Source organism: Cupressus sempervirens, chromosome 4 (assembly GCF_028749045.1).
Source record: "Cupressus sempervirens isolate cs-2001-9-10 chromosome 4, ASM2874904v1, whole genome shotgun sequence".
Taxonomy (NCBI): domain Eukaryota; kingdom Viridiplantae; phylum Streptophyta; class Pinopsida; order Cupressales; family Cupressaceae; genus Cupressus; species Cupressus sempervirens.
This window is the reverse complement of record NC_143121.1, coordinates 167,147,836-167,219,924: the sequence shown is the minus strand read 5'-3', so window position 1 is coordinate 167,219,924 and position 72,089 is coordinate 167,147,836. Positions and strand designations below refer to the sequence as shown.

Genomic DNA, 72,089 nt, shown 5'->3' with positions numbered 1-72,089 from the left:
TGATTTATGTTATAGCAGTGCACAAATATAGCTCCCTCAACTTGCTATATTCTAGGAGGAGTTAATCGTGTGTAAGGACACTCAGGTGTAGAAACAACTTCCTACACTAATCTCATAAGGAAAGTATGATGCAAATCCTATTAAAATCTTCTACACTTATAGATTCAATATCATGTAAACAACAATATTGCAGCCAACCATGCATACAGAAAATAGACAAAGAAAGAAACACATAACACAAGGATTTTTTGGTGGGGGAAAACCTTTCAGTAAAACAACCCTACCCCTTCAGAACCTGCACAATGTATTGTCTTCAACACGAGGTTACAATATACTTGCAATGCAAGTTCAACATCAACAACAAAAGACTCCAGTAGCTACTCGCAGTACCAACAATACACCTTTTTCGCATCTCTTCACAACCCTAAAAATTCTTATAACATGTGCTTCACTTTAGGGCTACTCCCAAAAGGTAAACCGTATTAGGGTTTTACCATTTTTTGAGAAAATAGGAACCCCAAAAAAAATTTCGGGGCAATGCCTTGAACCCCACTATTGGAATAGAGTGTACAATACTCAAATATCTTAGTTGCCACATGTCTTCACCTATCATTGAATCTTCCTAACATAGCTTTTATGTGTCATAGGAATCCGTCATAACTGTTTTAGTCATGATCTCCTTACACACAATTCAAGATGTTGACACATCAACATTATTTGCAAGAAATACATTTTACAAAACAAATAATAAGAATAGGAATTATACAAGGTTGAGACACCTTATTCCTAACATCGTGGTCAATGATATTTCTATTGCAAACTTTATGAACATGTAATTGATCCTCATTGATGGAGTGATCGTACAGCAAGAAGTTGTAGTTTTCCTTTAAATGATGCCTAATGTAGCTTTAAAAGAATTTTTTGCTGGAGAAAAAATAGAATAGATTGATTAACAATAGTGTGTGATCTTTTTTTTAATTAGATGGAATCTCTTACCATAAATTAATAGAATACAAAGTTCAATTTTCCATCTTCTATCTTAATCGTCTTTTCTATTCACTCATCCAAGGGGGGTCACTTGGTGAGTGAACTACTCTATTAGAATAGATTTCATTTCCTTGTTTGTGTCTTTACAAGGTAGAATTTTGTTGATCTTGCAGCCATTGATAATATAATTAGTGAAGTATTTTTAGCATTACTCTAAGCTCTAAGATAAGATGTCATTTCAACTCCTAGCTTAAGTCTCCTTCAACATTCCCTTTTATTTTAGTTGTAATGACTTAAAGAGGAATTAGAGCATATACTTTGCAGTCACCCTCACAAGCTTACGCTTCTAGGTTGACAAAATAAAATGAAATTAGTATGTTATTCTTGGGAAAACATATGATTCTATCTAATCATGGAGTCACTATGAAAGGATGTCCAATTCTTTGTTACTAAGGTATTAAGCTGACTGGCCACTACGGGTGAAATGATGTGAAGAGATGTAACTTCAACTTTTGAGATTCAAAAGCCACAAAGGGAACTTCAGATCCCAGTAAGAAGGGTGAATAGTGAATACATAGAATATGAAGAAAAGTGGGAGAAAAAAAAGTGTGGTAATGATTGAAATTGTTTGAGATTTGAAGGTCACACAATGCACTGGATGAGATGAGGAAGGTGGCAAAATGAAGGAATGAAATGTGATAAGAGGAAATAGTGATTGGAATTGTTTGAGATTTGAAGGTCTCGCAATGCAATAGGTGGAATGAATATTATGAGATAATGAAGTGTGATGCATGGTTGTGGTATTGTGATGAGGCAAAGTCCACAATAGTTGAGTGATAAAAGTTCTCCTTGATGATGTTGTTGTTTTTTGCCATGTGATAACCAATGCATAATGGTGTTGCTAATTTTTTGAATGATGTTGTGTAGGCATGCGTGTGTAATCCTAACATATGTAACAACCATTTTTTTAAGGTACCCAAGATAAAATGAAAACTAGATGAATGTAACTAACTGTCACATTTTGTAAAGAGATGCAAATTAAATGTCATCATTGACCTCCTAAATAAAAGTGACATAGTAAAACCACCACTAGCTCAGCTATGGTGATATAGAAATAGTATCACACCAAGAATTATGACCAAAAGCAATGTACATGAAAGATAGGAAAACCATTAAGAATAGAAGTTATAGCTACAGTAAATGAAAACAAGCACACAAACAAACACATGTTAGATAAAGAACCTCGCCTCAGATATCATGCAAAATTGGTCAAGGTACACATGGTCATCCAGACAAGGAGGCGCATACAAGTGGACACCAATAATGCATAAAATCAAAGAATCACTAGAGCAAAATAGTAAAAACCAAAGGAAAATAAAATATCATGGCTTCATCTTGGTACCTCTAGTCAAGTACATCATTGAGGTACTAGAAGCTCATAATAGTAGAAAAACATTTTTTGCGGACTAGTGGTGCTAACAGTTGTGTGCAATAGTGTCAAGTTTGTTCAATTCTTTCTAGAAGAAACTATTGTAGAAGTCTAATAACAAAGCATGAGATGTGTCAGCAGTAATTTAGCAATAGGATTTGGTAATTATGGTGGAAGATATGTGTCAGTGGGGATCAGGGTGTCTGAATGTTAGAGCTGAGTGGCAAGTGTACATGGTACTAGTGTAGCAAGATGTTGCAAGGCAAGAAAAATGTAAGGCATAGCGAGTGATGGCTATAAGTAGATAAGGAATGTGTCAATGAAAGGAATCATGTTAAAGGAGACAGTGTTGTTGCTTAGTTATTTTGAAAGGTCTAGTAAGTGGGTGGTTGAAAGCATGTTGGGCTCACTAGATTAGTTGCAATAGGAGGGTGATGTTAGCTAGGGAGGATGGGTGAGGCAAGAACAGAGGGAAAAATACATGTGGTGGACCTCCAGGGAGCTTGTGTATCCATCCCAACTTTAAGCGTTAATTGATGAGTAGGGTGAATTAAGTCATGCAAGACTAGTGCAAGCACAACCTAAGGGTTTGGGAGTTAGGGTGGAAGAAATGCCAATGTCAGTGTTAATGACTTTGTCAGGAAGTGAGTTGGTGTTTCAAAACATCATGTTTCAAAAACTCAATGATGAGAACAAGATACATCTAGGGGTAGCTACTTCCCATCTACAACATACCCATTTCAACATCAGGGCCAACTATATAGCTATACTCCTACTAAAGGCTTCACAAAACCTAGGTGGGTGTACCTCAGATTCATTCATATGGTACTAGTGCTAAAGCATACACATGAATCTAACAAAGCAAGTAATACCCTTAATCTTATAACACTTATACAAAAAATCATGGATATGAAATAGCTAATGACATAACACATGAATTAAGCTAAGTGAGGGAAACTCTTTTCAGCTCCTAAATAGAAAGGGAAAAGGATTTTGATTATAAATTGATTTCAATATTACCAAGACATCAATAGAAAAACATAGCAATCCTATAGTTGATCAATGCCATATCTATTGGGAAATTCAACAAACCACTGGCATACATCATTGGAAATCATTGAGACATTTCATGTACTAGGACTTCTAGATCTATCCATTCACCTTGTGAATCAAACATTTGCATCTTTTCTGAATCTCATACTCAACCTATCCCTTCATGAAATATGCAACCCTATGATGATAAACTAAGCATTTGCATGACTCCTTGAATCACAAGAAAAATATATCAACACATACAACCTAGAATGGGTTGCAAATGAGTTTTATGCTCTTTGTTCACAAAACAAAAAAATATTACAAACTACACAAACAAGAGACAAGAATCAGACTGAAGGTAAAAAAATTTGTTGCACTCTTATTCATTTCCTTGAAAAAAATATATAAAGGATGCATAAAATTGAATCAAAAAAATATTGAATAGGCTAGAACTATTTGTACTAATTACTTTTTCTTCATTACATGAGAGAAATGTTGAAGAATCTACTATGCAAGTGGGCAAGTGTCATTGCATGAGTCAACTCTAGAGTTACCCTAGCAATCTGACTTAACCCTAGCCCTCTAGTGACTCTATGTGGCACTAGTATCCTTTTGTACTGACAAGGCATACTAACAATGCATGGCTGCAACCAAGCATCCTCTTTACTCCCATCCTAGTCTATACTAGCACTCGAGGCATGGGAGAGGAAAGACAAAGACTCTTATTAGGTTCATTTTACTCTCATTTGTGTAGTATTTTCACTTATTAAAATAACCTACAATGGGTTATCTAAGCAACCACTTTGAGCTCTAGCCTTCATTGCAAGCCACTTCCCAACATTACATACAAATAACCTACCCTAACCTCATAAACATACAAATCAAAGAATCATAGTTTTCACCTCATCCCTATACAAGTGACTGGAAAGCATCAAAAGATAATTCACAACAACACCTCAATCCTTTACAAGCAACTGGAAAGCATCCAAAAATAACTGATTGAAGACTTAAAGGTTAAATCAAATAGGTCACACCATTCACCTCAGTTTCACACAAGAACATTGGAAAGCAATATTGAACAATAGATCAAAACTCTTCATAGAGCATACCAGACATATTATTATGGTTGAGTATAAAAGATCAAGATCAAACATCATCAAGATATCACAAAAATAGAACTCCTGAGCCTCTGGCAAACATCCTAGGACTGGTCAATACTCTAGTCAACCCAAACCTCAAAACATAAGAGAACATATAGTTAACAATGTAGTTTCATAGTTTTGTTTGATTTTGAAGACACATAGTTGATAATAAGGTTTAAGTTTTCATTTCAACGTAAGTTTTCGAACTATTAAGGTTCACAAATTTTCCCTTACAGCCTAACACATTACCATTTTAAAATAAAACGCACATTTACCATAACTTATGAAATCACAGAGATCTCAATTAAATAATATACAATAATTCAAAAATAATTATTTATTAAATTGTCAAAATAATAATTATAGATTATTCAATAAAATAATATAATTTTATTAATAATCAGAATCATTAAATAATAATAATAAATAAATTTAAATCTTAGTAAACAATATTCATTACTAATTAAAATTTAATTAAACTTTATTTAATTAATTTTAATACGAATTATAATAAAATTTACACTAATATATTATTAATTATTAATTAATTACTATTTAATAAAAACTATTAATAAATAACAACTAATAATAAAATTTAAAAAAAATTTAAAAACTTAATAATAAATTAAATCTAGCGTTTAAGACCTATCGGGCTACCCTAGGGGCAGCTATTGCAACAACCCTATTGTTGCAAACAATAGTACTTTGTATTGTTGTTGTGCACAACAGTGGTTGTCTATCGCCGGCAACAAGAAAGGATGGTGGGTGGGGGGTTGGTGGCCCCGCCCACCAAAACATATAATTTTTTTTTTTTTTTTTTTTTTTTTTTTTAAATTGATCAATAAAACAAACAGCCCCCCCTCCCCCACCCCATACCATAATTCTTATATATATATATATATATATTGCAAATTTAATCTGATAGCGAAACCCAAAAAACCAATGGAAATTTCATTCTAAATTTTTATTTCATTTCAAAGCTATTCTTGATTAAAATAATCGTTATAGAACGAAGGTTTCCTAATCTTTCAATCCTCATATACAAATAGAATTTGATATGAATACCAGTAAATTCACAATGAGAGATTCGTCATAAACAAAATTTGGAAAACAGATTTAACAAACACGATGTAGACAGGAATTTCGAAGAGCATAATTCATTGTATGAATAAAACACAAGACTCTGCTTGAATCTGATGCTAATATGCAACTGCACAAAGATTGTGAGAGAATTCTCTTTTCTCTCAAAACCTTCTTTCTAAAAATCCCTCCTCAAAAATCTCGGTCCCTGTGAAATGAACTCTTAATCTCTGATAAGGAGTTCTCCCCTAAATTTGGGGCATTGATTATGCAATCACGCGAGGGAACTCGTTGATCACAATCTTTTTAATATTTTATATTACTTTTTGGATATTCATGCACACTTTTTGTAATTTAAAATATCTTTATTGAATCCATTTCTCTTTCTCTTTTTAATTAATTTTTGAAGCATATTTTTTTATAAAATATTTATTAACTTAAGTAATAATAATATTTAGCATTTATTTAAAATTGATCTCCTAAATATATTATTATTAAATTAAATTAATATTATTATGCTCTAAAATTAAAACTATAAATTTCTCTTTAAATCTAATTCTTTTTATTTAATTAATTTCTCAATTAATTAAATATAATTAAATATTGAAATTATCTTAATAATTTTCCATTAAATGAAATCATTAAATATTCTTTTAATTTGACATAATTAACAAAAAAATCACCAAAGACCTACAAGATGAAATATGAAAACCTATCATAAAATACAACATACAAGATCAAACTCAAGGGTTATAATCACAAATTTACGTCATATGACAAATTTGAAAGGGTAATCATCTCAGATACTTGTCCTAATTTCTAGGACAATTGGTTTTAAGGTTGGGATTTGGACTCAAGAATTTATCTCCCCTCTCTCACCATTGAGATATTGTGATAGGGTATGCTCATCCTACTAATACAGGGAAGTTGATACCTGGTACCTACAATTTGCATAAAATCCAAACATGTACAAACACATATATTCTAAACTATATAGGCAATGGTAGGAAGTGGTACATCATGTAGATCCCAACTAACAGGTGACTACAACTCCCTTCCTTAACCACATAAGAAACATCATACATAAAGAAAACATACACGCACACCATACACATGTAGTACGAGGTAAGTATCCACAAAAATCACATATAAATAATCCATCTAACTAACATCATTAGTTAACTAGAATCACTATAAATAATCATCATCAAAGTATAATTATGCATACATGAAGTAACTGGTACCAAGGCAGTCTCATCATATAATCAACTGAGTATGAAAATAATATCCAATAATCTGGAAAATAATGATACTAATCATCAAGCATAAACATAAACTGGCCTAAAAGAGTTCAGCAATAATAACTAAAAAGTAAACTAGATGTAGGCACTACACTCCTCTTTCCCACCTGTGGTTTGCTTCAAAATTTGTCCATTAACACTACTAGTTGTCCATTAGCAAGTGGGGCCCTTTGCATGAGGCTTGGGCTTCCAAAAGCCCATGTGTCTTTTCAGACACTAAGGAAGAGTGTGTTTGGGCTTTTACACATATTAAAACTCTCCATCCACTTGAATGTGGGATTAAAACATTTTACCTTCCTTTGACTATTACTTCATCTTGCAAGCTTGGCGCCTCTGATTTGATAGTATTTTCTCCATGCACCTTGTGATATTTCAAATGATGGATAAAAGAATAGGAGAAAATACAAGATGGAGGCCATTCGGAGTCATTTCTTCAATCTATATTTTGAATTTTTCATGCACTACTCTCTTCCTCATTGTGTTTTCTACTTGTGTCTTACATTTTGGAAGGCAGTGCAATTCACGACACTTGCAATGATGATCCCCTACATAGCTAGCAATCAATTTGTACTTGCCTACTACTCCTAGTGTAGCAGTCCTGCCTCCACAATTTTAGAAATACTCAATTTCCTATTACATTCAACTTTAAAAAGTTGTTCTATGGCCTTCAAATTCTTTTTTAAAAACATTTAAGTGTGAAGGCCATCTACCCCAACTGTCAAATACTTTTTTAGACTTTCAGAACTCCAAACAAAAACTCATCAAAAATTCTCAAATCAATACTACCAGAGACCTACCAAAAGCATCCGAATGTGAAATTGATTTTAACTTACACACATAAGCCCTATTAAAATCAAAACCATTGCACCCATTGAACACATCTTTTATATTTGCATCAGAAGCATTGCATAAATGATGAGTCCACTACATAGAAAATGTGGAAGCATATGTTATCAATGAAAGAAATTTGAAAGTTTCCACTCGCTAAACTCTTCAAACATCCACCCATGATAGATTTTTAGAACGTATGGAGTATGGAAAACCAACGCCTCTCTAACCCAGTCTAATGTGATTCAATGCTTTGAATAGCTAATGCCTCAAACACCCAAAAAAATTGACGAGATTGAGAATGGGATTTTAGAAAAGGTTAGGTGAAAGGACTATGGGAGAAATCCATTGTCCTTTGTTCCTACATGTGGATCTCTTCAACCGAACTAGGTGCAAGAGATGTTACTACTTGAAATAGACTTCACGTGGGCCACCAAAACATTTATTCAAGATGCCAAGAGGACACCTTTTTGTAAGACATTTCCCAACACCGTGGACATCTTTGTTTATTACTAGCAAGATAAGACCCTATCCTAATCCATCAAAGGACATTCATAATGTGTTTTTTTTACATTGTGCTAGCAAAGGTTGAGGAATAAATTCAATCATTATACTCAAAATTGCATTAAATCTTAAGCCCATGTGAGCCACTTGAAATCTCCTGGCGCATTTCAATTATCCCAAATAGACATGCAATGTACTACTTAAGATATAGCCTTTTTATGTAAAATGTTTAAATATTCACATGGCTTTCTTTCGATTCCAATGGGCATCTCACGCATGTTGAGAAGGAATGTTGACTCACTTATTCTACATTCATTGTACCATCTTCAAATTTGCAATCCATATCTAAAATCTTTAAATTAAAATGTGGCCTCTGAGTTAAAATTATGAGTCATTGTGAATGAATTACTCTTCAATGTATATGTGCATGAATATGCATGCTCAAAATAATGACCTTCTAAGTCAGTGGTGGCATAAGGACTCATTTTATCTCTCTACTACTTCATGAATTTAACTCCATCATTGTCCACCATGTGTATGCCCCCACACATCCATTTGACTTCAAAAGATCTTGCATACATGATAAACTTGTCAAACCACTATCAACCTTTGTTTTTGTAGCATTTTCTACCTTGACATCTTGTTGATCTGATGGAATTAGTTAGGCCCCAAAGTGGGTTTGGCTAAAAAAAATCAAACTGAAACACCTAATCCTTCAAACTGACTCACTAAACACTTGGTACTGATCAAAATCAAAATCCATCACTAAAATATCAATTAAAACTCATTTTACCATTTTCTACAAATTGTTACTATTCTACCCAAAAACCTCTAAAACTGGCTTTAAAAACTGATAAAAATACCTAACTGAGGTCTAAAATTAGACATACTAATTCTCTGGTGCAAATTCTTTGACCCTGCAAAATCTCACCTCATGATGATCACTCGATCAAAAGATATTGACTATCAAAGTTGCCTTCATGAAACTGCTTGTAAGCAAACATGTTAGAAGACCATAAAATGTGTTCAATTTTGGCTTCAAAAATAGGTCAAACTGACACTTGGTGCACAAAAATTGGGGCATTAGTTCATTATCATGAGGAAAGTATAAATATGTGATTAGTGTTCATGAAAAATAAATGGGTGCATTTGGCAAGCGATCAAAGTGGGGTACTTGAATTTGTAGAATTGCGAACACTAGCAGAATGGTGATTTTCACAAACAGAATGGATCTGGAAAAGTGTGCAAACATATTGGCCAAGACTTAAAAACTGGCACACTTAAAGAAATTTTAGATTACAATAAAGTAGTACAAACCATTTGGTCTCATCAATCATGAATTCAAAGTTATGACATCTTGTATAGGGCTACCAATCAATCTACATTTTAAGACACTTGTAAAACTTTACAAATTGCATTTGGAGTCGCATTTGAAAACTAGTCAATAGATTCGTCATAGTCTCAAAATTGCAACATAATAAGTGTCTGACCTCTAGAAAGAAATGAAAAGGGAAATTTATCATTATGGTCAACTAGGTCAAAGTTATAACTAGTCAAATAGGGCCTCCTAGAATTCTGAACAATTTACTTCAGCATGACAATAGTAAACAACCAACTTTGAGGGATTCAAAGCCTAGTCAAAACATATTGAAATGACTCAAAAATAGAAATATAGGTTCTCTAATATGCATATTAAATAGTTCTAAAGTGGAAATTTATGAAACATAACTGGGTACAAGATATTTAGTTGCAAACTAGACCTCTTGTCATTGTTTGACACTTTGGCAAAAATGTAGATCTGAATATTGCTCAAAACAAAACTTCACGGAATGACTCAGAATGGAAATTTATAATCATGGGATGTATGGATACACTGAATGCAAGGTGTTAGAGACATAAAAAACCTCTTAGGCCTCGCAAGGATAGCCAGGTACACACGCATAACAAGGCATTCATAGGGGCTCAAATTGACTCAAAAGTTTAAAATGGTTCTCAAATCAGGGATGCAATTTTGAGTCCCATTAGAGACCAATGCAGTAAGCATTGTAGGTGGTATTAGGTGATGAATCATTAACATAGGTGGAGAATAGGATGTCTAGGGTGACGAAGAGCATGTTAGAAGCAACAACAGAGGTGGAGGAGATGGACTCTCCAGAGAAGATTGTGTGAAAACTTCTAAGAGCAGCAAAAGACATAAGCATGGGTGAGGTGACAAGTGTAGTAAGTTAGTTGATAAGTCTTAGGATTCTAGGGAAAAATTCAATGAAAGAGGGGGAGGGTGGATTGAGTGTGATGGAGCCACAACCAGAGGTAGAGGATGGAGTGCACACAATAGGTGGAGGAGAATTTATAGAAAATATTGGTCATGGACAAAGTCCGGGTGGATAATGCAGAGTAGGAAGTTGCATTTTTGTTGGGATTGATGGAGAAATCCATGAGGATGGAGCACAAATAGAAGCAAAGTGGATCCATGTAGTGGTGAATTCAGAACAGGCTTGAGTGCGATCGTTGGAAGCAGAACTGCGAGTGGAACACTCACGAGTAGAGGGAAATGATGTGGGTTTGCAGGTGAAGTGATCTCAAGCACAAAGATTGTAGAAGTTGTAAAGCAATGTGCAATTGGGTTTGGAAAGTACATAGAATGGACTGGTGTTATTGCAAGTGTAGTCCAATTATTTTAGGGAGGCAATTGCAAAATCGAACACCCTATCATTGTAGTTGCAAGAGCGATATGCGTTGAGCAAGTCAAAGGTGAGGCAATTACAACAATGATTGAGTGAAGCAAAAGCAGATGTGGAGCGTTGGAGAATGGTGACTGATCAAATGCAATAGGAGTGGGATGTGGCCCAATGAGCAATCAGTACACCAAGTATAAATAAGTTGGTGGAGAATATATTTGTGGATATGCAATAGACTATGAAAGTGCACCAGGAAGTGACCTATTACATGGGGCTTTATCATTAGTCAGTCCCCAATGAGAAGTGATGAGAGACTCAATTTGTAAATAGGGAATTTATACAATTGTTGAACACCCAATTGTGTGGTGGAAGATTTCCAATTCCCATGGATGTTATGTGGGTGCGAGGAGGATTGACATTAAGAGCCTCATCCTTTGGGACTGGGTCTATGGAAATGCCCCTAATCAGACATCCTATGCTGCCACCTCCCTAAGGGGGGCTAGAATAAATGATCCGCTAGATGTTATTTTGAATGTAATAGTGTCATCATTGTAATAGAATAAAAAGTGTGTTTTCTTTGTGACAAGCAAAATGGTGACTAGTGCTCATGTTAATGAACCATGTGATTGAAAATGTCAGATAAATAGTGTCATTTCCATTTGTTATATTTTGTGGATGTGTCTTGGATGTTTTTGGCATTTTGAGAATATGTGGATATTTTTGGAACTTTTGTAATTTGGATTTTTTGGAATTTTTGCAATTATTAGGAAAGTTATCAATATCCACGAAAGTGGAAATAATGGGATATATAGGGGAAGGTTGACCTTCACTTATGTGTGGTAACCTAATGTCAATGTGGGCTCTCAATAAAAGATGAGTACAAACATGTGTGATATTTGGAGAGTTTTAATGCACAAGGTAGAAAAAGTAGGAAGTGCTAAACCATGAATGGCAAGGCACCATTTTGTATATAATGATAGCCTTTACAAACAAGCTTAGTGCCAAAGTTGGGATTTTTCTCTAGGTGTGTGTTGAGACAAAAACTCAAGGTGCTTGTGAAAAGACATTTGGGCCTATTGGAGGCTTTGATGGCCAAAAAAGGTGCTAGATAGGCCTTGAAAAAGGTGTTTAGGCTTGAAAAGGCAAAACAAGGCCTTGAAAGAGGTGATTTAGGCCTAGAAAGATGAAACCAAGCCTTAAAAAGGGTGGTGGAGCCTGAAAAGATGAAACTAGTCCTTGAAAAAGGTGTCAAGGCCTAAAAAAATGTTATGGGGTCCTAAAAAAGGGGGTCTAAAAAGGGGTTTGGGGCCTAAAAAGGTACTATGGGGCCTTGAAAAAACAAAATAGGGCCTTGAAAAAGGTGTTTGGGGCCTAAAAAGAAGTGGATCTTTGTGTTGTTGAATTGTTGGGTGTCAGAATGTTAATAAAATCGCATTCTTTATCATGAATAGATTCTTTAGATAACGAGTCAAATTTACACTTGGTGGACTTGTCAATGTCTTCATTATTAGGGGTGTCTTTGGATAGTTTTATTATATGATGTGAATCAGGGAAGGATAAACTTACATTGTTAGTATCAGCTACTTTCTAGTTGTTGTCATCCTTTTCTTTGGGAACCCACACCAAGGTGGAGGGGGAGGAATCACCATGTTTGGAACAAGGTCTAGAAATGTATTTTTCATTTTTCTGGTTCTAAATATCCTACCTCTATTTTTGATTTGTTGGATCTGAACTGCATTGCTAGGGTTTCAACGATACCTTTACCTTTCCCTAAAGGACCATCACCTATGTAACCCATCTTTTTCATTAAATCAAATCCTTTGCTAAAGAGGTGAGGGAAAATGTCAATATTTTGTATCTACTTGCTTGCTTCCTCTATGGAACTTGAAGATACACCACTTTCTTTGACAAAACGGTCATGATAAGGTCTAATGGTTGAAGATGGTTTGCCATGAGATCTTGGAGATAGGGGAGGATCAAAAAATGATATAGAATACTCACTTACCCCTCTTTGTTGTAACTTGCACTTATGATCAAATTCTTTCATCAAGAAACCCATTTTCTCATAATGGGACTATTTAGATTCTTTTGATGATGATGATGAAGGAGTGGAAGAACTAGAACAACCTACTTTCTCTTTGCCCTTAGTTGATGTGGATAAGTGGTTATTGTCTTGTCTTGTGGAATTTAAGGTGTCTACTGATGTGGATTGATTAGTAACACTTTTTGGAATGTTGATCTCTTCCCTATTGTGGGGTACAAGGGAGTTACAATACTATGCATAGTCTTGAATCCCTTAGTATTGTCACCTCTTGGCCCATGTAAGGGAATTTCAAACATTGATGGTAGGTGGAAGGGATAGCTTGCATGTCGTGAATCCATGGTCTGCCTAACAAGATTTTGTATGTTAGCTTCAAATCTAGGACTTGGCAAACAGTTTCTTTTACTGCAAGGCCAACCCTTATTGGTAGAATGACCATGTCTTTAGAGGATCTCTCTTCATCATCATATGTCTTAATCATGATTTTCTTTTTGTGATCAACGACATCTTCTATGTACCCTACTGCATTGACCAAAATCAAAGTGAAAATATTTAGTCCTACTCCGCGGTCAAAAAAAGCTCTTTTGACTTTATTTCTATGAATAAACACCTCAATGTGTAACAATGAGTTTTGTGGATGTATGATAGACATGCCATCGTGGGATGAAAAGGATACACAATGGGAAGCAATAAGGTTACCATATTTTGAAATCTATTAACATTAAGGTTATTTGGCACTAAAGCTTTGGTAAGGATATCTTTATGTTCTAGTGATATCTACAGCAATTCAAAGATAGAAATGTGTGCAGGAATCTTCAATAATTGGTTGACTAAACTATATTTGAGTATAGTAGAACTTGTTGTTGCATGATCTAAACTAGTTATTGGCCATGGTAGAACAAATTTGGAGGCTTTCCCTTGGGTAACAACGTTTAACAACTACTTCTTGTGTCTACCTTTGTAAGAATTTGCCTAAGGAAATAATTCAAGATCAAGAAGCTCAGTAGATAGCACAAGAGAGACAAATAAGAATCAAATGAGAATGGATATTAGATGATTGGATGAATGCATCAAAGAAAAGCCTTGTATATAAAAGCAATCAAGATGACTAGGAGTCATGCAAAAAGATAAGCATACCAACTAAGCACGTGTCCACCAAGAGTGGATTATCCTCCATTGTGCATGAATGTATGTGAAACAATGAGAGGATGAGAATGCAATGGTGTAGCTCATAAAGAGATATAGTAGACAACATGTGTTCAATTGGAGTGCAAACAAATTTGTTGTCTACATGACAACTCATATGAATATGCAAACTCGTAGGTGTCTACATGACAACTAATATGCTAAAGCATTAACCTAAGTAAACTTAAGTAAAGTCTAAATAGTATATTCTTATTTACACCAACAACCTTTAATTATGATGACATTTACAACATTGTTGAACCCTGAGATCATATTGATTGTGTTATCATAATGATGGGTTTAATTGATGTTATCATTGGACGATGTGTTTTGGTTGGCTCTTGAGGATTTGCCCTTCTCATGGCTCATGAAAGGGTTTTTGAAGCCCATGTGGTCTTCATTGCTACAAAGATTATTTACTTCGATAGTTCCATTATTAATTAGTTTTTGTATGGCCCTTTTAAGGGCGTGACAATTGTTGGTTAAATGTCGCCTATTTCGGTGATAGGCACAAAAGTTCTTGTCACTCCACCACTTAGGTTTGATCTATGGTTCGTAGGGCTTGGCTTCTGGTAGGGTAATAAGTTCATCTACTAAAAGCATTTGCAACAAGATTTCATAAGACACCCTGATGGGCATGTACTCGATGGGTATGTTAGGAGACTAGTACATCATCTTGGGGGAGGAGCTTGATTGTAGGCTACTTGCTGATTGGAAGTTGAAGGAGTAGCTATGTTTTGTTAGTAGATTGGATGAATGTTGTCTTGTTTGGGTAGGTTTTGTCTTGTATTTACATTGGTATTATTGATGGTCGGATATTGTTGGTTTAGATAAGGGTGAGGTTGTGATTTAACATGATTTTCCTTGACTACCCTATCATTTTGACTATGTTTTTATTGTTATTTCTCCACCATGACTATTGTTTATCGGTTGACTGATCAGATGAGTTGTGTGTCTATGAGGAGTTATTCAAGAAACCCTTTTCATCTTTTGATAGCTTAATAATTTCATTATTTATTAGGGTTTCTTCTACTTTAGCAGCATTTTCTAAAGTAGTCTTGAAGTCTTTGGGACCTTGAAGTTGTATGCAGTAGTTCATAAATTTTAAGAGACTATTGATTAATATGTTTGTTTTCTCCTTGTCCGAGATGTCTCAATAATATTTAGCAAAAGTATGTCTCCACCTTTGTAGGAAAAATTTAAAGGACTCTCCGTGGAGTTGCTTTGTGTTACACAAATTGATCATAGTAACTTCTTTTTCAATATTGTATGAATATTGTGTAATAAAAAATGAGGCCAATTGATCAAATGACTTAATGTTGGAAGGTGGCTTGGAGAACCACTCTATGGCTTGCCCTCCTAAACTTCTAGGAAACAATCACATCAAGCGGGTCATGTCATGGGAAAATTCCATACTTAAAGTATTGAATTGTTTGAGATGATCTTGGGGATCAGATGTGCCAAAATACTTATAAAATAGTTGTGCATTCTGTGGGAAGGGTGTGAAGGTAACATTTTTGTCAAAAGGGAGGGGACATACCTTCTCAAGGCTGAATTTAGAGGATTGGATCTTTCCTCTTTTCATTCTTTCCATTTCTAGTTATAAATCTTGGAGTTTTTGTGTGACAACTTCCAAGGATGATTCTTCTTCATCTCGCTTAAGGTTTGTTATGTCAAAGTTGAATGGTAATTTGGCACCTTGTTGTACCAATGATAGTAGGTATCGTTCTTTACAGAATTCAAGTATTTTTTCCATTATATCAACAAGCTCAAGGTTTTGTTGGAAATCCTCAATTTTAGTTTCAAGACTTCGTTCATCCCATACAAAAGATGGACCCATTTTGTTAAAGGGTTTTGTGTTCTATTTAGATAGGGGTGATTCATTAGTGGTATTCGATGAATAGTCAACGAGTGTAGCAGGCTCAACAGTATTCATAGATTTGTTCCTTGTTTTTACTATCCAAGCACTTTCATGTCTAAGTGATCTTTTAGGCTCTTTCTTTTTTATAGCTATACTAGTTTTACATAGTGGCATGAGATATGGATGAGACTCCTTTAACTTTTATACATTTTAGTGGTATAAGGATTTCTTATAGATCGAAGTTCGTGGGAATAGCAAGATATATTTCAGTAAGAAAGTGTTTGGTAATGTTGATGATGACAAACTCAATTTTGTGAAGTTAGGTAGGGGATGGATGTGTGTGTCCATTCATTTCTAACTTGATATGTGAAGTTGGAGCAATAATAACTATTGGATAAAAGATATGATATCAAGTTTGAACAAGGCTTGCATCAAAGGTGGTGGTCAATTGCAAAAATCCTTAGTTTTGTGAAATGTTGACAAAGAAAAAGGTAATCCAAATCTGTTGTTCATTTGTGGATATTGCAGGTGCAAATAGCCTATGTTTTAATGTTTTCCTCAAATGTGTTGTAGAAAGCTTTAAATGTGCTATTTTATAATGTTCCAGGCATTTTTCTGTAGGCTATATGCATTTTTTAAGTCTTCAAATGCATTGTTGTTTTAGTCAAATGCACTATTACATGAGGCAATGGTTCACACAAAGAGTCAAATGTTGAATGCGTTATTTTAGGGAAAACAACGTCGTTTGTATTCAATTTTGAATCATTTTGTAGTTGCATTTTCTAGAATGACTGTGATATGAAGTTTATTAATGGTTATTACAACAAACAATCCAAACACAACAATAGCAGAAATAACAATGAAATAATCTCGAATGCACCTATAAAATGAAAGAAATGGCTTCCTAACAATGGTTGGCTAAAGCTGGTGCCTACAGGGTTTTAGTATTTGACCAATAATGTTTGAATTCACCTCTCTTGTAACGAGGAGATTCACACCAACACTAAGGAGGTTTGGCGCAATCTCTTGCAAGACTACTAGAGGAAGGCTATATTTTGACCACAATTGGCTTGCATTTGATTGGGAATGCAAGATGGAAGGAAATCCCTCACTGGCCCTGCTAAGGAAAATCTCGAGAGGTAGCCCTTCTATGGATAAGAAATTTAACTAGAAAAAAGAAGGAAAAGTAGAAATCAAAAGCAAGTTTGGGAGTTTGATCACTCTAAAAGAGTGAGAGCATATCCCTACTACTTTGATCTCCCCAAACACGACAGACAAAAATTGTTCAATTATGAGCCTTTACCTATAGAAAATAGAAGGCTCCTACTTAACTCTATGTGTTTGTTCATTACTCTTGATCGCTACTGACCCTCACAAAAGGTTTGACATCTTGATCAACTTGATGAGTTGAGAGCATTAGCCTACTTTTGTATAGATCAGTGAAACCAAACTTTCTACTTAAACTAGGTTGTAAATTTTGAAATGTTGCAATCTAATTGAAAAGGGTTGAGACCTACCTAATTGGATGTTAGCAAAAGCTAGGTGCATTTCTAAGTGTCTTCATTCCCTTCTCACAAGTTTTTGTGATCTATGAATTCTTATTAGCCCATAAGAGATCTGTAAACAACCCACAATTAGATCTACAAGTTAGATATGGTGATTTACAACTTTGATCATATGTGCTATAGAAAATGGCAAATGTGTTACAAAAATGAGCAAATGCGATATAATAATAGTAAAATGCACTATTTAAACTTGCAAATGCGCTACATAATCTAGAAAATGCATTGTAAGACAAAACAGATGCATTACAAAACACTTCAAATGCGTTACAGAACACTTAAAATGTATTAAAAGACTATGCAGAAACACTAAAATAGTGTTCAGAAGCGTCAAAGCATCAGAGGAGTCTAAGACTTGGTGTCCATGAGCTCAAGAATGTCTTCAAAAGTTTGTTGTTGTTGTAATGGATCTTCCTGAATGTTGTAGAACCTGCAATAAGTCAAATCTACACTAAAAACTAGAGAAAAATACAAATTTAGAAGAAAAATAGAAGATTAATAAGAAAATTTAAAGAACGGGAAGGTTTTAAGATGAAGCCCCATAGTGGGTGCCAATTTGTACATAGTGGAAACACGTATTCATGAGACCTTAATGCAAAGTGTTATCGAAGTAATAATGACCTATTCTAAACTCAAGAAATCACTGTTAAACAAGAACTCCACAAACATCCCATGTTCTCCTAACTACAATGCTAAGATTGCTCTTAGATCTATCAAATTGTATGCTAGATCTATATGAAAATGCAAATTATATGGAGATAATGATACTATAATGCTAGAAACATGTGCATATGTAAACCTAAATGATATTTAATGCCATGAAATGAATGCTAAAATGACATCAAAATGACAACAATTTTCTATAATAACAATGCTAAAATGATGGTAACTCTAAATGTGCCTATAGTACAGATACCTAAAACTTGGGTCCTTTTGCTCTTGAATTTCTCTTGTATATATAGGATTTCAACAGGGGTTGGGGCAAAGATTAAGATTTCACTTTTAACTAGACGTTAATGGTGAAACTGTAAACATCTCATAAGGCACCAAGAGGAAGATTCCAATAGACTTAGTTTGTGAGGATAAATGGAGATTTTCCAATTCTTTTAAATGTAAAAAGGAGGATTTTCACTTTTGTGAAGATAAATAGCTTTTATTGATCTATTAAATGTTCCATTTATTTTCAACTTTTGTCTTTTCCTTTTTCCTTTTTTATTTCATTTTGATGATTTTATGAATTGTTTTTCCTCTTTTTAAAGTGATTTAGGTCCTTTTTTATTGGATAGGTGATTTGATTGATTTGACTTAATGTAATAATTGATTTGAAATTCTATTGTTTTCCTCTGATTTTATCCTTAATTTGTGTCATTTGATCAAAATTTGTGTTGTTTTAGGTCTTTGCCAATTTTTAGGTGTCTATAATATATATACACACAAATATACATATAAATACATATATACATATACATATAAGCACACACACACACACACACACACACACACACACACACACACACACACACACACATCCATGTAGGTATATGTATGTGTGTGTGTGTGTGTGTGTGTGTGTGTATACATGCACATACATACACACACACACACACATATGTATGTATACATGTATAGACACACACACATACACTTCAAGTGAAATTTGTCTTGGAGATGGTCAAAGCTCATTTCCATGTAATTTAGTGGCTCACGTCACAAATTTCTTGCTGAGAAAACAACATTTTTTATAGATTGTTCAAAGTTTCTTTTGTAAAAAGAATTGTGTGATAGGTTGGGATCTAGAGGTTATTCATTAAGAAAATTGTAATGAAATGTTGTACAAACTTCAAGGTTATTTGTAGTCCATCAATGTCAATAACTTTAAGAATATATTTGGTAATTATCATTGTTCCTTTTTAGTATAACAAACAATATTTAGCTTTGACCTCTTAAAAGCTATTGCTTTATGGACTTACTTTATGTTTTGCAAGCTTGTATAATTAATTGTAAAATACACAATTTGACTTTGGTACTAATCTTGTATCTTTGTATTGATTTTGGATTTTGTAATTGAAACATTTTTGTCATGTTGAGACACCAAGCTAGATTACAAATTAGCATTTATTTTGATATTTCTACAAGTGTATCCTTGGAACCTGGCCCAATAACCAACAACCTATATCTTGCATAGTTGTGGGGTTAGTCCCCCAGGTAAGATCCCCCACAAGTGAGATTAGCAGTTTGTAAGATGCCTTACTTCTTAAACAGAGGAGATATTTGAACTCAAGACTATGGAGAACTACCCGCAACCTCAAGCTAATTTGTCTACTCATGCAAGCTCTATTTCTGAAAGTTTTTGTTATTGGCTCACATGATTATCTTTACTAGAAAGAAAAAAGTGCATCTTCAATTGCTTTCAAAATAAGTCCAAGTATACAAAATTACTTTTACACCCACCTTTTAAGTACAAAACTTCTTCAATTCTACACCCACCTTTTAAGTACTACACTTCTTCAACTCTACACCCACCTTTCAAGTCCTACACCATTGTAAGAACCATGTCCTAATAAAAAATGTCACATCACATGAGAACGACAATTACATAAAGAAAATCAATCACAACCAATGTTGAAAACTCAATCACAATTTGTTATCCATTAACTATAGAATTGATACAATTACTCTATCAACAATTCAGCATAACACTAAGTTGCTAATTATATCGCAAGAACATTACATCATATGAACTATGGTACTAAAATACAATATATATATATATATATATATATATATATATATATATATACATCACATGCCCATCATGTACAGGAACAATAAACATTACCAACTTTCAAGTTATATTATCTAATAAACAAGATTACATCAATTGAATGAAATTGTACATCATCGCCCAGATGAAGGTACGAGACCATAAGCTAGGTTCTAAAACTTGACAAGTGTTCTGGAAATGTATCTGGTCTCCAAAGCCATCAGACGTCATCCATCTTCTATTTGAAATGAGAGTGTGCCCCAGGCACTTTTACCTCGCCAAACACGGAGTCTTTACTCCCCTAGGATTCTTCCTGACATGAAGAATGCTCTGATCCTGGCACGAGAAGCCTAGCTTCCTAGAACAAGATGGATCTGGTGCAGCCATGAAACATACTACACACATTCGTGTGCCTAGCAGCCTATTCATGGAACGTGGCAAGCAAAAGAAAAGAACACTACACAACTACCCATATGCGGTGAAAGAAAAATTGTAACATATCTACCCACATGTACATTTCTTTAGACTGATGCTATCTACACATATGCAAAATGAGAGTAAGCATAGTCACATACATATGTTAAATGTTAGAAAACAATATACTTAAATGTAATATAAAAATTGGCTTGGTGAAGCACAATATTTGTCAACATCACTGAAAAGGAGAGACAAAACGTAATGAATCCTACTTTTCATAATCTGACAGGGTGAGAGAAGCACAACATAATACATCCATCACCACCCTCCCTTTTTCCACATTACACCCCTCCATAAGGTAGTGAAACAATCAAAACTCGAGACATCAAGAATAGTTTACAAAATGCATTATGGTTTAGTGATTGTACCCACTTGGTATAAATACCATTTGTGTAAAGTCTAATCCTTCTGTTAATTTCAACAACTACCCAAAGCATCATCAGAGAGATCTGTCATAGTTACATCTTGGTTAAAACAAAAATGCAGCAGGGGTTCTGGAACATAGTATTCCTTAATGAGATACGTATAAACAACCTAAATAATTTTAAATGCAGTCTTCCAATTCTTCATAGGAGTACGATTCAGAGAGTAGAATGAGATGTTCGTAGGGACTTATTTGCTAATTTAAGTTGTTCGGTACCTTTTATTTCTCTTTCTAAGAACCATTGGTCAATTTTAAATATGGGTTTAAGGTTAATCTTCCTTAGTCGTGGCTCTAAAAGAAAAGAAATGCAGAAATGAAGCTTACATTAAGCAACAACAGCAGGGTACTATCTATATACCTTCCACTCTGTTCTCAACCCAAGTTCATATCATTTGGGTACTCTGCGCTACAGACCCCTATTGGCATCCTTAAGTTTCACAGGTGTAATATCTCTCAATTTCATGTTAAATCCAGAGTGTTGTTATTTATAACAGTCAATGGACTGCACTGATGGCCTCACTATTTATAACAGGCGAGGGACTACCTTGTTAATGTACTGGAATCATTCAATTCTATTCTAAAATGGGTCTGAGTATTGTAGTGCATGCCCCTAGTCTACATTTTCGAGCTACATTTCTGATATCATTGCCAAACTCTTTTAGGCCAATTTATGTTTGATGATTAGTATTATTATTTTAGAGATTATCAAAGGTTGTTTTACACTCAGTTTATTATATGATGAGATTACTTGGTACTCTATATTTCATGCATGTATGATGATTATTCAATGGTTTCAGTTATCGATGATGATTAGTTAGATGGTTTATTATTCCATGTGCTTCTTATGGATACTTACCCCATAATGCATGTGTATGGTGTGCGTGTTGTCTTATTTATGTATGGTGTTTCTGATGTGGTTAAGGAAGGGAGTCGTAGTCCCCTGCTAGTCAGGATCTACATGATGCACCACTTCCTGCCATTGTTTGTTTAGCTTAGAATATTGTGTTTGTACATGCATGGATTTTATGCAGGTTGCAGGTACCAAGTATCGACTTCCCTAAATTTTCAAGATGAGCATACCCTATCGCACCGTCTCAATGGTAAGAGAGGGGAGATAAACTCTTAAGTCCAATTCCTAAACCATTTAGCCAATTGTCCTAATTGATAATTAGGACAAGTATCTGAGTTAAGTACCCTCTGAATGCATCAAATGATGTAATTTCGGGATTATAACCTTTTTGTTTTGATTTAGTATATGCTTTTCTATGTAGGGTTTTCGTATGTTGTTATATGAGTACTTGATGTGTTTTCTATTAATTAAGTCTAATTAAAAAGATTAATTAAAGATTTAATTTAATGGAGAATTAATATGATATCTTTAATATTTAATTAATTGAGAAATTAATTAAATAAAAGAATTAAATTTAAAGGTTAAAGTTCAAAGATAAATTTAGAACAGAATAATATTTATTTAATTTAATAATAATATATTTGGAGTTCATTTTTAAATAAATGCTAAATATTATTGTTATTTAAATTAATCAAATATGTTATCAATTAAGTTCTAAAATAAATTAAAAGTTGAAAGATATTAAATTATTAAGAATTCTAGATCGCATGATCTAAGCATGAGTTTAAATATGAGAATTAAATTAAAAGATTAAATTATAGAAATTAATAATGTTATTTTAATTTCTTAAAAGTGCACATGAGATTAAAGTAATAAATTAATTTAAAATAGAAGTCAAGTAGAATATTAAATAAAGTTATTTAATAAATCAACTTAATGTGCATGAAAGTTGAATGCAAAATAAAAGAAAAGATAATAAAGGTTAATTTGGAGTTAACTGAGTTGTGCAAAGAGTCTTCTCGAGAAAACGCACAATTAGTGCCCCGATTTGAGGAGAAATTGCTTATCACAACTTTGGGGGTTCATTTTTGGGATATACGAAGTTGGACGGGAATTTTTGGGGAGACAACTTTTGGAAGCGATTTTCAGAAGTCGAATACCAAAGAAAGATTTTGGGAAGAAGGTTATTGAGAGGAGCGAATTCTCTTACAGTTCCTGGGGATTTCATAATAGCATCAGGATCAGGTAGGGTCTTGTGTTTTTGATTATCGATTAAATACGCAAGTATCCTTTCCTGTCTTCTTCGTGTCTGGGGTTTGTAAATCTGAATTCTCTATGATGAATGTTTAAACATTACAATATTAGAATTTATTAGATACTTGTCTCTAAACTTCTGTATACAAAATTTAAATGGGAAGGGTTGAATCTTAGAACTGAAATTTTAAATTAAACGTTCGGATGATTGACTATATTTTCTATATCAATAAAGAGAAGGAAACAATTTTTCAATGCATATATTTATATATATATTAAAAGAAATTATTTTAATATATATATAGTTATAAATTTATATATATATATTTATATTCAAACAAAATTAAATTTCAAAAAAAAAAAAAAAAAAGAGTTTGATTAAAAACAAATTCGTTGTTTTTATTTTTTTTTTAAAAAGAAAAAAAATAATATATATTAATGTATTTAGTGGGGGGGAGGGAATCACCCCGTACCCACCCCCACTGTCGGCGGGCCGACAGTACCTGCATCGTAGGTACTACGACGAAAGGTACAGAGTACCTATCGCCGCAGGCCCTACGACCGTAGGCCTGCGGCAAAGCCAACGGGCTTTAAACGTTGGCTTAAAAAAAACTTTGTTAATTTCATTTTTTTTTTATATATAATTTTAATTATTTAAAACAAATTTTATTATTATTTAAAAATTTTAATTAATAAAATTATAATATATTTTAAATTAATAATAGTTTTATCTTTATTAATATTTAATAAATAAATATTAAATGCATTAAACATAGTTTGTAAATATTAATTTATTAATAATTTTGGTTTAAAATTAATAAATTAACAATTAATGAATAGATTAAGATAAGTAAGTAGAACAAGCAATTATTCATTAATTTAATTAAAATTAGTTTAATTAAGTTAATTAATATTGAATATTATTTGACTAAATTATAGATTTGGATTATTGATTTAATGAAAGTTATTATAGAAATGGGTTAATTGTAAAGGGTAGTTGTGAAAACCTAGTTACTTGAATTCGACATTAAACTGAAACATAAACCTTACCTTAACTCAATAATATACTTTCAAATCCAATCTCTGAGACTTTGATGTTGTCTTTGTGCTTTGAATGTTATGGGGTTGGTCTAGCGTTGACCAGTTTAGGTTGTTACCAGAGGCTCGGGGTTGTGAATGTGATGTCATGATGATTTGGTCTCGATCTTTCTTAACCCGACCATGGTAATGTGATGAAGTGCTCTATGACATGATTGTGTTTACTGTTTGTTATTGTTTTCCAATTTCCTTGAGTGAAGCTGAGATGTACGTATTTGAGATACTTGACTTAACCATTTTTGAGTCTCGATCAGTTATATTTGATAACCATTTTTGAGTCTCGATCAATTATACTTGGATTGCTTTTCGGTCGCTTGAAAGGACTACAGTGTTTGTTATGTTCTTGATGATGTCATGTGTTGACTTGACCATTTGGAGTCTTCGATCAGTATTGTAATTTACTATTGGGATACTTCTGGTTGCTCATTGGAGAACCATTGGATTTTGTGACTTATCATTGATGCCTTCAGTTGCTAATAGAGAACTGTCGTGATCATATGATTACTTATTGATATTATCTGTTGCTGAAGAACTGATGTAATTTTGTGGCTTATCTTTTATGATGTTTTTCAGTTGCTTGTATAGGACTGAGGTGGTTTTATTATGATTCTTTGATTTATGATTTCATGAGCCTAGGGTAGGTTATCTATGTGTAGAGTCGAGAAGTGGCTTGCAATGGGGGTCAGAGCCCTAAGAGGTTGCCTTGAGAAACCCATTGTAAGTCATTTTTAATAAGTGAAAACATTTACACTAAATGAGAGAAAATGAACCTAACAAGATAATTGTATGTTCTCTCCCATGCCTTGAGTGCTAGTACAGACTAGGACGGGGTAGAGAGAACGCTTGGTTACGACCTTGCATTCCATAGTAGGCCTCGTCAGTACAAGAGGATACTAGTGGCCGCAGGATCAATAGGGACCCGAGATTCCTAAGGGATTGCTCGGGTAACTTCTACATGACTTTTGCGATGACACTTTCCCACTTGCATATTAGGTTTCCTACATGTCTTGTGGTACCTCTGGGATTTAGATGTCGATCTTTTTAGGAACCCTTGAGTTAGCATACTTATAGGATTTCCTGGACTTAGAGAGTATTTATGATTATAGGTTTTGTTATCCTATTTGGGACTTGAGACTATCTCCTCAGCGCGGTGGGAGTGGACTATTTAGGTTCCACGCGGTTGGGTGGTAGTGCTTTTACTCTTACCATTGAGATCTGTTCCGTGGTCACTGTGGCTAGAGTTTTCGTGATTGGCATTTACCTTCACTATGTTCTTGGATTATTATGATGGATGGTTAGATTTTATGATAGATGTTTTATCATTATGGATGTATGGATGTATCATGTATGGTGAATAGTTTCATATATTTTTATTGTACTTTGTATCATGGATTTGAGGATGTTGTATCTTTATCTTTACATATGTATATTCTTTTAAGCCTTTCATACCCTGTGACTTGTACAGTGGATGATTGAGCATTCTGAATTAATTTGCCAAGAGGCATTCGGATCAAATGCATATTATGGACATGGGACTTTCTGATTATTCTTTCATATGTATGTGGTAATTGTTAGACTTAAAATTAATTAAATTTAAACGCGACTCAACGTCTTGGGATCCTTAAGAAATGTGACTTGCAAAGTATGGTTATCGATGATTACATGTTATTGCTTCCGCTACTATGTGTTTGATGTGTATGTTATACATTCTTACTTTTTTTAAAAATAAAAAAAAATGTTTAGCAAACTTAGTGAAACTTTAGGTTAATTCTTTCGGATCTCTTGGCAGGGCATTACATCTGGTATCAGAGCCGTAGTTTCTACATTGGGAGCTCTGGGTATATTGGAACGCCACTAGTGTTAACTAGTTGAATAAAAATGCAAACCTTAAACTGAAACTTGAAACTAGTTGAACTGAAACAATATGTAAACTATTAATTACCTATTTTTCATACTTCAACACTCAAGACTTCAAAACTGAAATTATACTTAAACTGAAATTATAGGTAAACTGAAAATTGAAAATATCTTGTTTGCAAAACATGTGTCTTTTATCTATGTGTTTCAGTAGTATGTTTCATGGTTATTTTAGCATCTTGTGTCTTGGATATTATTGTAGGATGGTATCTGGGACGAGATCTTCTGTTAGAGGTCGTAGTCTTGGCCTTGGCAGAGGCCGTGGACGAGGCAGAGATATTAGTGTTCATGAGTCTATCCACGAGAGCCCCATTCAGGAAGAGAATAGGGAAGAGCATGTCAGTGAACATGAGGAAGAGAACCACAGAGAGGGACATGCTGACTCTGAGGAGGTTGATCTGAGGCAAATGATGCGAACCCTTATTGATCGCTTACCTCCTGTTCTTGAGCAGGATAGAGCACACCAGGCTGGACATGACCATAGACACAGATCTAGGAGTCCTCAGAGGGATCAACATAGATCCATAGTATCTTCTCAGATGAAGGACCTTCAGAGGTCCAAGATCAAGCCCTTTAATGGGCAAGGTTCTGGGTATGTAGCTGAGCAGTGGCTTATTGCCCTTGACAGGATTTTTGCTATGCAGGACTTTGACAGTAATGTCAAAGCGAGATTTGCCATTACCAATCTAGAGTTATTTGGGGCCACCTGGTGGACTATTGAGGAGAAGAAGTTGGGCATTAACATGGGTAGTGTCACTTGGGAGATTTTCTTGGAGAGTTTTCATGAGCGATTCCTACCAGAGGAATGGAAGCAGCATAGAGCAGATGAGTTCCATAACCTGAGACAGTTCACTATGACCGTTGTAGAGTATGAGCGCAAGTTCTATGAGCTCATGCCTTTTTTGAGATTCAGTGACAACCCAGCGCAGTTGGCACAACATTTCATTCGAGGCTTGAACAACCATTTTATTGGGGGTGTTAAGGTATTTGAGCCTAAGACCCTCAAGGATGCGGTACATCGAGCTATCCTGGTAGAGAAGAGTGTCAACTTTGGACAAGGGGGTTTTGTGGGAGCGCCTACTATAGCAAGATCTAAGGGCAACCACAACTCCAATGGAATCAGGAAGCCTCCCTTCCCTAGGAGGAATCAGCATTCTCAGTAGCATTCTCAACAACAGCCTCAGCAGCATAAGGGATTTTACCCTCAGGCACAGAGTGGTGGCGGTGGATCCAACTCTAGGATCAATCGCAATGCTCAACGTAATAAACAGAATCAGCAATCTCGACCTGCACAGAGCAGCCAGTCTTTTGCTAGTAGGGGTAGCCACCAGCGGTCAAATGCACCACCTATAGGGAGAGGATCTGGTAGAAGCACGGGATGTTATTCATGTGGACAGATTGGTCATATTGCAGCGTACTGCCCACAGCGAGCATCTCAGTATTCAGGACCTAGGCCAGCAGCATCTGAGCCTTCAGTCAGAAATGTAGGTGGATCTCATAGAGTATTTGCAGCAGTGGATCACCGTCAGGCAGACCATCAGGGGACAGTAGTTGAGACTACAGGAGCTATCCGAGGTACACCTCTCTTTGTATTATTTGATTCAGGTGCTACAGATTCTTTCATTTCTCCATCTCTAGTTGATAAGTGTAAGCTGGAGTCGGTTAAGCAAGATCATGGTTGGCAAGTGGAACTAGCCTCAGGTGCTAAAGTTTCCACAGATTCTGTACTTCATAAGTGTGGACTTAGCATAGGAGGGTTTGAGACTTCAGTCGATTTTTGAGTTATTCCTCTTGGCTCCTATGATGTGGTCTTAGGTATGGATTGGCTTGGCTCTCATAGGGCTAGTATAGACTGCAGAAAGAAGACCATTATGTGTTAGGATGACCAAGGGAAGGATGTTGAGATTGTGGGGATACCGAGGCCTATATCCCTACGGATGATCTCTGCTATGCAATTAAAGTGAAGCTTTCATAAGGGATGTCAGGTATTTGTCGTTACGGTAAATGAGCTAGATGAGGAAGACCCTAGATCACCCTATTTTATAGGAGTATGGTGATGTCTTTCTGAGTGAGATTCCAGGCATGCCTCCAAAGAGAGACATTGATTTTAGCATTGAGCTCACTCCAGGAGCAGAACCTATCTCTAGAGCTCCTTACCGTATGACCACTCAAGAGTTAAGTGAGTTGTGTTTGCAGTTAGAGGAACTTTTGGCCAAGGGTAGTATTCGACCTAGTGTATCACCATGGGGAGCTCCAGTGCTCTTCGTGAAGAAGAAGGATGGTTCTTTGTGCCTTTGCATTGATTACAGACAGCTGAATAAGGTGACAATAAAGAACAGGTATCCTTTACCAAGGATTGATGATTTATTCGATCAGATCCAGGGGGCTACAATGTTCTCTAAGATTGATCTTAAGTCAGGATACCATCAACTTCGCATCAAGGAGGCTGATATTCATAAGACCGCCTTCCGAACTCGCTACGGGCATTATGAGTTCACAGTGGTACCCTTCGGACTGACGAACGCTCCATCAGTTTTCATGTGCTTAATGAATGGGGTGTTCCATTCCTATCTTGATAGATTTATTCTTGCGTTCCTCGATGATATTCTGATATATTCTAGGTCCCAAAAGGAACATGAGGAACATTTGAGTTTAGTTTTGCAGTGCTTGAGAGATAATCAACTTTATGCCAATGCGGCAAAGTGTGATTTCTTTCAATCAAAGATACAGTATTTGGGACACGTTATTTCAGGCGAAGGTATCTCTGTAGACCCTGCGAAGATCCAAGCAATAGTAGATTGGCCTGCACCCACTACTGTGTCAGAGATTCGTAGTTTCATGAGTCTAGCTGGGTATTATCGCAGATTTGTTCAAAACTTCTCCAGAATAGCACACCCTATTACCTCCCTTCAGAGGAAAGGAAAGAAGTTTCTGTGGACAAAAAAATGTGTAGAAGCATTTCAGAAACTCAAAGAGCTTCTGACCAGTGCACCGATCTTAGCAGTACCTGATCTAGAAGGTGATTTCATGGTGTGTACGGATGCTTCCCTTGAGGGTATTGGAGCAGTTCTAATGTAGAATGGTCGAGTGATTGCATATGAATCACGCAAACTCAAGGATCATGAGTTGAATTATCCTACACATGACCTTGAGTTAGCCGTAGTAGTTCATGCCTTAGTGAGATGGAGACATTTCTTGTTGGGACACAGATTTGAACTACATAGCGATCATCGTAGTCTTCAGTACATATTCACGCAGCCTAATCTGAATGCTAGGCAAAGGCGTTGGATGGAGTTTTTGTGCGAGTATGACTTTGAGGTAAAGTATATCTAGGGGAAGGAGAATGTTATAGCTGATGCTTTGAGTCACAGGAAACACGTGATATCATCTATGACTCTTAGTGTCGATTTGAGGTGTCAGATACTTCAGGCACTCCCCACTGATTCATGGTATCTGGAGGTGTGTAGTGAGATCAATTCAAGGAGACCCTTGGAGGGTAAGTTTTCAGGCTATGTCCTAGAGTCAGATGGCCTTTTGAGACATTCAGGAAGGATCTATGTGCCGCTACTGGATAAGCTTCGCATATTGATCCTATCAAAGGCCCATCGTGCACCTTACTCGGCACATCCAGGTGTCAAGAAGATGCATGCAGATTTGCGACATTTATTCTATTGGTCCGGGATGAAGCGCGACATTGCTGATTTTGTAGCTAGATGTCTTGAGTGTCAGAGAGTCAAGGCAGAACACCAGCATCCGGCAGGACTTTTGCAACCGAATCTTGTTCCTTCATGGAAGTGGGACATCATCTCTATAAATTTCATAGTAGGATTACCTATGACTCTTCGTCGTCATGATGCTATCATGGTCACCATTGATCGGTTGACCAAGGTGGCACATTTTGCACCAATCAGGTCTTCCTACACTGCAGCTTCAGTAGCTAATGTCTTCATGCGTGACATTGTGAGACTACATGGTATTCCCCAAAAGATCATTTTGGATAGGGATCATGTTTTCACTTCCGCATTTTGGACATCACTACAGCATGATCTTGGAGCGCAATTGAATTTCAATTCAGCATATCACCCAAAGACAGATGGGCAGATAGAGAGAGTGAATCAGGTTCTCGAAGATATGTTGAGGATGTACGTGATGGATAGACAGACTCATTGGGAGGACTATCTCTATCTAGTGGAGTTTGCTTACAACAATGGGTATCACAGTTCTATTAGCATGGCACCTTTCCAAGCCTTATATGGACGCCCTTGTCATACAACTTTGAGTTGGGATAGCCTTGAGGATCGCATCCTGTTGGGTCTAGAGATGCTTCGTGACATGGAGCAACAGGTGGTGCGTATCCGAGAGTACTTGACAACGGCACAGGATAGGCAAAAAAAGTATGTTGATGCACATAGGTCAGATAAGCAGTTTGTTGTGGGAGAGAAGGTTTTCTTGAGAGTGCATCCGCGGAAGAGTCCGATCCATTATGGAAAGGGCTCAAAGCTAGCACCTCGCTTTGTGGGACCATTCGATATTCTTGAGAGGATTGGTCCAGTTGCCTATCATCTTGCTTTACCGCCCAGCCTTGCTCGCATTCACGATGTTTTCCATGTTTCAGTACTTAGACAGTATATCCCTGATGTTGTACATATTCTTGATTGGAATGCATTGTAGGTAGAGGACGGGCAGTGGGCTTTGGAGCCAATTCGTATTCTGGAGCAGCGGGAGTTGACCCTCAGGGGTCGAACCATAGAGTAGGTAAGGGTCCAATGGGACCCTACTGATGACTCTTCAGCTACATGGGAGGATGCATCTAGATTACGAGATTTATATCCCTATTTGTTTATAGGCTTCCAGGAGTAAGCCTAAGTCTAGGGGGGGTGGATGTAGTGCCTGCCCCTAGTCTACATTTTCGAGCTACATTTCTGATATCATTGCCAAACTCTTTTACGCCAATTTATGTTTGATGATTAGTATTATTATTTTAGAGATTATCAGAGGTTGTTTTACACTCAGTTTATTATATGATGAGATTACTTGGTACTCTATATTTCATGCATGTATGATGATTATTCAATGGTTTCAGTTATCGATGATGATTAGTTAGATGGTTTATTATTCCATGTGCTTCTTATGGATACTTACCCCATACTGCATGTGTATGGTGTGCGTGTTGTTTTATTTATGTATGGTGTTTCTGATGTGGTTAAGGAAGGGAGTCGTAGTCACCTGCTAGTCGGGATCTACACGATGCACCACTTCCTGCCATTGTTTGTTTAGCTTAGAATATTGCATTTGTACATGCGTGGATTTTATGCAGGTTGCAGGTACCGAGTATCGACTTCCCTGAATTGTTAGGATGAGCATACCCTATCGCACCGTCTCAATGGTAAGAGAGGGGAGATAAACTCTTAAGTCCAATTCCTAAACCATTTAGCCAATTGTCCTAATTGATAATTAGGACAAGTATCTAAGTTAAGTACCCTCTGAATGCATCAAATGATGTAATTTCGGGATTATAACCTTTTTGTTTTGATTTAGTATATGCTTTTCTATGTAGGGTTTTCGTATGTTGTTATATGAGTCCTTGATGTGTTTTCTATTAATTAAGTCTAATTAAAAAGATTAATTAAAGATTTAATTTAATGGAGAATTAATATGATATCTTTAATATTTAATTAATTGAGAAATTAATTAAATAAAAGAATTAAATTTAAAGGTTAAAGTTCAAAGATAAATTTAGAACAGAATAATATTTATTTAATTTAATAATAATATATTTGGAGTTCATTTTTAAATAAATGCTAAATATTATTGTTATTTAAATTAATTAAATATGTTATCAATTAAGTTCTAAAATAAATTAAAAGTTGAAAGATATTAAATTATTAAGAATTCTAGATCGCATGATCTAAGCATGAGTTTAAATATGAGAATTAAATTAAAAGATTAAATTATAGAAATTAATAATGTTATTTTAATTTCTTAAAAGTGCACATGAGATTAAAGTAATAAATTAATTTAAAATAGAAGTCAAGTAGAATATTAAATAAAGTTATTTAATAAATCAACTTAATGTGCATGAAAGTTGAATGCAAAATAAAAGAAAAGATAATAAAGGTTAATTTGGAGTTAACTGAGTTGTGCAAAGAGTCTTCTCGAGAAAACGCAAAATTAGTGCCCCGATTTGAGGAGAAATTGCTTATCACAACTTTGGGGGTTCATTTTTGGGATATACGAAGTTGGACGGGAATTTTTGGGGAGACAACTTTTGGAAGCGATTTTCAGAAGGCGAATACCAAAGAAAGATTTTGGGAAGAAGGTTATTGAGAGGAGCGAATTCTCTTACAGTTCCTGGGGATTTCATAATAGCATCAGGATCAGGTAGGGTCTTGTGTTTTTTATTATCGATTAAATACACAATTATCCTTTCTTGTCTTCTTCGTGTCTGGGGTTTGTAAATTTGAATTCTCTATGATGAATGTTTAAACATTACAATATTAGAATTTATCAGATACTTGTCTATAAACTTATGTATAAAAAATTTAAATGGGAAGGGTTGAATCTTAGAACTGGAATTTTAAATTAAGCGTTTGGATGATTGACTATATTTTTTATATCAATATAGAGAAGGAAACAATTTTTCAATGCATATATTTATATATATATTAAAAGAAATTATTTTAATATATATATAGTTATAAATTTATATATATATATATTCAAACAAAATTAAATTTCAAAAAAAAAAAAGAGTTTGATTAAAAACAAATTCGTTGTTTTTATTTTTTAAAAAAAAAAAGAAAAAAAAATAATATATATTAATGTATTTAGTGGGGGGGAGGGAATCACCCTGTACCCACCCCCACTGTCAGCGGGCCGACAGTACCTGCGTCACAGGTACTGCAACGGCAGGTACAAAGTACCTGCCGTCGCAGGCCCTACGACCGCAGGCCTGCGGCAAAGCCGACGAGCTTTAAACGTTGGCTTAAAAAAAAACTTTGTTAATTTTGTTTTTTTTTTATATATAATTTTAATTATTTAAAACAAATTTTATTATTATTTAAAATTTTTAATTAATAAAATTATAATATATTTTAAATTAATAATAGTTTTATCTTTATTAGTATTTAATAAATAAATATTAAATGCATTAAACATAGTTTGTAAATATTAATTTATTAATAATTTTGGTTTAAAATTAATAAATTAATAATTAATGAATAGATTAAGATAAGTAAGTAGAACAAGCAATTATTGATTAATTTAATTAAAATTAGTTTAATTAAGTTAATTAATAATGAATATTATTTGACTAAATTATAGATTTGGATTATTGATTTAATGAAAGTTATTATAGAAATGGGTTAATCGTAAAGGGTAGTTGTGAAAACCTAGTTACTTGAATTCGACATTAAACTGAAACATAAACCTTACCTTAACTCAATAATATACTTTCAAATCCAATCTCTGAGACTTTGATGTTGTCTTTGTGCTTTGAATGTTATGGGGTTGGTTTAGCGTTGACTAGTTTAGGTTGTTACTAGAGGCTCGGGGTTGTGAATGTGATGTCATGATGATTTGGTCTCGATCTTTCTTAACCCGACCATGGTAATGTGATGAAGTGCTCTATGACATGATTGTATTTACTGTTTGTTATTGTTTTCCAATTTCCTTGAGTGAAGCTGAGATGTACGTATTTGAGATACTTGACTTAACTATTTTCGAGTCTCGATCAGTTATATTTGATAACCATTTTTGATTCTCGATCAGTTATACTTGGATTGCTTTTCGGTCGCTTGAAAGGACTGAAGTGTTTGTTATGTTCTGGATGATGTCATGTGTTGACTTGACCATTTGGAGTCTTCGATCAGTATTGTAATTTACTATTGGGATACTTCTAGTTGCTCATTGGAGAACCATTGGATTTTGTGACTTATCATTGATGCCTTCAGTTGCTGATAGAGAACTGTCGTGATCATATGATTACTTATTGATATTATCTGTTGCTCATGAAGAACTGATGTAATTTTGTGGCTTATCTTTTATGATGTTTTTCAGTTGCTTGTATAGGACTAAGGTGGTTTTATTATGATTCTTTGATTTATGATTTCATGAGCCTAGGGTAGGTTATCTATGTGTAGAGTCGAGAAGTGGCTTGCAATGGGGGTCGGAGCCCTAAGAGGCTGCCTTGAGAAACCCATTGTAAGTCGTTTTTAATAAGTGAAAACATTTACACTAAATGAGAGAAAATGAACCTAACAAGATAATTGTATGTTCTCTCCCATGCCTTGAGTGCTAGTACAGACTAGGACGAGATAGAGAGAACGCTTGGTTACGACCTTGCATTCCATAGTAGGCCTCGTTAGTACGAGAGGATACTAGTGGCCGCAGGATCAGTAGGGACCCGAGATTCCTAAGGGATTGCTCGGGTAACTTCTACATGACTTTTGCGATGACACTTTCCCGCTTGCATATTAGGTTTCCTACGTGTCTTGTGGTACCTCTGGGATTTAGATGTCGATCTTTTTAGGAACCCTTAAGTTAGCATACTTATAGGATTTCCTGGACTTAGAGAGTATTTATGATTATAGGTTTTGTTATCCTATTTGGGACTTGAGACTATCTCCTCAGCGCGGTGGGAGTGGACCATTTAGGTTCCACGCGGTCGGGTGGTAGTGCTTTTACTCTTACCATTGAGATCCGTTCTATGGTCATCGTGGCTGGAGTTTTTGTGATTGGCATTTACCTTCACTATGTTCTTGGATTATTATGATGGATGGTTAGATTTTATGATAGATGTTTTATCATTATGGATGTATGGATGTATCATGTATGGTGAATAGTTTCATATATTTTTACTGTACTTTGTATCATGGATTTGAGGATGTTGTATCTTTATCTTTACATATGTATATTCTTTTAAGCCTTTCATACCCTGTGACTTGTACAGTGGATGATTGAGCATTCCGAATTAATTTGCCAAGAGGCATTCGGATCAAATGTATATTATGGACATGGGACTTTCTGATTATTCTTTCATATGTATGTGGTAATTGTTAGACTTAAAATTAATTAAATTTAAACGTGACTCAACGTCTTGGGATCCTTAAGAAATGTGACTTGCAAAGTATGGTTATCGATGATTACATGTTATTGCTTCCGCTACTATGTGTTTGATGTGTATGTTATACATTCTTACTTTTTTTTAAAAAAAAATGTTTAGCAAACTTAGTGAAACTTTAGGTTAATTCTTTTGGATCTCTTGGCGGGGTGTTACAAGTATTATACTTCAGCACTCACTAGAAATTGATGTCAATTACTACCCCATTATGACCTAGCAAGCATAATGGTTTAAAGGAGAAACACCAAAGGATATGGTCACATCATAGGCGTGCAATTCAGATTGGTAAAAATACAACCAGTGCTACATTCACATTCAAGAGGAGTATGAATCAATGACTCGAACCAGTGGAATGGTGATAAGAGAAAAGAAAGATTTTCCTTTTGAAAATACAGACGGAAATGGACATGATAAACCGTTTACCATCAACCTATAATTCAGAACTAACAACACAGAAGTTCTATGCCCTTCTACATCCAATACTATCAAGAACTAAGCAAGAGCTATTTACTGAAACAAAATGCTTTTAACCCAAATTTACATTCATTTTATTTACCCAACACTAAAAAGGGGAACCTGGAGTACGATGATCATCCAAGAAGCCCACACACATCACGTAGATGTTTCTAGGAATGTCATTGGTTAAATATTTAGATAGTTCATATTGTTTGTCAAATAAAATAGAGGCACTGATCCAGTCTAGTTATATTTCAAGTTCTAATTTACACTCTTAATGATAAAATGACATAGAAATAAGGAATAATGGTGCATTAGCTAGTATTGGCCTTTATAGTTTAGCTAAATTCTTTGAACAAAAATTCTATGCGTATGATAGCTTCAAATTTAATATTACATTTTGGAATTGCTTTATTCTCCTAATGCTTGTTTTTAATGAAATTAGACCTGATGATTAGGAGGGAATAAGATGTAAACTTGTAAAAAAAATAGAACATCTTTTTCAATTTTTTTTACTATCCCTAGATAACAATATATGAAGAGACATGTTTTATTTTGGGAAGTCAAAATTAAATTAGGCATAAAGAAAATAAAAACCCTTGAATTGGGTCAATTACGGGGAAAGGGGATGCTTATAACCATTGCAGTTAGGAAAAGAGGGCAGATGACAAATGCTGGGGAATTGGCGGCAAATGACAACCATTATTCCTTATTTCTATGTCATTTTATCATTAAGAGTGTAAAGTAGAACTTCGAATATAACTAAGTTGGATCAGTGCCTCTATTGTTTTTGACAAACAATATGAACTATCTAAATATTTAACCAATGACATTCCTATTTTTCATATAAACATCTATGTGATGTGTCAGTGGGGGCTTCTTGGATGATCCATCCATCCCCTTTCGAGAGGCTAACCCTCTCTACCTCAACCACACTCTCGTCTTTGACAACCTACGGTCACTTAAACACTCACAACTAGATAGAAGTCAGTATCCATAAAAATAATAACTTAACTGAATCGACATCATGAACAAAATAACATAAATGTAATAATACATACATTAATGTCCTCAATTACCTCATCATCATGTAATCTAACTCATTACATAATCAGCATAAATTAAAACCCATTATATCATCATAAAATAACTTAAAAACATAACCATGTTTAACATTAAATTACATAACAAGACATTTCAATGCATTAATTATTCATTTAAATCATCCTAATTAACACATCATAATGCAGTAGTCAACTGCCAATAGTGGCATGTTGTGATGGTTAAGTTGTTGTGTTGTTATCCTTGCCATCAAGGTTCAAATCTCATAGGGATGAGGTCCCCTGTTTGTGGCCTCACTAGTTCATAGCTCCAGGTCAAAGCGTTTACCCCTTTTTTTAAAAAAAAAAAATGCAGTAGTCAACTAAATCATCAATTAAGCCATGTTCAAAATCAAAGGTTGACCTAGTCAAAATCGACAAGGTCGCCACATATACAAGGAAAGTCGCAAAATGGGACACGACAACTATAAATTATTCTCTTTCTTCAATTCATGAAAACTATTGTCAATTATGAATTATAACATTTTACCTTACAAAAATAGAAGAGATTTGTAATTACAAATACTACTTTTTAAATGTCCTTCCATGCATTTGAAAGCTACACTTTTAAGGATCTTACAACTAAGGCACAATATTGGATGACACTATATGTACTCTCTACAATAATACCATGTTTGTAGACTAACATTTTTATACACTTACTTTTAAGTAACACACAATATTGGATGACACTATATGTACTCTCTACAATAAGACCATGTTTGTAGACTTACATTTTTATACACTTACTTTTAAAGACAAGATTTTCAATCTATAATAATGTGATTCAAGCCTTTGATTCTATACAGTAAGAATACATAGTTAAAACGAAAAGCTTAAATTACACTTTTATTACTTACAACTTCAATCATGCTTTCAAATTAAACACCTTTTGACAATCCATCCACCTCATGTTGAGTGAAGTGTTTAATTTTATGCACAATCCACCTCATGTTGAGTGAAGTGTTTAATTTTATGCACAACTTGGACTGATATAGAAGATAATAGTACTGACACATCCTAAGTCAGAGATTAACAGATTATTGCAAACTTTGGTACCGCATGAATTTCTTGATCTAATTGTGAGAAACACATTAAATAAGACAGTTTTTACTTTAAAGAAATGGCTAATCAACTTAATGTTTGCACCTGACATTTTTAACATTTATTAATTAAATTAAAAATACAATCGTTAAGTCTAAGATTTTCAATTTTATTAATAAATGTTGTAAAATTCAGGTGCGAACATTCGCTACATAGCCATTTACTCACTTTAGCCGGCATCTTCGCACGGTTGCGGCACGCAGTGACTGGTGACGCTTCTGTATCTATGGTTCAATGGAATTGCAAGCAGCTTTCAAGCATTTTGGTGTGAAACGAACAGACACAACTATACAAATCAGAATGTCAAAGACGATGCGTCTTTTTTCAGTGAATAGATGGAACATGAAAAAAAAATCAAGTTTTACAGGTAAAATGTCGGCATCTGAGATGAAGTCAAAACTCGAAAAACTGCGGTAATGATAAAAAAACACCACCAGAATCAAACGCAAACAATAATAAAGAATAAATGGTACAAATCTCAACCATAGTTATTAATTCGGTTGTTCGTTGTGATATAGACTTAAAAAGTATATGTCATATTACTCAGTTTAAGTAGGGTTAAAATTCATCAATTATTCTAGGTCACATGAGTAAGCTTCATGCAATTCTAATTTTCGTAAAGAGTAACAATAACAAATTAGGCCAATTATTGTTACAAAGAATCCTACCGAGAAGAGACAATAAATGGCACGCCAACAACTAAATAACACTGCACGATGCTTATATTAGATAGCTTCCAAATAACTGAGATTTCTCGTAAATAGGCAGATTTTCTTCACTTATGGAGAACAGATGCAATCATATTTCTCAATCGAGCCATTGTCCACAGTTATAATCAGATCAGCCCAAAACAACTCTGATCAGATGCCTGGAATTCCTGAGACACCAATATAGTGAATAATCTATAGCTCCACATATTTTGACAATGTCTCTTATCTTTAATTAGTACTACTCGGATCACTGCATGATGAGGCAACCATCAAGAAAAATGACCCAGTGTATCAATCAAAAATTCGAAAATTCTCTCCAAAAAGCAATGTATCCCTTCACCTTGTGATGAGATGAAAAAAAATCTGAACTAGCTGAAACAACCACATAACTACAGAGCTTCCTTGGTCCTTGATCATTAAAAAAATTGGCTGTAAGTATCCCCAATTGATTACATTGAAGGATAAATCTTTGAAGCAAAGCAAATCAATTTGCAAATAAACACTCTTGATCAAAAGAGTCTGCTATGTAAGCTATCTGTAGCAATTAATGCTGCACAATTGGAAGTCGGGCTCTTTTACCCTAGTTATCGAAGGGATATAGATCAAGAATGCACATAAGGAGATCTCCAAAGCAGGCAAAGTACTTCACGTTCTTCACCGCTACATGCAGGCGAACAGCTACTCAGCAATTGATGCCACACTGTTGTAAATCTGGTCCTTTTATCTTAGTTGTGAAAGGGTCTATCCGAATCCATAACAAGGAGAAAATAGATGCAAGAAGAAGTGACCAGACAATAACAATAGTTGGTGTACGGTTCTGGCGACCCATCAAACCCTTCAGGAAAGGATAGAGATGTACAATCACCCAAAAAGCGAAAAATAATTTCCCAAAAAGAGGACCCCACGATTGATAACCCGTGCTGATAGCATAAGACACACCAGCAACTACACCTACAATGTTGATTATAAGCAAGGTAGTGGGAGGAATGAGAAGAATGCTCCATTTAAACATGTACAGCTCTGCAAAGTCGCCTTCTTCATCTCCAGATTTTGAAGTAACGGTGAAGTTTGTATTATAACCAGCAAGGACTTTCAGCAATCCTTGAATCACTGCCATTAAATGAGCAGAAACACCTCCAATAACCCAAAATTGCTCATTCCTCCACCATTCATCAATGCCAACCCCACTCCAACGCATCTCTAGTATCCCAGTTGCAAAAATTGAAAGGAAAAGTGAAATGAACCACACACTTGCAAATGTGCTGATCTGCATGTCAACAATAAGAGAAAAATAATAAGTCCAAAAATGTCTATAACGAACTAGAACAAAGAGATTGCAGGATGCCATTTGAAAGATTTAAAATATACCTCAGGGATAATGAATTTATTTGTGAGCAAACAAATTGCTGGGAGAGTACAGTATGCAATAAGAGCAATAGAGGTGAGAGGATAAACAGTTGTGTTTATATATGCCAGCCTTTCCAACCATTTGAGTCTTCCACTATACCCATACCAAATAGGGCAATGCCTGCTGAGAAGAATTTCGACTGAACCAAGGGCCCACCGAAGAACTTGGTTCAGACGATCTGAAAGATTGATTGGTGCAGACCCTTTGAATGCAGGACGTTGCGGCATACAATATATTGATCGCCACCCTCGAGCATGCATTTTGAACCCAGTTAAAATGTCTTCTGTGACTGAACCATATATCCAACCAAGCTGCATATGAAATACAAATCCAACTTCTTAGAATCTAAATAAGAAGTTGAGCAATGTAATCAACCTGAAATATGATTACTAATCGAGGCTTTCCAATTTAACAGTACCTCTCTTCCCCAATCTGTCTTGTCTTCATATCCACAACTGATAACATGGATGGCTTCTTTCAATAAATCAGCAGGAGTCACAGACTCTGGCACACCACCATTCTCCATTAGAGTAGAATCAAGAAAAACAGATGATTGGCCAAACTTTTTCTCCAAGTTGATATGATCCAGCAGCAAGGATTTTTCATCATCATACCCTGCATGAGACGAAAACACACAGGTAGGAATAAAGGGCATTGAAGGGAAGGAAATAGAGAAACAAATCAGACAGTCAGTTGCTCAAGAAGATGTCACAAAGTTACCTTCCATCCCCTCTTCTATATCATCCAGGGTAAATATGGGTACAGTGGAATCAATCTGCCTATCCACCTTTTTGTCATCATCTTGCTTGTTTAATTTTTTGCTTTTCTTTCTAGGTCCACAACATAATGAGTTAAAGACCTTGCTTTTGCGAGGAGGTTCAAAACCATACAGTGCTTTTCTGTTGAAAAAACATCCCGTTCCCACATAAACAGGCCCCTGAAGCCCGTCTAAACCTTTCAAATTTATCTGCAAACAAAACACAAATTTAATTTCTAGAAAACATAAAAATGTCTACTGAAAATACAAGAAATCAAAGGGGAATCCACATCAATATATTGAACACTCACATCAAAGAACACTGTGTTGTGATTCGCATATCGATCATGTCTGTCAATCCCATCAAACCTTTGAGGGAACTGAACATAACAAACTTTCTTCCCTAGGTTAGGATCCATCAAAAAACACATGGCCTCACGAATTGCCTTGCTGTTGTTTATGTAGTGATCACAGTCCAGATTCAGCAAAAAAGGCCCATTTGTTAGAACTGCAGAAACACGGACCTGGATACAGATAACAGGAGACAAAAATTTACTAGGACTGAAAGATACTAATACACAAATAAGGAAAAATGCAGTTTCACGCTAGTCTTAAAATATCACATACCAAAGAATTCATTGCCCCAGCTTTCTTGTGATGTTCAAAGCCAGGTCTTTTCTCACGAGAAACATAAACAAGTCGAGGTAGTTCATTGCCATCAGTATCAAGCCCGCCACTGTGACCTAGGAATACCTTCAAGGCAAAAGCACACCAAAACTTCAAATTAGATGGGAAAGCAAGAAATACTGGCCCTATATGTTCCATTTTATACAAATCTGCTAACAAAGAGGGAAGATTAAAATATAATGGAGACCAACAGAAAATGTGATTACAAGACTCTTAGGATAACAAATGAACAACCTGTATCATCCCAGGATGATCTCGAGTATTATTTCCAGGCCAAGGAGTCCCATCTTGCATAATCCAGCCTTCTTCAGGAACCTTCTGAGCTTTTGCAACAAGTGCATTGACTCGAACCTTAAATTCTTCATATTCTCTCTAGAATTGATTAGTAAACATAAAGTCAGCATAATTGAGCACTGAAAGAGAAGAAGGCCAGCATTGAAGCGACTTGAACTGGCTTTGATTTAACAATATGGTGCCTATTACCTTCATTGCTCTGCGCTCTTTTACAAAGCTGGGCTGCACTTTATCCTTCAAATAATCTATCTTTTGAGTGAAGTACCATTCTGGAGCCCGAGGTTCAATATCAAATTTTTTACAAAACGGCACCCATTTCCTTGCAAATTCTGAAGTTTCAGAAAGAGCCTCAAAGGTCAACATTGCAGCTCCATCATCAGAGACATAACATGAAACTTTATCCACTGGATAATCCACAGAAAGAATCGACAAAATAGTATTTGCCGTGACTAAAGGAGGCTCCTTTAAAGGGTCAACTGTGCTCACAAATATATCGATGCCAGCTAACTGAGATATCTCCCCTTCTCTATCATATCTGTTTTTACAAACATGTATAAGTTAAGCACTTGCATACAAATTCATAGAAACATGATTGTTGTTTTCAAAAAAAGATTACACTGGAAATCCTGTAGAAAACTGAACAGCACTAGCAACTTAGTGGGAAAATATATAATTGCACATGATAGCCTTACCTCAGACAAAGTCTTTCCAGATATGTTTCCCTGTTGATAGGTAGCCATTTAGGAAACTGATCAAGAATCCATGATATGGCAAACCAAATCTCACAGATCACTGAAACGAACCAGAGTGCATAAGCATTGCGAACAGGATTCAATATCCGGTAGCGGAAGAAAAAACACAAGACCACAAGTCGTATGACAATGATCATCCTATACGGATTAATCTTGGCAGAAGGGATAGGTATCTTTCTCGAGAGAGGCTGCCGTGCTTCCTCTAGCCTGGAAAAATCACAGCATGGAAATAAGATAAAAAGTTTAGTCAAAAACAACTACTTGATGAAGTCCATTGTTGTAGTATCAAGAACAATTCTGTCATAAAACAAGAATATACATGGTTAGCTATGGAAAAAGGTCAAAATTCTGTTTTGAGAACATTTCAGCATTACAAAAGAATAGCATACCATGAGTTTGTTAGTTTACAGTGTACACTAAGATAAGCATGCATTGCATGAACCAAGTACAGAACAGAAGACTAATAAAAATAAGTGATTGGTCACTATTCTATATGGAGAAATAGAGATGTGCTATTATTTGCTCAACTATTGCAGACACACCATCTTGCATCTTCTGGTTGTTAGGAGGGAAGTTTCCAGACACTTGAAGTGTCTGGAGACACATGAAATTCTGGAAGCTTATCGTTTTTTAGGCCCACTTTGAGTGATACATCATATCTACATCAACTTGAAGAATTTTATTGACTGTTCCCATTTGCCACATAGAGAGTTCTGTTGTTGTAAAAAGGATGGCTGAAGCAGCTTAGATGGACAATTATGTCAAGGAATAGGTCTGAAGGGACTGTAGATGGTAGACTTGGTGTAGAATGCTGTAGACATTGTAAGACCAAATTCAGTATTCAATGTTCATAACAAAATTCATGCAGCCATAAATGGTTCTAATAATATTACAGAAGTTCAAACTCAATCTTCATGACAGGATTCATGCATCAGGAAATGTCTTTTAATATATCCCAAAGTTTCCAATGACTAAACACGAGTGATTGCTCAGTGCTGGTTGGGAAGAGGCAAAAATTACTTTCAAATAAGCAATGCCAAGGCTTCATGAACATTCAAGTCTTCAATATAGATCTGAAAGCCTCAATGTGATTATTTATCCAAAACGATCTTCGTATAGAATTATCAAAAGTTTCTCAAGAGGTTTGGACAATACCATCAATCACTGACTATCTACCATCCAGGCTTGTGAGCACTAGCACTGTCAAAATAAGTTTATTAAATAGAGGAGGAATGACACAGCATCTAAATTGGGGTTGAACTTTGAAAGGCTATTCTCCATGATACTGAATATAATGAATTGTGATCTAAAGCACTATAAACCTGATGGATCCATTTAGCTATGCCAAAAAGGTTGCAGCTGTTCTAAACAACAAATAAGAATCTGTCATTTTGTCCTTAACAATTTCTTGCAACAACCTTTGCATTAAGGAAAACTTTTGTAAATTATAGTCTCAATTAAAATCAAATAGGCATTATCACATTTCATTAGCCAAAACTTGTTCAGGAAAGGGAAAATCTATTTGATTTGAGAACTAAAACATTGTATTTATGATCATGAAACCTTGGAGTTGGAATTATTTTTTAATTAAACTCAGTGCTACTAACGCCTTTCATCGAATATGGTGTAACTCACTGCGAAGAATTGTGCAAAACAGCTTCCATCAATTTAAAATAATCTATGTATTATAACTGAAAGCACATATGCAGTCAAAAAGAAGTGAATTCAAAGTAGAAATAAAATGAAAGGTTTGTTTTTAAAAAAAAGTAAACTTAAAGAACATGAACAGCAATAACGGCATGCATCATTTGAAAATGGTGACTAATAATTGACATTCATTTGATAAGAAAAGCACTTCTCCTTGAATTAGCGAAAATCTAAATAACATGATTTTACAATCATACATTTGCATGTCTTCCCGATCAGGGACACTATCATCTACATATCCATCTTTTTCTTCAGATGAATACTGAGTTCCGTTGGTCACTTGGATTGCATTTTTATCCTGTTTTGCCTTCCAGCTATCTACTCTCTCTTTCCATGCAACACTTCCAACTCTATAGGATTTGGAGTCTTTTGTGGGCTCCACAACCCTCACTGGGACTGTTAAAATCAATTATAAATATACTTTTAGCAATTGTAACCCAAATAAATGTAAAAGAAAAATAACATCATTAAAAAAAATTGAAAGATCTAGCAACAATTTATTTCAGTACCAGTTTGTGAAGGATCAACAAAAGGTAGTGGATGTACACGTTTTCCACTGCCACTACCAGGGGGTGGAGCAGTATGATGCTCTGGAGTAACTGCAGGTAACTCACCAGAAACCTGCCCAGAGTCTAAACATATTTAGAGATGACTAGCAAGAGAGAGGTAATGTCAAATATTGAACTGCTTATTGATTACAAATATCTTGTTCATATGAGGGTCAACTGAAGACCAATACAAGCTCCTTACGAGAAAACACACTAGAAATAACCTATTGAAGACCCAAGAGTCACTACGTAGAATTCTACTTTCTATTTAAAAGTCAGTTATGATAGACCAATAGTCACAACTTAAAATTGCACTTTCAATTTCCCTATTGGGAAAACTGATTATAGGTCTCCACAATGAATACCCAACATTTTAACCTATTAAGCTCAATGCAATGGACTAATGTCAAGTATTAATATATTTTCATCCATGGTAGTTCAAGATAGAACCTCCCTACCTCTTTTCCACTGATTAAAGGAGACTGAGAAAGCTTCTCACTTGAAGAGTCAGATGGGCCAACATCTTCTCCACGCCCATAAGCCATTTGCCAGTGCAACATTGCTTCTGCAATATGTTGTTTCTCGTTCCTATTAAAGTGATTGTGGCTGAACTCATCATCCAAATCATCTTCACCCTCTTCTTCATCATCACCAGCCACTTGGGGACTGCCTGGATAGCCAATATAAGAACAAGACCATTGTAGTTTCTAGTTTAATTCCAAGAAAAAACAGATGTAAATATTTTCAAAGATAAAAATAAGATGCATGTATGACAAACATCAAATATTCATAATTGATAGTTTTTCTAGGTTTCTAAATAATAAGCCAAAAAATCTACCGACCTTTGTGCCGCTTATATCGAGTCTTGCATTGAGGACACAACTTACTTCCCTCTTTGCGCTCATATTCATAGCATGGCCTGCATACTGGATATGCACACTCATTGCAAGCCACAAAGAGCTCCCCATCTACTGTTATGCCCACATCATCTAAACATATTTGGCAAATATGGCCACCCATGTTCTGAAGAGGCTTCGGCTGCAAAGAACAAAGAGATATCAGTAAATGTGAGAAAACACATTTCATCAAATGGCAAAATTGCAACAGATATTAGAAACATTAATATAATTTCTTTCTTTTTTTCACTACAAGATAATTTTTTCCTCATTACAATCAATTAGAAGATAAACTTAAATGTTGGAGAAAGCCCATCCTATTAAACAATAATTCATAAACAAGCAAGAGACAGCAAAGTTGACCATATGACCAGTAGCTAAAAGGATTGCACAGAGTGGTAGAACCTCATGTTGCATCCTCCTTAAGACAAATAGATGATAAATGAGGTCAAAGAAAACATTCTACACATATGAATGTCAATGTCTGTACAGTCATACCATACATTCGACAGACAGAGCATCATCAAATGGTAGAAGGCAAGACATTAGCAGCATTTTCAGAGGCGATGAAGAAAGTTCCCTGGCTGCCATCAATTAGAGAAAAACCACAAAGCATAAGAAAGCGCATCCTATCAAATAGTGAACAAAGGAAGATACAGAATGTTTGGACTTGAGAATGGTGGCTAAAATGATTGCACCAAGCAGTAGTACTGTCACAGCAATTAAATCCCCCTTAGTACACATAGATGAAGTGTAGAAATACATTTTTTTACCATCCACTGCACAGACAATCCATCAACCAATGGTTGGTTATTTGAACTTGCACAGCAGCTCTTCAAAAAGAGCAGCTATGTTTCCAAAGAAAATCAAGAGATTCAATTTGAGAGCCAAAACCCCCTTTGTATCCTCTGTGAATAATACTATAAAAATAGATATTTGGTGCAGTTAATTAAGCTTTTAAGAGAGAAGTCCAAATAGAACATATGGAAACAGCCTCAATCAGGTACATGAATGGTTTGATCTTTCCTAAAATTGGTCCAAGCATATGAAGCAGGAGATTGAGATGGCAAAGAGGATGTCATTTATACAAGAAAAGGTGAAAGGAAGGTACAAAGGGAGAGTTGTAGGCCACTGCAAGAGAAAGACAAAAAAAGTCCAGAAGTATGGAATGTGTGAACTACTTAAAAGACATACACTGCATACGCAATTTAAAATTTAATATAAACAACTGAAATTGGGATATAGGAGGTGGTTTATTAAGGTTAGGTAGTAGTGGTAATGCCCTCTTTCACCTATTTTTGAGCTTTACATTTAAAGAGAATGGTTGTACAATAGAACATCAAAGTCCAAATCAGAAAACTGCATTAGAGATGCAGACAAACAATGGAGCCTTCTGACAGCAACAGCCCTCTCCATACACTTGTAATACTAGAGACACACACATACCTTAGTTAAATTGATCTGAGGAGTTTCTGAATAAATTCAATGGGATTTAACCTTAGTTACCAGATTCGTGCCCTAGAGGCCGGATCCGGATTCATGCATGGATCTGTGGAGATCCGAGCAGGATCCTTGTTTTATGAATCCGAACGAATCCATTGTGTAAAACAAGGATCCTGCCCAGATCTGCACAGATCCAGGCACGAATCCTCAAGGATCCAGCGCAAATCCTCAAGGATCGGCAGGTTTAAGTGGGTCTAAGTTATTTAATATGACTTTTTTAAATTTTTTTTTGCTTTCTAGTCCTAAAATGACCCTTTTATGCATCATATATACTAAAATCTGAGAGAAATATGCATAATATAATACACACACACACACACACACACACACACACAGATATATATTCACGAATCCTCCACAAATCCTAATAAGGCAAAAAAAAATCGTCCCGAATCGGTAACTAAGGATTTAATACACTTCTTTTTACATCAATGGAGTGTGGATCCATAGATCTCTATCCATGCAAGGGCCAAACTACTATATGTAAGGCTGGGGTCCCATTAAAGGAGGCTTCCTAAAACATAGATCTGGAGCCACTTGCTATTATTCAGGAAAATTTTTAAAAGCTAGCAGTCTCATGAATTATGTGGTCTAGTTCAGCTTAAAAATTTAAGGAAGCTGGTGGTCTCATAAAAATAATAACTTTTGTCTTCTATATTTTGTGAATAAAAATAAGTAAAAAATCAGTTTCCATCTAAAATGATTTTTTAACAAAAATCTGAAATTAAAATGCTTTAACAAGTGGGAAAAAGCATTCCTAAGCTGATGGGCCAATTTCTAAACCCACACCTTTTCACTTGCTTGCGAAAAAGTAGGGGCTCCAATTTTTGAAGAGTAGATTCCAAACAATCCCCCAAAAAAATTAAATCTTGTTCATAGGACCACCCTCTTCCTAAAAAATAGAGCTTAAGCCCCCCTCATGTGACCCCTGCCTAAGTCATATACAAGTCTTGAATACAAATGCCACCATATCCAATTAGCTTACGCAAAAAGAGTATAGAGTCTAATCATATCATGATTGTATGTCCATTAGATTACGGGAGTTTGAAGTTTGCACCAAAAGTCTTATTGGATAAAATTGAGGCTTCCATCTAAATTATTCTAATTCCTGAAGACCAAGCAAGCTCTTGATTTTATTATCTATCACAACAAAATAGTTTGCATCCACATTGAAAATTTCAATGTCTTATTGAGTGTGTGGCTCCAAAATTGAAAAGGGATGAGGCCTGGATTGTGCCCCAGGGGAATTTGGCGGAATGGATACCTCTTAGTCCTTGGCTCTTAGCCAAAGAGGTTTCAACTGTAAGGCTCGTGCTCCCGTAGCAAGTAGCTACAAATATTTTGTAGAGGACCTCCATCAAAAAAAATAAAAATCCAAGTCTTAGATGCCTTGCAAATATTCCATGATCTCTTCTCATTCAATCTAGGATTACGTGTGGGGCTGTTGTAATCTCAATTACTGAACACAAATTCCTCTTTGGTATAACTTAACAGCTTGGCTCAATAAAGGATTATCTTTAAGATTTGTTTCCTTACTCTATACTATGATATGGACATGATGGATATTTCTATGGCTATATGTCACAATTGTCTTACTTATAAAGCACAGCTCCGAGTTATCAACATTAGATAGTTGAGTAAAACAAAATTAATCTCACGAAACTCTTAAGAAGTTCCAATTCTACCAAGTATTCAAGTTTTAATTCACCAAAGAAAATTATTTATGTTGAAAGACCATATTCTTTTATAACAAATAGCATGACTAAGGACTTAAGAATTACAAAAAATAAAGTGCATACATTTTTGGTAACCTTAGTTGGGGTATTACAAATATGTTAATTATTGGTGGATGTCTTTTCAATATTTTCTTTATAATACTATAATCAAATACAGCATAAGAGAAATAAATGTCGCTTGTGCAAGACTTTTGATCCTTAGGTAGTTTTACAATAAAAAAGTATTTTGAAGATTGAAATCTTGATTGAAACATTGTTTGAAGGAATCATGATCACTTCATGGCAGCCCACACAAACAAATCATAGGTTTCTTAACGATTGTTCTAGACATTAAGGAGCAAATTACTATTATTTTCAAGGAAATGAGTTTGTTGGCTAGTGGTATTATCAAGGGATAAAGTTGTGGACCTTGTGCAATTGGCCTCTTTAGATTTTAGGATGCTTTCAGCCTACCAAAGATCTCAACATTTTGCAAGCTTGGAGCCTGATATAAAAGTGAACTGTACGCCAAAGGAAAGAAAGGGCATAAGCCTAGAAAAGAAAAAGGTAATGGAGGAGACTGCAAATGGAGATTAGGCTTCTCTTCATAGATTTCTTTTTGAGAAGAGCTTTAAGTATTTGTTTGGGGGTGATGGTATTAATATCAGGGTAGAGATGGCATAAGGGAAAAAAAACAGAATCACACTCTTACTTCTACACTTGTAAATGGCGATATCTCCTCTCCTGTATACCAAGACATCATTTACACCCTGTCTTCTACTAAGAATCAAGGGACAAGGAAATTAAAAGCTAAGAGATTCTGAATGGAGGCCAAGAAGACCCACAATTTATGTTCATAATGGAATATGGAAGCTCTCCTTTCACATAAGGGAGGGACTATTATTAGCAACTTCTATTTGCACGTCTCTAATTTTTATTAGCCTCTTTGGTAGGCAGCCATTCGTAGTTTTGTTTTTCTTTGTTTCTCCTAGCCTCACTAAGCAAAAATTATAATATTGTATAAAAGATTTTCCCTTATTGATTGTTTCAAGATTTATTACTCATGGGAAAAGGTCCCAACAACCCTCTCACCTTACTGAGCAAAATAAAAAATAAGAAACATATTTTAGAGAGAAGCAAAATACTGTTACAATGAAGCCTCCAGAGATTATGATAAGCCATCAGTAGCTAAATATGATCATCTTATGGACAAAGACTGCTAAGTATTCAGAGATTACAAAGGATTCAAATTGTTTAGATAAATATGTGAACCACCCATTACAAATTGTATTAAAAAAACCTAAAAACCCAAAGAAGAGACATATGTAAAGCAGTATCTTCTCTATTTGCTGCTATATTTCCCACATAGAGAATGTTCCCAAATATTTAAGTCCTAAGAAAGTTTCAAGTGGCATCACCAATGGAGTGATCAGTACAATCTAAAGCCTTATATGCAAACTGTCAAAGATCAATTCAAGCAGCATTTGTACGATACAAAGTCTTGGCAGAAAAATGTGTCATTGATGTTGCTCGGAATTCACATGTTTAGAACAAGTTAGTACCTAGACAAATCCCTCTTGTCAACATTTTAAGAGATGAAAATACGCAGAGATTAACTGCAGTTTATAACAAACATTTATAAGAATCAAATTGACAGAGTTAATTGCAATTAAAAAATTTTATTAATAATATCTTCTTTTATTCAAGTACAAATCTTTTGTTCAGGATTCACCCAGGTTTTTCTTAAATATGCCAAACTTGCATTCCCATGGATCCCCAAGCATGCAGATTTGTCTCAGGTATGAACCCTAGAAGTAGCCAAGAGGAACCAGACCTGGACCTATACCCAGACCAGTTTGAGGTAGGTGTGTCCCCAGAAATGAGCAAACCCGATAAAATAGCTTCCAATGACAAGCTTTAATTGGTCATACCTTAAGAACTTCTGTTCCTTTTATTCAATATGGAAATCTAGTGCAAGCATTATAGATGTGGGGCAGCTTGGCTTTGACTGGGACAGTTGAAGTACCCACTTAGAGGCTCATGTGTGCAGTCAAGTGTGTGCTTTGGTCACTGTATTGAGGACATTGCCTCTTATATCAATATTTCTAGCTTTAGGTCCTCGAGTGCAGGATAAGTTTGAGTTGAGTTCCCATCCAAAGGATGTTTTCGACACAAAATAAACTATCAAACTGGCTTCAAGATTATTTTGGATGCCTTATTTAGAAGATTAGAAAGATGTAGATATAATATTTCCTTTTAAATTTTTAAAATCTTACTGGCTTTTTTCTAAGTTACCAGATTCTCTCCAGAAACCCTCAAAGTCTGGTTCAATTCTGTCCAAAGTCTGGTCCTTGTCAAATTCTTGCCAAATTCTCCTAAAGAGTCACAGATTCGCTGCAAATTCTGTCAGAGGAATCTAGGCAGAATTCAGAGCGAATTTTGAAGAATTTGCTGCCCAGCAGCCAAACCCGAGCTGAATCTGATCTCAAAACAAACTGTTTTTACTTTTTTAAAGGTTTTTTTTGCCTAATTTGGTTTATTCGATCCTCCCAACCCTAAAAGTGACCACTAAAAAGGCCAAAAATATGGTTTATATGTCATTTATGCATTTGTGAGTGAAAATGAAAACTTGCTTATAGAGGAAATCCAAATTGACAATTGGTGAAGTCCAAATTGATGATTATAGAGGAATTTCTTTAAAAAAAATGATATATTCTTTGAATCCAGGGCTTCAAATCTGAATCTCAACTTTTGATTTAGCTTGGTTAGAAATCCTTTAGCCAATATTAAAAAAGTCAGAGAACTGCACTTATCTTTTGATGATTCCTTTCATTCTCAAACTGTTCCTTGATATGGAAATATGTCCCATGCATGCAACCAAGCAAGTGTATGTGTTGTATGTATTGCTAAATGATGCAATTAGTATCCTATTATATTGAAACATAGATATGATGGTGTATTTTCCTATGTTGCTTTACTATTAGCAAAGTGCTTTATGGGCTTATTTGTTCTTGCATACACACACACACATATTTTTTTTTTAAAGATATGTTTTGGTAGGGACGGGACGAACCCAAAACGAATCCAAACCCAACCCAAAAAATATTTGGACAAATTTCAAACCCGCATCCGTACCAAAATCCGAACCGGCAACTTAGGCTTTTTTCATTGAGCTTGTGATGCATTAAGTTTCTTTTGACTACTGTCTCTCTCTTGGTTACATGTGTCAGTCAATTTCTGGTTTTTTATCTTATTGAAATGGTTGCAAACAAATTTGTTGACATTTTGCCTTTTCTTATTTAATTATTTGCAGAATTTACACATTTTTCTTTTGAGAACTTTTGGCCTTGTTCTATGTAATTCCTTTGCAACCACCTTGTGCCTTCGGAAACAAGTGTCGGTATGTTTTTTTTGGAACCATGTGTGTACTTTTTCTTAAGCGGACATTAGACAGGTCTTGCCAAAATTATATTGTTTCCTTGCAAGTCTGCCAGTTTTTTGTACTTCTTTGCTCTTTTATGTGAAGCTTTTCTATTTTATATGCCTATCTCTTCCTGTACTGCTTGTCCTACACCATGGCCTTTCAAAGCTATTGAGTTTTTGTACTTCTTCCTAATTGAGACATATAATTTTCCTGAAGCATTGAGTGACAATGTGCATGCAGTAAATGATACCTAACACAATAATAGAATAAAAATCACTTCTTGCTAAAAGGTCGAGTGAGGCCAACATTGGGACAACACATTGAGATGTTTCAAATAAGGACTTGCAAGCAGAGAATCTACTGAAAGAAACAACTGTATTTCCTTCACTACATTGCAACAATGACAATGTGTAAACTGACGTGGAGCCTGCTTTTCCCATGCAACAACAAGCCAGTAGAATGTATGTTAACTGGAGGCCCAGGATGATTGGGATAGTTTTGAAATGAGCCAATTGACAACAATAGTAATTGCTATAACCAACAAGAAAAAGCTAAAAGATAAGTAGGATACCTCTGTGTAGAGATCAAAAACACCTCTTGTTGATCTCTTCATAATACCAATCCTAAGGAAGAAGCAATGCAACAAGGAACACGAGGATGTCTTCTCCAAGGTTTAATGCGGCTAGGAGAAATAGTTTCAAAAAAACATGCAGAAAGGACAGAGGCCCTTCTATGTGAAAAAGACAAAGGGAAGTAAATTGCAAATGAAGATGGGTTGAAGATGGTGACCAAATCCATCTCAAACCTTGGTGAACTTTCGTAAATATGAGTTTTAACATGGACCTGACACTGCAAGTTTCATATAGAGTATAGAAAGTTGGATACTGATATCCCTGGGGATACGTACAGACTACGATGAACAATGGCAGTTGTGGGAGAGCTTGAGGAGAAACTTAGGGATAAAGGTCCTCCTAGCAAGAGAAACCAGCTCGAAGGAAACCAAGATGAGCAATATGTTTTGTCCATATTTCATTTTAAGAGTTGATTTGGTTTGATTTGTCTCCAATGTAATAAAGAAGAAAATATTACCTTACGAGCTATTCAATTTATCCATTTCAAAGGTAGACCTTTTTCTAAATTATGTTACAGTTGAAGTTTGACAAGCTTGTGGCCCATTTTAAGATAAAGGTATTTAGCAATTATCACAAAATTATGCTCAAAATTAATAATAAATTGGAATGATCAACATCAACATGGAGCATATAGCTATTATAATAGAGTCAGCAATTGTAAAATTTTAATGCACAGTTGGATGATGCCACAACACCAATTGCAAGGGTATTTCATACATGGTTAGATGATATCAAGCTGCTGAATTATCACTTTTGACGTCTGTAGCAATACCACAAATTATAGAGAAACCAGATTATTTGTATCAAATATGATCAATACACGAATTACAACCCAACTTAGCTATCACAGCAATGGTTAATGGAATTAGCATCTAATGGTCAGTTGAATTTACTTTTACTTAGATTCAGGGGTTTGCCAATGCAAACAGTGTGTTTGAATTGGTCTGCTAACTCTACATCATCAAAAAAGTTTAGAAGATTTGGGTCCAACCATTTTATTGAGAAAGAAAGAAAACGTTTAAAATATTCGAGTAATTATCGATTGAATTGATTGAGATTATTTGATCTATCTAATTTGATTTACAATCTTGAAACATCAACATATAATAAAGTTTATTTGCCAAATAAAAATTAAAAATAGGATCAATATATAATTATTACAAAATTATATATAAATTATAAATGTAGGACTAAATTAAATTTTGTTTGTGGCATCAAGGTCATAATTTATTCATTTCAAAGAAACTTGTGGATGTAAAGGATAACTAATATTGATTAGATTCCATGGCCAATGCCAAAAATTAGTTCTAATCATTTCAAATCTTCTCACGCTGATAATGTCATTTATCTAATTCATAATGCCACACCACTGATAGACACAAACATCATTTTGCACATACCATTTATTAGATGGGCATAGACATCCAGAAGTACAAGCACGAGATTAGAAAAAAAATGATATCAATCTATATTCTCCATAAATATGATTAAGTTATTATCCCATATTCCAGTGAGTAATATTTCACTTGTTTCTTTCATTTACTATTTTTTCATTCTTTGAAACCTATCTAAATGGGCTTACATAGATCAGTTCTACATTCTTCTTTTCTTCTTTCACTTTATGGAGATTGTTTTTATGTCTATATAGCTAGGCTTGTCTGTTTTCGCTGGCTGTTCGTGGTGCTGTTATATTGCATCTAGACTATTAATCTCGGCTACTTTTTTGTACTCTGGGATTAGGGCATTTCATTTCTTATATAATCAAAACATAAATCATTCTCATACTGGGAATAGCATGTTTCATTTTTTTCTCCTTTTTGTTTATGTTTGTTTCAACTAAATAAGGAATTACCAATCAAATCATGAGAAAGAGTTCTGAAGCTCATCAGATAATTATCTATATCAAAATGTTACAATAAAAATTGTATGTACTTGTGTGATTGCATACCTCAGCATCTTGATGTCGAATATAAACAAGCTCATTCCTCTTATGAGAACCTGCCACCATGCCTGATCTAGCCTCCATTTTCACAACACACTGTCCAATTCCTTTAAACGAGCGTTGCAAATATAAGAAGAACCACACACCAAACTGTCCGTTACACCTAAAAGGAAATACATAAAAAGTAATTCACCAACAAAAATCACAGAATAACACATCATGGCTGCAAATAGCAGCATATTAAACAGAGCTCAAACTTCTCAATAACCTGTAATGAGAAGGAACTCAAAAACAAACAACTCGAGACAAGGCTATGACAATATCCATCAGAAGATCAGTTTAAATTGAAAGAACAAGAATAAAAACTAACTCAAACATCTGTTGCACCTAGCGATCCCAGCACAGGATAAACACAACATTTCGATAAAAAATCATTTAGCATAGCAAATCTATGGATAAAGAGTGGCGTACAAGAGTAGAAAAAGCACATAATGACTAAAATGATGTGCCAAAACCAAAAGATCCTCTTTATAAATATGGAACACCATCCCCAAGGTAGCACTAAAAAATTACCAAATTAGACAGAGCACCCTGCAATCACACTGATGAACAGAGTTTTTCTCAAATTTTAGATGGTTTAAAAGCAAAAAACTCAATATATGTTCCTTTTTAACACTCCCATAACACCATCACTGATTTAATTTAACAAACTGGCTAAGAACGTGCAAGGGGTATGAAGAACATAGCATGCTGTAAAAAGGCACAAAATGAGACTCACCCAGTTCAGACGAAATCAGATGTAGCACAGGTAAAATAGGCTTCAGTCGTTGTTTAATGTAGTCTGATAATCTGTATATTCTATATAATGGAAGCAGCATAAAGAGTGAAATATTCGATCATAGAACATCCTAACTAAAATGACATTTGATCCAGATATACGGATATCTTCTGGAGAGGTAAGAATTAAAAGTTTAGGGGAATTTTTAACATGATTGATTAAAACAATTCCTGCATTCAGAAGTGAGCGACGGTATCTCAAATTTCAGCTCTGATGCAGCAGCGGCGCTTAGTGTTCCATAGACCATGAGGCCTTGTGTGCATAATTGTGTAGAGTTCGTTTCGTAACTTTAAAAAACAAATAACATAAGCGGATAAATAACAATACTACAGGCAGGAGACCCTAACACATATCAAAAGAGCTTCAAAAGGAAAAGAAAAAAAAAAAACTCGAGAGTTAAGGCATACCTGATTGATTTTCCGTGAACCAGCACAACAATTGCAATATCTTCCAATCAAATACACTCAAATGGGCATGTGGCAGATTTTTTATTATTGTTTATCGGCCTTAAAATCTGGTGAAATGAATCCTATTCCACATCAAAACTGTTTACTGCCTTCTGTTCTTGAAATCTGATTAACTAAATCCTAACCCACATCAAAAAGCTCCCGCTTACTGCATTTGGGAAACGAATTCTAATAACATCAATCCTAACCAACATCAAAAGCCTCCACTAACTACTTCTGATTGTTGAAATCTAATGCGATGAATACTAACCCACATCAAAACAGGACAATTCCAAGCATAATCCACATCAAACCATCCAATATCTCTGCATCTGAAAATCGAAGCAATACGGGATACGCCGAGAGTTAACAAAGCAAACGAAAATCTGACCTAAAAACAATGTATCAAATCTTTAGAGTGCATGCTCAAATGATCATTTGAAATCCTTGCAGCTCTACAAAAAACGCCATTGGTTTTTCATGCTCGAAAACTTGGCTCAAGGATACTTGTTGGAGAAGAAACCAGCCCAATAGTGAGCACCTCAAGTGTCACAGTAACGATTGCAATGTACTTTTCTTTTATGCAAAAACTGTGCATAAATTTTCAATGTTTATTATTTTTCGGAGCAGTTTCAAACTGTGTTACCCAATTTTACGAAGAGAGAATTTGAATTCCCAGGTCATTTCCATCGCTTTCAACAAATTCCCCATTTCGCGGGCCCAACACTCCCAACAAATAAAAATGCACTTTACTGTACAACACGACATCCAAATCTTTTCCCCGAAATTTCCGGTGGCCAAAAAATTATGTTTTCAAAAACTTTGTTGCATCGTTTGCCGTTAGCCCGCAAAGACAGGCGTTTCCGGCGGGTATTTTTTGCCGGCAGTTGGCTTGATAACGCGGAGTTCACGCGATAAAATGGCCAGGAAAATATAAAGTTCGTTATAGAGGAGGAAACACGTGGCAATACATTATAATTTATTGTAAGAGGGAGTTTTTTATTAATAATTTTAAAGTTTAACTGCTGGATTATATAGATTTTTTAAAAACGGCTACTCTACCTTAAAAACATTCAAGAGCGCGTAAGATTATCCACCCATGACCGTTCATTATATTATCATTATTATTATTATATTTATTGTTTTCTTCACAATTGGATCATGTGATGCGATAACTAAGGGAAGATTTAAATTTATTTTTTAAATTGTTTTATAAATATGTTGGGCACGTCATGTTCACAAAGTTTTTCATTTATAAGGAAATTCAATTGAAAATATTTCATTGCTACATATGAGTGAAACGAATAAGCGTATTTATGATTTTTAATGGGGATACGACACTACGGAAAAGAGAAAGGCCAAGGGAAAATGGATTTCATCATCTCTCTTTAGTTTTATCATACTAAAACCGAAATGCCCCAACTCGAAGACAATGAAATTATATTCTTAGCCCAACAACTTAGATTCCACATAATGAATCTACAAATTTATATGCTTTAGAGAAACATCTCGCCACGTACAATAGTTTAGAATTTAGTCACTTCCAGCCCAAGTCCTAATTCTAAGATGTAGAAGTTTGTGTATGTTTTAGTGTAATATATTTCTATTAAAACTGTAATATTTTCTTTATTAGTCTCTCTCGTAAGGTAGAAGATTAAAGTTCTCAAATATCATTGATCCTCTACATTGTGTCTCTTTCATTTATCTTTTATTTAAAACAATTTTCTTATTAAAATAAATTTTTCATTTTTATTTCTATTTTTTCATTGGGTGGAACTATTATTCCTGGTAGTATTTTTCTTTTTTTCATTCAAAAATTAGCAGAAAAGTGCTACAAGCATGGCATTTTGCATGAAACTACAGTTGTTTGACATAAAATTACAACTGTTGGCATCTTTTCTAACATCTCTTCCAGACAAATGTCAAGGAGTCTTCTTCTGCTTTTTATGGTTAGTCTTTTTTTCATTTTTTTTTTGTTTCGGTATTTTCCAAAATGTGCAGTAAAGATTTTGCGAACTATATCGTGGACTAGAATTTTTTTTTAATTACAAGTTCACATTTCTATTCTATTATTTTTCAAAGTTTACATATTTCGATAATTAAATTTTGGGTCATCAAATATGCTCACCTTTCTCAAGATTGCTCGTCTTCATTTTTTATCAGCATTGTTGTCGATATTTTATAATTTACGTAGCATGTTCAAGCACGTGGTTTACATCCCTCTTGCTCTTAAATATTTATAATGATTTTATTTTGGCGTTATTTCTCCTAGATCATCCTTCTGACATCTTAGGAGATCAAACCCTAAAATATCTAGTAGGATTAAAAAAAATCAAATCTCCACTCAAAGCTAATGGCTTTATCTATCACAACTTCGACAGTTAAGTTGCGGCACAACATAAATGTAGTTTTGCTCTTGAGGTGCAAGAACCCCAATTCTCATTCTACATACACTATTAGGAATATGATATTGATGAGGAGGGATTCATATTTTTCAGGTTAGCCTATCCACTAAGGCACTCAAGGCTCTTCTATGGCCTTGTTCGGGTCTTATCTTCACCCTACCTATAAGGGAATACTTCTCCTATTCCCCTACTTCACCAATCCACTCCCACCAACTTGTAACTCTTCATTAACTCAAAGGTTAAGCTTCACTCCTTGTCTTGAATCCTACCATAGGATGAACCAAGACATTCACCAAGCTTCCATGGCATGTAGGGGTTCCATTCTTATGCTTTCAATGATTTTTCAAGGTGCTTGATGAGGTTTGAGTCATTAGTTTGTAGATGATCTCAAGAATCCTTATTTAGGAGGGCTACTAGGGCTAGTAGCAATTAGACCTCCTAACTAAGTTTTTGGTCTCCAACTTCACACTCTTCCAAAGGAGTTTCTAAACAAATATCAGTTTCCAATGCCCTTTTCAAAGTACTTCAAGATTCACTTGGTTTTGGTTCACCATGGTGTTCGTACAATGCTAAACCATATATCTCCTATTTTTAAGGGTTTTGAGGGTTTCTCACAACAATTAACTAGGGTCAATCAAAACCCCTTCAAGATGATAACTCCAAGGTTTGTCCTTTTGCTTGGTGTGCTCTCATCGGTTGCTCCTTCCAACCAAACTATTGGATTGATCATTTCAATCTAGCTACCATGCTCTTTAACATTTGTTTTGTCAATCTTCACCTAGCCGGGTAGCCTTCTACTTGCCTTGGGCTTTGCTTTAAAAATAGAAAACCAACTCCTAAACACTCCAAAATGCATATTTACACAATATGTGCATTGCTCTTCTTGATTTTAAAGGGCCATAGACGTTTGACCATTGGAACTTAAGAAAGAGCCATTTTTCTTGGTGCTACTCTAATCAGGACAGTGAACTGTACAGTTACAAAATGATTTTCAAACACCTATCTAAATAGAACTTCAAGAAACCAAATCAATACATAGTAACCTACATTTGACCATCTAACCAGCAATGTAAAATAATAAACCCAATCAATCCATTAACATTTGGATTTTGAGCATGCAAGATGATTGTAATAGGGAAAATGCTTAGTGTTTTATATTCCTTCAAGTTGAATTTGTACAAAACTAAACACCAACCATTCTCCTAGGTGTGTGATGGTGTTTTATACTCTTGTTTCACATGTGGCAACCTCTTGTACAGACCCATAACCAAAAACTTGCAAGTTGCTTAGTTTTGGCAATTTGTTGTCAATGTTGTCAAGTACAACTTTTGCAAAATGCAAAGTTGCTTGAGCAACTTTTCACAACTTTTCACTTTGCCCAAGTGTAGACCTCAAGACATCTCACATGAGTTTAGTAAAGTCTGGAACCAAATTCTAGCACTATTTCCCAACTTTGGAGTTTTGGCCAAAGTTTGGTCAACCTTTGACACATTTAATCAATTACAAGCAACTTAGGCATTCTAAGAACACTTCTTGACTCCCAACTTTCTCACACATCACCTACCTATTTATATAACTCTAATCACTCCCTTGGGGCTTCATACTTAGCCCTTATTCCTTGGTGGTTGACTAAAACTATCTACAAGCCAAAACTTTTAAGACCTTTCACTATGATCCTTAGGTTCTCATGCACCATTCTCCCCCTGCAACAAGAGGTTAAGTAGGATCTTTAGGTAGAAAATCTATGCTAATACCTAACTTTTTGAAATTAGTTTTAGCTACCCAAGTAGCCTCTATAGTAGGAATATGCTTCCACTTCACAAGGTGCTCCATGTAGAGTTTATGACCACTCTTCTTCTTTACCCTTGAATTAAGTATCCTTTCAATGTGTGGCTTAACTGGAGCAAGTATACTTATTCCCTTGACCTCTTTATCAACATTTGATTTATGTGTGTCCTCTGTCAGTTCAGGGCCTTTATATGGAACTAGATCTTTAACATTGAAGATTGGTGAAAGAGCTAAGTCCTCAGGCAAGTCTATCTTGTATGCATTTTGTCCATACTTGGCCAAGACCTTACATGGTCCTATCCTTTTCATCTAAATCTTACTTGGAACTCCCTTTTGTAACTTGGACTTGTTTAGATCTGTACTAACACCCAATCTCCTACTTGAAGCTGAATGTCTCTTCTCCCCTCATCTACCTTTCTCTTCAATTTTTTATTTGCCTCTATGAGAGTATTCTTGACCTAATCACAGATCTCCTTCATAGATTGAGAAAAGTTTTCAGCATGCCCACTGATTCCTTCTTGCCCCTTCAATTCTCTAACATCACAAACTCCCCATGGATGAAGGCCATGGACAATTTGGAATGGCCTCTTACCAGTGACTCTGTTGGTACTATCATTGTTTGAAAACTCAACACGCGGTATGCCTTGATCCCATAACTACCCATACTCTTTGGTTAAGCATCTATGTAGGCTCCCAAACACTTTATTAATGACCTCTATTTTGACCATCAAATTGGGGATGGCATGCTGAACTATGAGCCAAATTAGTGCCTAATCTCTTCCATAATATCTTCCAAAAATGCCCCATGAACTTGACATCTGTATCTAATACAATGTTGATAGGTAGACCATGAATTCTAACCACTTCCTTGAAGAAAAGGTGTGCTATGTGTATATGAGCAATGTTAGTATGCTAATAGAAACCAAATTTAAATAAAGCTTCTACAAACTAAACAAAATTCATAAACTTCAAGATAGACTAAGATGAACTCTCAATTGAGAATATGAGCCATTAATGGACTCTCTCAATGAGAAGCTCTCTTGTTGAGTGGCTTTTTCTAAATAGATAGGATGTATGCTCAAGCTTATGCTTCAAAAAGGGCTTCAAATGGAGTTGAAATTTGGGTGTGAGTGTATGGTTTTGATGTAAAATGGCTTCTTAAAATGGCATTATGACTTTACTTCATGGATTGTGTTGTTTTGCAAAGGGGAAGGATCCAATTTATAGGCAAGAGGCTTGAGGGATTGAGGGCTAATATGCAAGGATGGGAAAAAGCTCATGGAGGGCTCAGATTGCATGAGAGGAGAGCACATGGATTGTGCTTCCTTACAGCCAATCAGGGAGTGACACATGTCACAGGGTGAGAGGATGGAGGAAAGGGGAAGGATGGGTCAACAAAGGAGGCTCAAGGGATAAAATCTTCATAAAGACCCTCATAATGGCTTGTAAGAGCAATAAAAGGGCTTGGAAGAGTCATTTATGGCCTAGTGGACTTCATAAAGTTTTATGGTTGGGATATTTTGAGGGAGATGAGAGGAATTTCGACTTGGGCTTGATTAGGAAGGTTTTAAGCTTGCTTAGGATTGTGCAAATGATTAGAGGATGGATTAGGATGGTTTAGGATTAGCTTAGGGATAGGTAAGTGGATGGCATTTAATGAGGGTGGGTGAAGGAGGAGATATTTGTTAACTTTGGCTTGGGTTAGTAAGTCTTAACCCATTTTTAGGGAATGTGACAAGGTTAGGAGGGGATTAGGATTAGGTTTAAAGACATCTTCTAGAAGAGTCTAGACTTTGGATGAGGATAAAGACTTTCTAGAATAGTCTAGAACTTCTTAGGATGAGGATGAAGACTTTCTAGAAGAGTCTAGAACTTCTTAGGATGAGGATAAATTAGATTTTAGGAAATAAATAAAGTTTTATTTATTTCAAGGGTTTGGGTTGAGGAGATATTTATTAAAACTTTTTTAATAAACATGAGGATTAATATTTAATCTTAATTAAATATTTTGAGTTGGGATTAGGGGTAGGAAATGATGGGATTAGCCTTTAATCAAAATTTAAGAAGGATTAGAAGATTTTGGAAGAGGTTAGTGGTCTTAAGGAAATTGGCCAAGTTTTGGGCAAAAAATATTTTTTTTATTTATTTTGGGTTTTTTGGTCAATTTATTAATTAAATAATTAATAAATAAGGAAATAATGTTTAAATAAGATTTAAACATTTTTGGGAGGGATTCCTTAATTAAATATTTTTAATTAAGATAAAGGGATTTAATGGCATAAAAATAAATTAATTAATTAAATAATTAACTAATTAATAAATGATGATGTCATCAGGAATTTTTCAGAAAATAAAAATACTTTATTTTCTAAAGGTTTTTAGGTGTCTACACTATGTAGATGGCATCATGAGTTGTCTTGCATGGTATGAAGTGACTCATCTTACTAAATCTATCCACTACTACAAACACACTATCAAAACTAGTTCGTGACATTGGTAAACCAACTATGAAATCCATGCTTATGCATTTCCAAGGTCTATTAGGTGTTGGTAAGGGCTGATATAAACCAGCATTTGAAGAGGTTCCTTTAGCCTTTTGACAAATGATACATTTCTCAACATATCTTCTAATATCCTTTTGCATTCTTGGCCTATAATAGTACCTACTCACAAGCTTTAAGGTTTTATTCAAACCAAAGTGCCCACTCAAACTTCCATTGTGCTTTTCTTGGATGAGGTTTTCCCTCATAGAATCCCTTGGAACACATGACTAGTTATCTCTAAACAACAAATCATTTTGCAAGGTATAGTTAGCAAAATCACTATGAAAATGATTAATGAGCATACCTTGTAAGCTTATGAAAAATCTTCATCTCCTTCATAGAGGTCTTTGAATCCCTCTATTCCAATGCTCTTTAACTAAATTTCTTGAATTGTTAAGAGCCTATTACTCAATGCATCTACTACCGTGTTAGCTCACCCCTTTTTTGTGTTTGATGGTGAAAGTGTATGCTTGTAGGAACTCCATCCACTTAATATGTCTCAAACTTAACTTCTCTTGTGTATTGATGAAGCTTAAGGCTTGATTATTAGTGTAGAGCACAAACTCCTTAGTCAAAAGGTAATGCTTCCATTTTCTAAGGGCTTGAAGTAGTGCATACGACTCTAAGTCATAGGAGGAGTACCTTGACTTAGCCTCATTTAACCTTTCAGTGAAAAATTCCACAGGTCTTCCCACTTGACTTAGGACTACTCCCACAACAATCTGACTTGCATCACACTCCACAATGAACAATTGGTCAAAACATGGCAAAAATTAGGATGGGTTGTGTAGAAACCTCTTTCTTCAACTTGTCAAACCCTTCATCTATTTCTTTAGTCCATACAAACTTGGTCTTGAGTCCTCCTTTGATAGTATCTAGTATGGGTGCACATATTTCACTAAATCCTCTTACAAACTTCTTATAGAATTGGGCCAATCTATGGAAACTTCTAACTTTTGTCCCTGTCTTAAGAGTAGGCCAATTTAGGATAGCCTCTATCTTACTGGGATCCATTTTTAAATCACCTTGGGAGACTACAAAACCTAGGTATACTATAATGCCTACCCCTACTTGACTTTTTTGTTGTAGTATCAGATTCTTTTAGGCCATTTTTTTATATTGTGTTTTATGATTGTCAATACTTAGTCACTGTATTTGATTATATGTCATTTCATACTTAGTTGATTATATATTAAGTTACCTAGTTATTTCATGTATGCATGATTTTTCAATGATGGTATATATGTTCATGTAGTGACTTTTAGATGTTTAATGATGTTAGTTAGATGAATGATTTTTATGAGGTTTCTATGGATACTTACCCCATACTTACATGTGTATGGTGTGTTTGTACGTTTTCTTTATGTTTGATGTTTCTAATGTGGTTGAGGAAGGGAGTCATAGTCACCTGCTATAATACCCCAAAATTGACTCATTGCCATGATACCAATTCTGGTCTATCTAAATCAATTCTAAAGTCATATTTCACTAGGCAATTCTCATTCTGCTACTCGCTACTTGACTTAATTGTCATATGCAGAAAACTCTAATCTGCATTAATCAAACTTCTTATTTAATTCCTATAGTACGTACTCATATTAGTCGCATTAAACCTACTTGATTTAATTATAATTTAATTTAAAGTATTTATACTTTATTAAATTAAATTATCTCCTAAGGCTAATGTACTATGGGATTAAATTTATTTAATTTAATAAATACGCCTATCTTGATTAATTAAATGTAATTATTTAATTAAATAGGAAAGGTATTTCTAATTAATTAAAGAAAATTATTTAATTAAATGGAAGGCTATTCTTTAATTAATTAAACAAAGTTATTTAATTAAATATGAGTAATTCCTAATTAATTAAATATAGTTATTTAATTAAATAAGAAAGTGTCTCTAATTAATTAAATGAAATTATTTAATTAAATAGAAAATATATTTATGAGAGCATATCTCATTTTATTAAATTAAATATTTCTCCAAAATCCTTCTTCAATTCAAAAAGGGAAATTCCCAGTTCACTGTTGATCAAAAAGGAATTAAATTAGTTAACTCCTTATTCTACTCAAATTAAATTAGTTAACTCCCTCTAATTTGGGAATCTTCCTTTATGACTGAACTTCATTTTCAATCCTAACCGTTAATTGAAATCAATATCAATTGTCGGAGGTTTTCATGAAAATCTATATAATAGACCCTCCTCTCTTCATTTTAGGGGGAGGTTGAAGAGAATTTGCATCAAATTGTTGTCAAATTGCATTCTCATTTAATCTCATCGAATTCTCATATAGATTTTCATTGTTAGTTTAATTCTCATATAGATTTAATATGCATATTCATCTAGCATAATCTCTTTTACATGTTTCTAGATTAAAACGCATTTCTTATTCTAGATTAAATTGCACAATCATATAGATTAATTTCATTTCTTAAATCCTTCATTCTTAGAGGGTCTGGTTGCTTAACACCCCGATTATGAAGATATCTAACAAGCAAAATCCCTCTAGATAGAAGGCAACAGGTCGCCTTGCTGGCTGATTTTTGGATGAACAATCCAATATTCATTTCGGGATGAATCTGCAAATAAGGACCATGTTGAAGTGTGTGTGTTAGTATAGGCCACATTTCCATGCATACATTTTTGGTGCAAAGAAGTGGGGCAGGGAAAATCAATTTTTCTGACCTCTTTCTACTTTTTTAAAATCATTTTTTTAATTCTATGTTCGTATTGTTCTGTACAGATTCGAGAATCTTCGCGTGAGACTATTCATTTTCGCGTAAGGATCCAAAATCTTCACGAGAAGATTCTTTTCGTATCTCACGAGAAAGTTCCTGAGCATGCGAATCTTCGCGTGATGCTAATTTCTTCATGTGGGCCATATTAGAAATTTGCATGGATCGAAAAACTTCTTCACACGGACTGTCAGGAATTTCATGTGAGACTTTGCTAACAGAGGCTATTTTTGCATTGATTTTCATGTTTTCTAGTTTTTTTGCTAACTGCTCACTGTTTCTAGTTTTTCTATGTTTTCTAATTTTTTTGGAACAGCATAACAACGGTTTGCAGGACAATTGGAAAAGCATGATAAAGTTGCTAAAATAGGTAAAACATCTACTAAGCGCATTGCGAGGATTACCAAGTAATTCTCTTTGACTGATAACACTTCATTTGGACCTAAAATGAAAATCTCTCGTGTCAAGCTTGTGTGTGTTTCATTCCATGTTCTCATTTTACAACACATGCATAATTTGATACTAGGTTGTGATCTCCATTAGTTTTTATCTAGCAGGCTTAGTTACTAGTGATAGATCTAATTAGCTATCTTGGGTTATTGGACTCGCTAATCAGTCGGCCCCTCGTTTCACCCTGTGGTTGCAAGATCAACACCACGTTAAAGGGGAGGGGTCTATAGGAAAGAAGCATTAAATGCTCCACTAGGCAACCCTTTTGTGCTTTCTAGAACTCACTAGTTTCTGAGTTGTGGACTCGTGTTGGCTTGTGTGAGGGGTTAAATGTTCCACATCTTTGGACTCACCTCACATTAGTTAAAGTGTTAAGTGTATCACCTTGTGCTCTTTGATTTCTTTTGGATAGATTTTCTTTCAAAAATTAACATCTGTACACACATAGTAATTAGGCCCCATGAACACTATTCGTGGATCTTGAGAGAGTGGGTTCCTAGTGAAACTCCTCTCTATGATAGATTCCTTGTAGGTGGGGAGAATACTTTGAGCATCTCACAGATAGATGAATCTTCAACTTGTTGATTGAAGCATCCTTTCTCCGAAGAGGTTGATAGATCACAGGGAGTTGATATCATAGATCTTTAAGAGATACTCTTAGTTTAGCGTGTCAAATTAATCTGTCTGCTTTGATTGGGCTAAAAGTGAAAAGGTGTCAAAACCTTGAATCTGGAAGCTAAGTCCCCTTGTGGTACACTATTGTGAGTTGGTCACCTTTAGAGAGGGTTAACCGTAGTAGACAATCTCACTACAGGGAAAACTGTGTGGACAGAACCTCGAGCGGTAATAGCCATTTTTGACGTGGTAGTGACAACTACTATATAAATGTCCTTGTGGAAGAAATCTCCACGGGTGTGGTTCATTGTGGATTGTCAGATCTCCCCAATAGCTCTTGAAGATTAAGTTCTTGAACTATGTTGAAACCTCGGTGCACAGGGATTAGAAGTCATCCTTGTGAGTCATAAAAGTTGCAGAATCAAAACATTACTAAAAACCTTAGAGAGGCCAACTTTTATTTTCTAGAGATGTATGCATGACTGTAAAACCTTTCGAAAACATACACAATTAGCTCTCTTAGGAATCAACGCATACTAAGTCACTTGATTGTTCATGTGCAATGTTGCTTTTGCCCTTGCTCATTAATTTCAGACATGCTTGATATCACCTGCTTGTTGTTCTATGTGCCCGTTTATCTGCTTGCTTACTAAAACAATCAAATTTGCTAAAACAACGAGTTGATTTTGACTATGTACTTGTCATTTAAATCAAACTAAAAAAATTGCGAACTGAAAGCACTATCCAAACGTCTTGCGAGGTCAACTTCGCTATTTGTTAAATTGAACTTGTCTCGAAAATCTACCCAATATGTCTAAAAATTCCAGAAACCTTGTCAAAATCAGTTGCTATTATAAAACTGGTCTACCTTCTCGCACAAAATCATTTGGGTCTTGTGCAAAATCATCTAGTCATCGCACAAAATCATTTTGTTCTCGTGTAAAATTAAAACCTTTATCGTCAGTCTTCGCGTGACCCTGTGAACTTCTTCGTGCAAAATTAAAACACTATCATTGACCTTCGCGTGATCCAAGAAAATTATTCACGTGGCTTGTAAAACTTCTTCGCGTGGCCTGTAAAAGTTTCTCACGCGAGACTTTGTGTTAGCATTACCAATTTGGGTTTGTTTTAGCTATCTACGGCCTGCACGCTGTCTTTTTCTGCATCCTTTTATCGATCTCTGTTTGCAAACAGTCCCAAATAGTGGCATCTAGCTTAGCTAATGACTTATGATCCATACTTTAACTAGTCTCATCTCTCAGTTATCTTGCTCTTGTCCTTTAGTGCTTGTTGTACTGTGTGTCATGATAGTCATAATCTTTGGCTATTCTACCCTTCAAATCAGACTATTCGTGCCTTAGTATACAACACTCTTATCTTGTCCCATTGAGACTATGTTCTAGTGTGGTCCTTGTCTGAGCTTTTGCTTTTTGTCATTGTCTATGACTGTGGTAACTTGACTTATGTTCTAAAACTTGGTTGTCACTACTTGAAACATAGTACATCAAAATGGCTAACAACAAATGCACTAAATCCAATATTCCTAGTGAGGAAGAAAAGCTACTTATTGCAAACATGAAGCAAAAAATCCAATCAATGAGTGCTCAACTTCAAAAACTAAAGGAGGAAGATGAAACATCATCGAACAAATTCTCCTTGAGAGAAAATTTCCCTTCCTTCTATGACAACCAAAAATCACATTCTTGTGATCTTGAATCCAAGATATCTGAGAACACTTCACAAACACCCAAGAAATCTAGGAATATCTTTGAAGAAAAACCTTGGGAACCTAAACCAAAGCATGATTTCACACCTTTGGGAAAATCTTACGAATTAACCTTGGAAGAACTTCTTGAAGAAAAACTCATTATTTTACCTAAGGTCACTTTGGCGGGAGTGTCCTTTATGAGTAACTATTGTGCCTATCATAGACATAATTTACATAAAACTTCACATTGTAGGGAGCTAAAAAACAAGATCCAAGATCTCTTTGACAATGGCATAATTCAAAAATCTAAGCTCTTAGCTACAAAATATTCTACTCTCAAGAAGGATCAACCTAATGAAACCATGTCTAGTAATGGTTCAAATGCAACTTCTACTTCTTCCAAGATACAATCACCTTCTAAATTGTCCAATCTTTCCAAAACATATTCACCAAAAGAACTCACTACTCTCCCAGTTGACTATGTGTACCCTCAAGGATTGCCTTTGAAATAAACTCAAGCCAATAGATAATGGGTTTCAAGTCTTTCCACCACTTCTTCATGCCCTATTATGCCTATGAAGTCAATTCCAAGTAATTTTCCTTCTGAACTTCAAGAGCCTATTATGTAGACTCCAGAAATAGATTCGAATACAGATTTAGATACTCCCTCATCCTTGAAATTGGTTTCATGTCAAGAGGACTACTTACATGATGAAGAAACAAGTGTTGATCAAGACCAAGATTCATTCATCCCCTTTCAAATCTTTCAAGATCTCGTACCTCCATCTTAAGAGCCACATAGTCCTCCATCTCCCATGTCATGCACCTCTAGTAAGAAAGATCAAGATATTCCTTCCACCATCCCTAAGGAGATTATTAAAGACCAAGAGAAGGATACTCTTCCTATACTACTTAAAATTCCTTTTGAAGAGAAAAGTGTTCCCTCACTCTCTTGTTCTACCTCACTACATTCATTTCTAAACTATGCTTAAGCTTTAAATACTCATGTCAAAGGTATTGCTCCTATAATAGTTAGTCATAAGTCTATTAATGGCCTAGGTCATGTTGCTCACTCTAAAGATGCTAATATCCATACTCATGGTCCATTCACATCTTCTAAATCTATCCTTGGTCCCTACCCATCTAATCTAAACCCTTCAAGTCTTAAATCCATATTGGGACCTTATGTTCCTCTATCTCCTACTTCCACTCTTATCTCATTACACATTCCTCCTACCCTACCCCAAGATCAACAAAGATGCACATACTTGAACTCTTCACCTCCACCTTTCCATCTAAACCAGTCATATTGGCCTCATTCATCCACAAGTCCCAAGTCCTTTGGAAGCAATTTGGATGAGCAACTCAAACACAAGTGCATGAATCCATCCTCAAAATTTCACTATGTCTCCTCTAATCAACATGTGAATGTCAAGAAGGAAAATACACAAAAAGAGACTGCAAGGGTCCACTATTCAAAGAGCTCAACCAAGAAAAGTGTGGGTTCTTAAATCTGTTATCGAAGAAATACATTCCAAAGCATCTAATGAAAAATCAAAAGCTATGTGGATTCCCAAGTCTTTTTTGAAGGACTTGAATATTGAAAACAAATCAAAGTTGACATTTAAGCTTCCAAAGGCTTCCACTCCATCTTCTTCCCAACATCTTCCTAAAAAGGTATCAAAGCCTTACACTCCACCTTCCTCCAAAATTATTCCACTACCTCATACATCTAAACCTCATACTATTTCATCCATATTTCCTCCATCACTCCACTACCCTTCAAGGTGTGTGTCAATGTTGATCTTGCCCACTTTTTCTTCTACCCTTGCACATCCCTTTCAATACCCTATCCACTCCACCTTCTATCCTTCCCCTTTTATCCTTCCATCCCATTTATCTCATCCATAGCCTAAAACCTTATCCTCTGTATATCTTCTCTACTATCTCCCTTCCATTACCCTATCAGCATCTTTGAGCATACCTTTCTATGGTCTTGGCTTATCATAATTTATCCTTCCAATAGGAGCACTATTCAAATTGAAGAAAGCTTGAATTCTTTCCAAAAACTCTAAAAATCCAAAAAAGAAAAAGAAAAAAAGAAAAAAGAGTGCCTTGGTGAAAACCACTTCTTGTGGCATCTTGGATAAGTACCATGATGAAAACCTGGTAAATAGGCATCATGCGTAATTCTTCCATCCATGACATCCTATCATGATCTTGCTTATCCTTCAGATGTCCTCATCTCAAGTCATTGACTCATAACCTCCATAACAAACTTTGCTATCCTATTCAGTTAACCCTTTGGTCTTGATCAACAAAAGAAAGTAGAAAACTCAGTTCTTAGCAATCTCTTGACATGGTCATTTTCTTGGATTACTTACACGATACCCTTCATTACACATGAGCTTATATTGTTATATCCTTTTCCCTAGCTTGGGTAATCTTGTGAAGCCTTTCCTTGAGGGTAACATTCACCACTTCATACTCCTTGTATTTCCATCTTTGCTTATCCACTTGCTTGCTACTACATCTCATCCTGAACCTTGCTAGACATTGGAACAAAATCAAGGTGATCTTTCTTGAGAGCTAGTAATCTTTGACAAAGTTCTAAAAATTTGAAAAATCTAAAAATTACAAAAAGTCCTAAAAAATTGTTACCCTGGTGAAAACCTAGCAATAGGCACCTTGGTAACACCAAAAAAATTGAAAAATCAAAAATACAAAACAAAACAATCAAAAAGAGAAAAATAAAAAAACATAGAAAAAATAGAAAAGTGCCATCGGTGAAAACCTAGAAATAGGCATCATGGTAGAAAAAAAAGAGAATCCTGCCAAGAAGGTGAAAACCTGGTAAATAGGCACCTCTTGTTCCCAATGCTCCATCTTGCAGCGCATCTTTTGGCTACTCTGTACAGTCACTTTCATGCTTTTGCTTTCCTGCTTTTCTTGCTTTCTGCTCATGTGTCCATGGATTGATTCTTGTCACAGCTTGGGGGCATTCCCCTTTAGTGTCACTATTTTCATGATTCTCCTCATAGAATCTCCTTTGCGACAATCACCAGTGATCCTCACTGCATTTGTCTATTGTCGCTAGTGTCATTATTTTTGCAATTCTCCTCATAGAATCTCCTTTGCAACAGTCACCAGTGGTCCTCACTACGTCTGCCTACTGTCGCTAGTGTCACTCAATTCAAGATTCGCCTCATAGAATCTCCTTCGCGATAGTCACCAGTGGTTCTCACTGCATCTACCTACTGTCGCTAGTGTCACTCTCTTCAAGATTCTCCTCATAGAATCTCTTTCGCAACAATCACCAGTTGTTTCAGCTATGTCTACCTACTGTTGCTAAGGTCATGTCTCCAGATTCCTTTATGGAA

At 35.2% G+C, this 72,089-nt stretch overlaps 1 protein-coding gene across 1 annotated transcript; it reads right to left on the bottom strand.

The window, feature by feature from the left end:
* Positions 1 to 38,898: 38,898 nt before the first annotated feature.
* Positions 38,899 to 57,201, bottom strand: LOC149560511 (putative cellulose synthase A catalytic subunit 2 [UDP-forming]). The gene is made up of 15 exons (XM_089824705.1): positions 56,419 to 57,201; positions 55,180 to 55,336; positions 45,904 to 46,099; positions 45,520 to 45,731; positions 45,023 to 45,134; positions 44,711 to 44,909; positions 42,747 to 43,013; positions 42,244 to 42,589; positions 41,995 to 42,132; positions 41,701 to 41,826; positions 41,385 to 41,597; positions 41,037 to 41,283; positions 40,735 to 40,931; positions 40,277 to 40,627; positions 38,899 to 40,175 (listed from the first exon to the last, which is right to left on the bottom strand). The coding sequence occupies exons 2-15, from the start codon at positions 55,255 to 55,257 to the stop codon at positions 39,591 to 39,593; spliced, it is 3,267 nt and encodes a 1,088-aa protein (XP_089680831.1). The 5' UTR covers positions 55,258 to 55,336; positions 56,419 to 57,201; the 3' UTR covers positions 38,899 to 39,590.
* Positions 57,202 to 72,089: the final 14,888 nt, after the last annotated feature.

Excerpts from the sequence above, each read along its gene's own strand:
- LOC149560511 (XM_089824705.1), bottom strand. The coding sequence starts at position 55,257 with ATGGAGGCTAGATCAGGCATGGTGGCAGGTTCTCATAAGAGGAATGAG. Across the intron at positions 41,827-41,994 it reads ATCATCCTGGGATGATACAG|GTATTCCTAGGTCACAGTGG; the intron begins GTTGTTCATTTG and ends TTTGCCTTGAAG. Across the intron at positions 40,176-40,276 it reads ATAAATTCATTATCCCTGAG|ATCAGCACATTTGCAAGTGT; the intron begins GTATATTTTAAA and ends GTTGACATGCAG.